Below are 72089 nucleotides of genomic sequence, written 5' to 3' on the forward strand. Positions count from 1 at the left end.
TTTGAATTAAACATTGTTATTACCATATATTATCTTTTACTATCCACATTTTTATTACACACTTTTATTATACATTCGATATACGCATTTACATATAGACATTTTAAAGTTTTAGACTTTGAGATTATATCTTTTACTTCATTGGTCGTGGACACCATCTTAAGCCACACAATCCCCTACTGGGGCAGTGTAGCGCTGTACCTTGGCATTCTATTTTTTACTATCTGCTATATGTGGATGGGTGTCTTTTGGTAAGTATGTTTTTTATTACTTAAGACACCTCAGCTATGGTTTGGCACTTTATGCATTTATATAAAGTTCTAAATATATGTATTGTACTTATATTTGCCATGAGTCAGGTTCATGTATTTCCTTCTGCAGACTGTCAGTTTCATATTTGGGAAATATTAACATCTTTTAAAGAAATTGTTTTCTTACCTGGGGTTTAGTCTTTTTTCAATTGACTACTTCTTGCAAATTGCAGGCGGCATTAGGCCCGCGGGTGCGTCAAATGCTAAACTTTATTGCGTCATTCTTGGCGCGAAAATAATTTTGGCACGGAAAAATACGTCTATGACGCAACTTCGTCATTTTGAGACCTTTCACACGTTTGCGTCATTAGTGACGCGAGTGTGTCATTTCCGGTTATTTTTGGCGCCAAAAAAGTTTACGTTACGTTGTGCGTCATACTTGCCGCCAAACTTTTTCATTATTTCAATACCCCATTGATGTTTGCCTCTTGCTTTTTTCTCTATCAGAGGCCTATGCTATTTGCATTTTTTCCCATTCCTGAAACTGTCATATAAGGAAATAGATAATTTTGCTTTATATGTTGTTTTTTCTCTTACATTTTGCAAGATGTCTCAATCTGATCCTGCCTCAGAAGTTTCTGCTGGAACATTGCTGCCTGACATCGGTTCTACCAAAGCTAAGTGCATTTGTTGTAAAATTGTTGAAATAATTTCGCTGAATGTCATTTGTAATAGTTGTCATGATAAACTTTTACATGCAGATAGTGTATCCATCAGTAATAGTACATTGCCAGTTGCAGTTCCTTCAACTTCTAATGTGCATGATATACCTGTAAATTTTAAAGAATTTGTTTCTGATTCTATCTTGAAGGCTTTGTCTGCATTTCCACCTTCTAATAAACGTAAAAGGTCTTTTAAAACTTCTCATTTAGTTGATGAAATTTCAAATGACCAAATACATAATCATTTATCCTCTTCTGATGAGGATCTATCTGATACAGAAGATCCTTCCTCAGACATTGACACTGACAAATCTACTTATTTATTTAAAATAGAGTATATGCGTTCTTTATTAAAAGAAGTGTTAATTACTTTGGATATTGAGGTAACCAGTCCTCTTGACGTTCAGTCTAATAAACGTTTAAATGCTGTTTTTAAACCTCCTGTGGTTTCTCCAGGGGTTTTTCCTATTCCTGAGGCTATTTTTGATATGATTTCTAAGGAATGGAATAAGCCAGGTACTTCTTTTATTCCTTCTTCAAGGTTTAAAAAATTGTATCCTTTACCAGCAAAATCTATAGAGTTTTGGGAAAAAATCCCAAAAGTTGATGGGGCTATTTCTGCTCATGCTAAACGTACCACTATTCCTATGGAAGATAGTATTTCCTTTAAGGATCCTTTAAATAGGAAACTTGAATCTTATCTAAGGAAGGCCTATTTATATTCAGGTCATCTTCTTAGACCTGCAATTTCTTTGGCTGATGTTGTGGCTGCATCAACTTTCTGGTTGGAGAATTTAGCGCAACAGGAATTGGATTCTGACTTATCTAGCATCATTCGCTTACTGCAATATGCTAATCATTTTATTTGTGATGCCATTTTTGATATTATGAAAATTAATGTTAGATCCATGTCTTTAGCTATATTAGCTAGAAGAGCTTTGTGGCTTAAATCTTGGAATGCTGATATGACATCTAAATCTAGATTACTATCTCTTTCTTTCCAAGGTAATAATTTATTTGGTTCTCAGTTGGATTCTATTATTTCAACTGTCACTGGGGGAAAGGGAGTTTTTCTGCCCTTTAGGATAAAAAACCTAAGGGTAAATCTAAGGCTTCTAACCATTTTCGTTCCTTTCGTCAGAATAAGGAACAAAAACTTAATCCTCCCCCCAAGGAATCTGCTTCCAATTGGAAGCCTTCCTCAAATTGGAATAAATCCAAGCCATTTAGGAAACCTAAGTCAGCCTCTAAGTCCGCATGAAGGTGCGGCCCTCATTCCAGCTCAGCTGGTAGGGGGCAGATTAAGGTTTTTCAAGGATATTTGGATAAAATCTGTCCAAAATCAATGGATTCAGAGCATTGTCTCTCAAGGGTATCGAATAGGATTCAGAGTAAGACCTCCTGTGAGAAGATTTTTTCTCTCACATATCCCAGCAAATCCAGTAAAAGCTCAGGCTTTCCTGAAGTGTGTTTCAAACCTGGAGTCTTCAGGGGTAATCATGCCAGTTCCTCTTCAGGAACAAGGTTTGGGGTTTTATTCAAATCTATTCATTGTCCCAAAGAAGGAAAATTTATTCAGACCAGTTCTGGATCTGAAAATTTTGAATCGTTATGTAAGAGTACCAACTTTCAAGATGGTGACTATAAGGACTATTCTGCCTTTTGTTCAGCGAGGACATTATATGTCCACAATAGACTTGCAGGATGCATACCTTCATATTCCGATTCATCCAGAACATTATCAGTTTCTGAGAGTCTCTTTTCTAAACAAGCAATACCAATTTGTTGCTCTTCCATTTGGCCTAGCAACAGCTCCAAGAATCTTTTTGAAGGTTCTGGGTGCCCTACTCTCTGTAATCAGAGAACAGGTTATTGCGGCGTTTCCTTATTTGGACGATATCTTGGTACTAGCTCAGTCTTTACGTACTGCAGAATCTCACATGAATCAACTAGTGTTGTTTCTTCGGAAACATGGTTGGAGGATCAATTTACCAAAAAGTTTCTTGATTCCTCAGACAAGGGTCACCTTTTTAGGTTTCCAGATAGATTCAGTGTCCATGACTCTGTCTCTAACAGACAAGAGACGTTTAAAATTGGTTGCAGCCTGCCGGCACCTTCAGTCTCAGTCATTCCCTTCAGTGGCTATGTGCATGGAAATTTTAGGTCTCATGACTGCAGCATCGGACGCAATCCCCTTTGCTCGTTTTCACATGAGACATCTACAGCATTGTATGCTAAATCAATGGTGCAGGGATTATACAAAGATATCACAATTAATATCCTTAAATCCCAATGTACGACACTCTCTGATATGGTGGATAGATCACCATCGTTTAGTTCAAGGGGCTTCTTTTGTTCGGCCAACCTGGACTGTGATCACAACAGATGCAAGTCTTTCAGTTTGGGGAGCTGTTTGGGGATCTCTGACAGCACAAGGGGTTTGGAAATCTCAAGAGGCAAGATTACCAATAAATATTTTAGAACTCCGTGCAATTCTCAGAGCTCTTCAGTTTTGGCCTCTGTTAAAGAGAAAACCGTTCATTTGTTTTCAGACAGACAATATCACAACAGTGGCATATGTCAATCCTCAGGGTGGGACTCACAGTCCCCAAGCTATGAAAGAAGTATCTCAGATACTTACTTGGGCGGAATCCAGCTCCTGTCTAATCTCTGTGGTACATATCCCAGGTGTAGACAATTGGGAGGCGGATTAGCTCAGCCGCCAGACTTTACATCCAGGGGAGTGGTCTCTCCATCCAGATGTGTTTTCTCAGATTGTTCAGATGTGGGGTCTTCAAGAGATAGATCTCATGGCTTCTCATCTAAACAAGAAACTTCCCAGAAACCTGTCCAGGTCCAGGGATGTTCAGGTGGAAGCAGTGGATGCGCTGACACTTCCTTGGTGTTATCATCCTGCTTACATTTTCCCGCCTCTAGTTTTCCTTTCAAGAGTGATCTCCAAAATCATCATGGAACAATCATTTGTGTTGCTGGTGGCTCCAGCATGGCCACACAGGTTTTGGTATGCGGATCTGGTTCGGATGTCCAGTTGCCCGCCTTGGCCACTTCCGTTACGGCCAGACCTACTATCTCAAGGTCCGTTTTTCCATCAGGATCTCAAATCATTAAATTTGAAGTTATGGAAATTGAACGCTTAGTACTAAGTCATAGAGGTTTCTCTGACTCAGTGATTAATACTATGTTACAAGCTCGTAAATCTGTCTCTAGAAAGATTTATTATAGAGTTTGGAAGACTTACATTTCATGGTGTTCTTCTCATAAATTCTCCCTGGCTTTCTTTTAGAATTCCTAGAATTTTACAGTTTCTTCAGGATGGTTTGGATAAGGGTTTCTCTGCAAGTTCCTTGAAAGGACAAATCTCTGCTCTTTCTGTTTTATTTCACAGAAAGATTGCTATACTTCCTGATATACACTGTTTTGTACAGGCTTTAGTTTGTATTAAGCCTGTTATTAAATCAATTTCTCCTCCTTGGAGTCTTAATTTGGTTCTGAAGGCTTTACAGGCTCCTCCATTTGAACCTATATATTATTTGGACATTAAACTACTTTCTTGGAAAGGGTTGTTCCTTTTGGCCATCTCTTCTGCTAGAAGAGTTTCTGGGTTATCTGCTCTTTCTCGTGAGTCTCCTTTTCTGATTTTTCATCAGGATAAGGCAGTTTTGCGGACTTCTTTTCAATTTTTACCTAAGGTTGTGAATTCTAATAACATTAGTAGAGAAATTGTTATCCCTTCCTTTTGTCCTAATCCTAAGAATTCTTTGGAAAGATCCTTACATTCTTTGGATGTGGTAAGAGCTTTGAAATATTATGTGGAAGCTACTAAATATTTCAGGAAGACTTCCAGTCTATTTGTTTTATTTTCTGGTCCTAGGAAAGGTCAGAAGGCTTCTGCTATTTCCTTGGCTTCTTGATTGAAACTTTTGATTCATCAAGCTTATTTGGAGTCGGGTCAGGCCCCACCTCGGAGAATTACAGCTCATTCTACTAGACCAGTCTCCACTTCGTGGGCTTTTAAGAATGAAGCTTCAGTTGATCAGATTTGCAAAGCGGCAACTTGGTCCTCTTTGCATACATTTACTAAATTCTACCGTTTTGATGTATTTGCTTCTTCGGAAGCAATTTTTGGTAGAAAAGTTCTTCAGGCAGCTGTTTCAGTTTGATTCTTCTGCTTTTGATTTAAGTTTTTCTCTTTCAAAAATTAAAATAAACTTATTTTTTTTTGGGTTGTGGATTCATTTTTTCAGCAGAATATGGCTGTTTTTATTTTTTCCCTCCCTCTCTAGTGACTCTTGAGTGGAGATCCACATCTTGGGTATTGATATCCCATATGTCACTAGCTCATGGACTCTTGCCAATTACATGAAAGAAAACATAATTTATGTAAGAACTTACCTGATAAATTCATTTCTTTCATATTGGCAAGAGTCCATGAGGCCCACCCTTTTTATGGTGGTTATGATTTTTTGTATAAAGCACAATTATTTCCAAATTTCCTTTGTTGATGCTTTCTACTCCTTTCTTTATCACCCCACTGCTTGGCTATTCGTTAAACTGAATTGTGGGTGTGGTGAGGAGTGTATTTATAGGCATTTTGAGGTTTGGGAAACTTTGCCCCTCATGGTAGGATTGTATATCCCATATGTCACTAGCTCATGGACTCTTGCCAATATGAAAGAAATGAATTTATCAGGTAAGTTCTTACATAAATTATGTTTTTACCTGTAAAAAAAATACAAACAAGGTTTTTTTAAGGGTTGATTGGGTGGGTTTTATTTTTAGATTAGGGTTTGGGCAGAAAAAGAGCTAAATGCCCTTTTAAGGGCAATGCCCATACAAATGCCCTTTTCAGGGCAATGGGGAGCTTAGGTTTTTTAGTGGGTGGTGGGTTTTACTGTTGGGGGGTTGTTTGTATTTTTTTTTACAGGTAAAAGAGCTGATTTCTTTGGGGCAATGCCCCGCAAAAGGCCCTTTTAAGGGCTATTGGTAGTTTAGTTTAGGCTAGGGTTTTTTTTTATTTTGGGGGAACTTTTTTTTATTTTGATAGGCCTATTAGATTAGGTGTAATTAGTTTAAATATCTGATAATTTATTTTTTATTTTGTGTAATTTGGTGGGTTTTTTTTTTGTAATTTAGTTAATTGTATTTAATTTATGTAATTGATTTAATTGTAGTGTAAGGTTAGGTGTTAGTGTAAGACAGGTTAGGTTTTATTTTACAGGTAAATTTGTATTAATTTTAGCAAGGTAGTTAGTAAATAGTTAATAACTATTTACTAACTAGTCTACCTAGTTAAAATAAATACAAACTTAGCTGTGAAATAAGAATAAAACCTAAGATAGCTACAATGTAACTATTAATTATATTGTAGCTAGCTTAGGGTTTATTTTATAGGTAAGAATTTAGTTTTAAATAGGAATTATTTAGTTATTATTTTAATTACATTAAAGTTAGTGTGTGTTAGGGTTAGAGTTAGGTTTAGGGGTTAATACCTTTAGTATAGTGGCGGCGACGTTGGGGGTGGCAGATTATGGGTTAATAAGTGTAGGTAGGTGGCGGCGGTGTCGGGGGCGACAGATTAGGGGTTAATAAGTGTAGGTTGGTGTCGGCGACATTGGGGGCGGCAGATTAGGGATTAATAAGTGTAGGTAGTTGGCAGCGACATTGGGCGCGGCAAATTAGGGGTTAATAAGTGTAGGTAGGTGGCGGCGACATTGGGGGCGGCAGATTAGGGGTTAATAAGTGTAATGTAGGTGTCGGTGATGACAGGGGCAGCAGATTAGGGGTGTTTAGACTCGGGGTTTATGTTAGGGTGTTAGGTGTAAACATAACTTTTCTTTCCCCATAGGAATTAATGGGGCTGCATTACGGAGCCTTACGCTGCTTTATTGCAGGTTTTAAGATTTTTTTCAGCCGTCTCTCCCCATTGATGTCTATGGGGAAATCGTGCACGAGCACGTAAAACCAGCTCACCACAGCGCTGGTATTAGAGTGCGGTATGGAGCTCAATTTTGCTCTACGCTCACTTATTGCCTGCTAACGCCGGGTTTTTGAAAACCTGTAATACCAGCGCTGTAGTTAAATGCCAACAAACAAAGGTGGAACAGCACCAAAGGAAAGGAATGCCCGTGTAGACAGGTGAACTGCTACTTCACCTAAAGTATATCCAAAACAAAGAGGGTGTCCACAGCTCTCCAATGTTAAAAGAAATCTTTATTTAGGACATATAAGTGCAACGTTATATGCATGATTAAGAGGTGTTAACCTCGAAACGTTGCACTTATATGTCCTAAATAAAGATTTCTTTTAGCACTGTAGGTAAGTGAGCGGTGACAATAACTAGCAAGTTAGCACCGCGCTGCTCATAACGCAAAACTCGTAATTTAGCTGTCTGTTATTTATGTGGTTAAAAATTATTGTTATAGTGTTTTTCAGCTTCTGTCCTCAGGGAGCAGTATTGAGTCAGAATTCAAGGGTATTGCTTCTGTGGCCTATTCAAAAGGATTATCCTACCTGTACACATCATAATAGCTTTAAAACATGATCAGTTAGTGGATGCAGAGGACTGTAGTTTAAAAATTCATCTTTCATTTATGTTGTGGTTTACAGCAGAGACAGTCACAATTTTTGAAAGATTCAATTCTTCTATAAAACTGGCTGTGCACTTTATTAAAAGGTTTTTATTTGCAATGTCCCTACTGGCAACAATTATGCAAAATAATAAAAACTATTTAATTTATAACAATTTCACAAAATGACAGCTGGGAGACTTTCATAAACACCTTTCATGTGTTGTTTTATGCGCTTGTTATGAGTGGTTGATTGAACTATTCAGCAGTCATTCCTTATGTTGCCTGAGATATTTAAAAAACAAAACTCTTGTTTTTTCAAATAAATGTACATATGTTGTTTTCTTTTGAGAAAAAAATAATAATGTCTAACTGCTGTTCCCCTAACATATAGTGGTTAATTGGTAACTGTTAATTATGGGGGGTTTTAATTCGTAGAACACTGAACGTGATCAGGGTTCTGGGATTCAGCAACAACACTTACTATCGTGTATACATAAAATGCTGGGGGAGATATGATATCAATTATCATTCTGATAATAGAATCACATGTGGGGTCATTTGTCAAAGTCAAAGGCCTGGAAATTCAGGACAGAGTTTGAGTAACTGCCTCATCTATCAAGCACAGAAATCCTATTCATTTTAGCAAGGAGGTTTTCTATAATGTATTTAACTGATTCACGAGTCTTGGTAATTTCATCCCAAGTCAATAAAAATAAATAATCCTCATTCTTACGTCCCTTGATGTTTTAGAATAGTTGGCCTTGTTACAAATTCTGCTCTCTGTCAGTGCCTTTCACTAGCAGTTATTTATTTTTTTATCAAAACTCTCATAATCTTACTGAGCCAAACATAACTGAGCTTGATAACTCCTGTGGTTTTTTTAATCTACATTTGTTCTCCACTCCTCACACGTAACATGGGGCCTATCAGTCAGTGCTTCCTTCCAATGTGAGTTATTGGGTTAATGGAGTCCATGGGGCCAATTTATTAAGCTCTGTATGGAGCTTGATGCCCCTTGTTTCCGGCGAGCCTGAAACAAAAGTTATCTTAAAGGACCAGTCAACACATTAGATTTGCATAATCAACAAATGCAAGATAACAAGACAATGCAATAGCACTTAGTCTGAACTTCAAATGAGTAATAGATTTTTTTAGAACAAATTTCAAAGTTATGTATATTTCCACTCCCCTTGTACCATGTGATAGCAATCAGCCAATCACAAATGCATATACGTATAGTCAGTGAATTCTTGCACATGCTCAGTAGGAGCTGGTGACTCAAAAAGTGCAAATATAAAAGACTGTGCACATTTTTTTTAATGGAAGTAAATTTGAAAGTTGTTTAAAATTACATGCTGTATCTGAATCATGAAAATTTTATTTAACCTGAGTGTCCCTTTAAGACCGCTGCTCCATAACTTGTCCGCCTGCTCTGAGGCCGCGGAAATCAACCTGATCCTATACGGTCGGGTTGATAGACATTAATAAATATACCCCCTAATGTGTGTTTAAACTTATATATACAGATATATAAATATACAACCTCAATTCCGAAAAAGTTGGGACAGTATGGAAAATGAAAAACACATTATTAATACATTATTTGATGTTTTACATTGTGGATTTAATGTATTTTTGAAAATACATTTCAAATCTCGTGACTGCAACACACTCCAAAATAGTTGGGACAGTCGATTATTTACCACTGTGTAACATCACCTTCTTTTTTAATAACACTTATTAAGCTTTTGGGCACGGAAGACGCCAGTTGGTTAAGTTTAGCAAGCAGACTTTTCCCCCATTCATCCATTATGCATGTATTCAGCTGCGCAACTGTACAGGGCCTTCGTTCCCTTATTTTGTGCTCCATAATGCGCTACACATTCTCAATCAGAGACAGGTCAGGAGAGCAGGCAGGCCATGCTAGCACCCGCACTCTCTGCTTACACAACCATGGGTTTGTAATCTGGGCAGAATGTTGTTTGGCGTTGTCCTGCTGGAAAATGCAGGGACGTCCCTGGAAAAGACAACGTCTGGAGGGCAGCATATTTTGCTAAAAAATGTATACATATCTATCTGCATTAATGGTGCCTTCACAGAAATGCAAGTTACCTATGCCATGTTCACTGACACCCCCCCCCCCCATACCATGACAGACACTGGCTTTTGGACCTAACGCTGATAAAAACTTGGATGGTCCTTTTCCTCTTTGGCCTGGAGAACATGACAGCTGTTTTTTCCAAAGGTTGTTTGAAATGTTGACTCATCGGACCACAAACGAATATTTGTGTATATGAAGTAGCTGGTTTTGTGCTTTTACACAGCCTATTATAATGGGTTGAGCTTTAGGTAATATCATATCTCATTATGTTATCACTTTGTGTACACACACTTGCTTCCTTATATATGTCTGGAAAACTAAAGCTCAATACATAGAGAGAACAATGGAAAATTATCATTTTATGACTTAACTATCCTGCCCCCCACTGTGAGTGTAATCTCTTCTGCTGGCTGTGTTTACTTAGGCTATTCAATAGCTGAGACTCCAGTATAAAAACTTTCAGTATAGATTGGGAAACCACAAGCTAAATCGGCTATTTCAAAGGCCAAAATAAGGGTAAAGGAACTACTTGTAAACAATTTAATGCACTCCAGCAGGTAAAATGGATCATTGGGAACAATTTAAATGGGATGCATCTGTGGATGCAGCGTTGAATGGTGTTGACTGACAAAGATTTACCAAAGTTTCACCGAACCCATGTCAGAATATCCATTACAGACTCATGACGGTTTTTGAGACAGTGACGCCTGAGGGATCAGAGATCACACGCATTCAGAAGTGGTTTGCGGCCTTGCCCTTTACACACTGAGATTTGACTGGATTCCTTGAATCTTTTAATTATATTGTGCACTGTAGAAGATGAACTGCCCAAAATCCTACCAATTTGTCTTTGGGGAATGTTGTTCTCAAAGTGTTGGATTATTGGCTAACACATCTTTTGGCAGATTGGCGAGCCTTGTTCCATCCTTGCTCTTGAAGGACTGGGCTTTTTTTGGAGGCTCCTTATATTCTATGATTACACAATTGCCTCACCTGTTTCACATCTTATTTTAACTTGTTACATCGCTATTAGTCCTAAATTGCGCCTGTCCCAACATTTTTGGAGTGTGTTGCAGTCATCAGATTTAAAATGAGTGTATTTTTTCAAATATGTTTTCAAATATGTTTTCAATATAGTACAGGGAGAATTGAATAGATATGCTTTGTTCTTGTTTTTACATTTAATTTATGCTGATGACATATTCAGTACGGTTTTATCTGACATGATTTGATCATCATAAGAAAGGGCTGTCACATTTGTGTGGATATTGAGTATTTATCAAGTTACTTTGGTAGTTGAATTTGATTAGTCCATTTTGATATCAATACTTAGTTGATAGCAAGTTATCAAGGTCTGTTGGACCCGATCCGACAGTGCGGATCAGGTCCGACAGACCTCGCTGAATACGGCGAGCAATACGCTTGCCGTATTCAGCATTGCACCAGCAGCTCACAAGAGCTGCTGGTGCAACGCCGCCCCCTGCAGAGATTGGCCGCCAGCAGGGGGTGTCAATCAACCCGATCGTACTTGATCGGGTTGATTTCCGGCGATGTCTGTCCGCCTGCTCAAAGCAGGCGGACAGGTTATGGAGCAGCGATCTTTGTGACTGCCACTTCATAACTGCTGTTTCTGGGGCCATCAAGCTTCATTCGGAGCTTGTTAAATAGAGCCCATGTATTGTATGCATGACATCCAATACTATTCACAAAGCAAATTATATTATTCTCATATTTGATCTCCCCAATGCTGAAAAAGGCGTATTGAGAGCCATACACCCCCCACCCCCCGCACACACACACACACACACACACACACACACAAGAAAACAACCAAAATACATGACATAGAAGATTGTAATCAACCTCAAAGTGTTTCACAGATATGGAAATACAATTTTTAAAAATGCCAAAATAAAATTTTAATTAAAGAGAAATTGATGTTATACATTAACTTTAAAATATTACTTTAAATTGAAGCTATAAAATAAAACATTACTTTTGAGGAATCTCTTAAAAGGATAGTAAAGTCGAAATTAAAGTTTCATGATTCTGATAGGGCATGCAATTTTAAACAACTTTTTAATTTACTCTTTTCATCAAATTTGCTTCATTCTCTTGGTATTCTTAGTTGAAAGTAACCTATGTAGACTCATATGCTAATTTCTAAGCCCTTGAAGGCCACCTCTAATCTGAATGCATTTGACAGTTTTTCACAGCTAGAGGGAGTTAGTTCATGTGTTTTTATATAAATAACATTGTGCTCATGCACGTGGAGTAATTTAAGAGTCAGCACTAATTGCCTGATAAGCATATCTGTCAAAAGATCTGAGATAAGGAGGCAGTCTGCTGAAGCTTAGATACAAGGTAATTAATATATTTATATAACAGTGTTGGTTATGCAAAACTGGGTAATAGTAAAAGGAATTATCTATCTTTTTAAACAATAACATTTTTGGTGTTTACTATACCTTTAAGCCTGCCTCCCTTACACAGTCTATTCTGTACCTGGTTAATGAGTTTTTTGATTGGCTGCATGGAATAAAACAAGGCAGCCGGCACTGATGACTCTATATAAAAGTTTGTTTGCATTTTTATATGGTATAAAACACACACACATTTTTATTTCCATTTTTCTAAAACATCATTTTGGCTTGGTACTGAAGAGATGCAGTAAATGTAATTATGTTATGCTCGTCTAAAAGGGTTGTTCTTTAGAAGAACCCTGTGCAGCACGATTGTACAGAACTGAACTTTACCAATAGACAATGCTAAATAGTGTCTCATATTTATTGACAAGTTTTATAATCTAATTAACTTGCTGGGAAGATTTAGGCTCATATTTATGGTACATTTTAATATAAGAAATATTTTTGCTAAACGCTTAAATAGTTTGCGAAACAATAACTAAATCTAAGGTAGAATTGATACCTTAAATAGCCAGTGAAAGCCTTCATTCCAATCTATCAATATATTGATTGCTAGACTATTTGTTTGCTTCATTTACGTACACTGATTGAACACGTCTTGATTTGATATTATTGGTAAAAAAAAAACTGTATTCAAACACATTGGCCCCTATTTATCAAAGGTGTTGCGGACCTGATCCGACTGTGCGGATCAGGTCCGCAACACCTTGCTAAATGTGGAGAGCAATACGCTCTCCGCATTTAATATTGCACCAGCAGCTCACAAGAGCTGCTGGTGCAACGCTGCCCCCTGCTGACTCACGGCCAATCGGCTGCCAGCAGGGGGGTGTCAATCAACCCGATCATACTTGATCGGATTGATTTCCGGCGATTCCTGCCGGCCTGCTCAGAGCAGGCGGCGGACAGGGTTATGGAGCAGCGGTCTTTAGACCGCTGCTTCATAACTAGTGTTTCTGGCGAGTCTGAAGACTCGACAGAAACACGGGCCCTCAAGCTCCATACGGAGCTTGATAAATGGGCCCCATTAAGGGCTAGATTTATCATAGCTGAGGCGTACAGGGGCACGTATACGTGCCCCTGTACGCCTCAGCTCACCTGTGGCGGGGCAAAATTACCCATAGGTAATTAACATTGCACACAAGCGCAATTTTTCGCTCGCGTGCAATCCCGCCCCCTGCCCGCGCACAACCAATCACGTGGGGGCAGGAGCTGTCAATCTCCTCGGTCGGACCCGACCGAGGAGGTTGAATTTTGCCAATTTAGAGGTGGCGAAGAGTTTAGGGAAGCAGCGGTCTGGTGACCGCTGCTTGTTAAATCGCGGCGAGCAAGTTCTTGTGAGAACTTGCTGCCGTAAAGGCTTAATAAATCTAGCCCTAAGTTGCCAGCATCAATAGTGAATCAATGAGGATTCATTTGTGACTTTCGATTTGCCAATTAATTACGATTAGTAATGGCAGGTAAGAGTTGCAGTTATCTAAGCAGAGATTGGTCTGTGGAATCAGAGGATTTTTGACCTACATAATATGTTTATCTTTTATTAGTAAAGTTTTAATTCAGAGATTTGACTTAATAAAATTAATTGACACACAATTAATAAGGTTCTGCTCTTAAAATCTAAAATATTAACATCTTGTTGTTTAAAACGTATTTGTTATTTAATAAAAAATAATGTAGGGGTATTTGTTTGCAGAATGTTTTGTAGCTACGTGAAAATTGAGAAGTTGCGGTTTTGAGTTTATATTGGTGGTGCATAATAATGAAGAACTTTTTTAAGAGGGTGGGTGTAAATTACTTGAAGCTTGTATAAAAATATTAGATTGTAATGGTTAGATTTTTTTTTTTTTTTAAATCCTACTTATTTTTTTGCATAATGACAAAAAAATAATAATACATTTAATTCGTAGTGATTTTTATTGAGAAATACTGCATAAATGGCATTTAAATGTTTTATCATTTTAGGCAGGGGAATTAAAACTAAATATTGAACCATAAAGGGTATGTTTGAAATATTTGGAGATAAAAGACTCTAATACTGTAATGACATAAAAACAAATTCTAATATTTGGGCAGCGTTCCAAACTGAAAGTACTTATATAATTTATATAAGTCAATTACAAAAAAAATCACTAAAATTAATGTAAGCAAATAGCCAAAAAAAGGCTTACTTATACAGGTGTAAAAAAGTTTAGTTTAAGCAAATATTTTACTTTTAACGCGAAAATGAAAAATTCCAATAGTGTGTCACTTGTAATCTAGCAATTAATGATTTTAATAGGGTTGACTTTCAGTAATATAGTATAAAAATTGCAGTGACCCAGTTGAACAGAATTTTAGAAAAAAACTTGCCCAAAGAACCAGAGATTTTTTTAGCATTTTTGCTATCACTCCAATTAAAGGGTCAGTCTACTCCAGAAATTTGTATTGTTTAAAAAGATAGATAATCCCTTTATTACCCATTCCCCAGTTTTGCATAACCAACAGGGTTATATTAATTTACTTTTACCTCTTTGATTACCTTGTATATAAGCTTCTGCAGACTGTCCCTTTAATTCAGCTCTTTTGACACACTTACATTTTAGCCAATCAGTGCCGACTCAAATAACTTCACAGAAGTGAGCACAATATTTTCTATATGGCACACATGAAGTAGCGTTGCCTATCTGTGAAAAAATGTCAAAATGCGGAGATAAAAGACAGCTTTCAAGGGTTTAGAAATAAGCATATGAGCCTACCTAGGTTTAACTTTCAACTAAGAATACCAAGAGACCAAAGCAAATTTAATGATAAAAATAAATTGGAAAGTTGAAAATAGCATGCCCTTTCTGAATAATGAAAGTTTACTTTTGATAAGACTGTCAGTTTAAACAGAAATAGAGCATTTTTGTATTATTATTTACCTATGAACAATATATATGTTTATAGACTAGACAACCCAAGGTAGTGATCTAGGAAAAAGCTTTCATTCTTTTGGCTGATTTGAATTTGAAGGTTCAAATCAGCCAATAGAAATGCAAGTGTACCCCTATATAAAAGGGGAACCTTGCATTCACTATTAAGTGAAGAGGACCTCCATGTAGAAGGTCTGAAGAGGATCACCAACATTGCCATTGCCACCGACACCAGGATGAAGTTAAAAGATGGACCTCCACCGTGATGAAGATGGATAGAGTTATGCTTACGAATGACCTACTTACAGCAAAATTAAAAGGCCACTTCTCTCTGCTTATCCTCCTTGATCTGTCTGCAGTCTTTGAGACTGTTGACCACCCTCTTTTGCTCCAAACCCTCCAATCCTTCAGCATTTGTGACACAGTCCTCTCGTGGTTCTCTTCCTACCTGTCTAACCGTACCTTTAGTGTAGCCTTTTCTGCGGCTTCCTCTGCCCCGTCACCACTTTCTGTTGGGCTACTGCAAGGCTCTGTCCTCGGTCCCCTTCTCTTCTCAATCTATACGTCATCATTAGGTTCCTTAATAAAGCCCCACAGGTTTCAATATTGTTTGTATGCCGATGACACACAAATTTACCTCTCTGCACCAGACCTATCTCCTTCCTTGCTAACCCGTGTTACTGTCTTTCTCACATCTCTTCCTGGATGTCCTATCACTACCTTAAGCTAAATCTCTCCAAAACTGAGCTCCAAATTTTCCCTCCTTCTTCTAAAAACTCCTCGCCCATCTCTCTATAACTGTTGACAACTCCATCATTACCCCTACCCCACATGCCCGATGTCTTGGGGTCATATTAGACTCAGATCTATCTTTCACTCCTCACATTCAGTCCTTGGCTAAATCCTGCCTCTTCCACCTTAAAAACATTTCTAAAATTAGACATTTCCTTACACAAGACACAACTAAGATTTTAATCCTTTCCTGCCTCGACTACTGAAACTCCATCCTCTCTGGTCTCCCTAGCTGCCACCTAGCTCGTTTACAATCCATAATGAATGCCTCTGCCAGGCTCATCTTCCTTACACGTCGCTCTTCATCTGCTGCACCTCTCTGCCAATCCCTTCACTGGCTTCCTCCAGGATTAAACACAAAATTCTGACTCTGACATACAAAGCCCTCAATTGCACTGCTCACGCCGATATCTCAGACCTTGTCTCCAGATACTCTCCCTCCCGTCCCCTTCACTCTGCTAATGACCTCCTACTCTCCTCCTCTCTTGTTATCTCCTCACATTCCCGTTTACAGTCCTTCTCCAGACTGGCTCCAATCTTATGGAACTCTATGCCTGGCTCCACAAGACTCTCCCCTAGTTTTAAAAGCTTCAAGCACTCCCTAAAGACTCTACTGTTCAGGGATGCATACAACCTACACTCACCTTTCCTAATACCAGTTCCTCTCCTCCATTACTATCCGCCATGAACCCCCTTAGCATGTAAGCCCAACTGTTTGCAGATCACCTTCATAAGAGGTGATTACAACAGTGTGACTCTCGGCAGGGCCCTCTACCCATTTTATCCCTATAAATATTACCTTGTATACCGCCTATGTTTATAGCACTGCGGAATCTGTTGGCGCTCTACAAATAACCAATAATAATAATAATAAATAATAATCATCATCATCAGTGAGTACCAACTTTGGGGTTAGTGTTAGTTTTTTTGGGGGGGTGTTTTATAGATAAGGGTTTTTTATTTTTTTAGGCAGCAAAAGAGCTGAATGCCCTTTTAAGGGCAATGCCCATCCAAATGCCCTTTTCAGGGCAATGGATAATTTTGTTTTTTTAGTTAGTTTTTTTTGGGGAGGTGTGAGTGGTTGTAATGTTAGAGGGGTTAGTGTTTTTTAAGCAAAAGAGCTGTTCTCTTTAGGGAAATGCCCTATAAAAAAGTCCCTTTTATGCGCTATTGTTAGTTTATTTTTAGAATAGGATTTTTTTCTTATTTTTTGGTTGTGTTTTTTTTTTAAGTGGTATTAGAATAGGATAAAAAGATGGAATTTCTTTTTTTATTTTTTGTAATGTCAGTTTTTTATTTTTCTGTAATGGTAGGTTGCTGTATTATAAATTATGTTTTTATTTAATTTTAGAGGTAACTTTTTTTGTGGTTAATTTAGGGGAGTTTTAAATTTGGTTAAGTTAGGGGGTGTTAGGTTAGGGGGTTTAGATGTTAGTTTATAACTTTGCGTTGTGGAGGGGTGGCAGTTTAGGGGTTAATCATCTATTTAGGTATGTTGGAATGTGGAGGGATGGTGGTTTAGGGGTTAATAGATCATTTAGGTATGTTGCAATGTGGGCGGATGACGGTTTAGGGGTTAATAATTTATTTAGGTATGTTACGACGTGGGGGCGGATTAGGGGTTAATAGTTGTGTTTTGTGCAACTATTTATTTTTTAAAAGCAGTTTACCACAGCGATTTTAAAGCCCTTGTAATATCAGCGGATTGAAAATGGCTTGCGAAATCGTTATTGCACTAGCACAAAACCGTTTGCGCACTTGTAATCTAGCCAATAGCATTGCAGGGTCATTTTTACATTTCTCAAAATGATTCATTAAACCAGTGAAGTTTAAATTTGTTAGATCTATATTATTTACTTACATTGTAGAGGTTAAGTAAATATAACGCAGTCAATTTATTAGATGTATCGCTTCCCACACTTCCATAGCAGCCACAGTTGTCAGCTAAATCCTTGTTTGCTGAAATGAATGTGCTACACATACAATTAACACTGAGCTTCTGTTCACATTTAAAAGACCTATGCTCATTCTTTTTACCATCAATATATTGTAGACATTGATTAAGTACTTTGAGCTATGTTCTTTCCAGAATCAATAGCTGTTGAACAAGGATTGCTTGAATGACAGTCTAGGGAAGCGTTGCTCATCTTCAATTCTCAGACTTGCTCTTTCTAGCTAAACTGAACATAATTCAGGGATATTTTAATTGGTGAACAAGTGGTTTAATTAGTGTCTCATTCATTTTTATTTAGTCACAGGTGATCTCAAGTGGATACTTTTGAAACTTGCCCTTTTAATGGCATAAGGAACACAAAGGACGTGAAGGTAGTGGACAATGAATGTAGTAGTGAGTGTAAGATGCTCAAGTGGTATTTTAAATGTTTTTAAAAAGGGAGTGGCAACGTTGAATATAAAGAAACTAAACTCTATTACATATATTTTATTTAAGCTCATATAAATCCATTTTGAAAAACATGATAATCTAATAAAATACAGCAGCTGTAGTCATAATGTGATTACATTTCAATTTTTTTTTTATTTCTTAATTTTTATTGAATTTTCAAAAGAAGAAATGTTACAAGTAAGTACAATAGCAGAAGAGAACTCGCAGGTTCAGGAAATATGGTTTACATTTTACATTATACTTTTATACTGATTAACCTTCTGAGGATGGAAAAGGTTGAGTCTCTGGCTGCCAGTTCATCTCTGGCCTGCATAAATTCAAGGCAGGTATATTCAGCTGTTTGATAAATAAAAGTCCAGTGTAGTCATACACGTATAACACGTAACCAGGGAGGTCGCCAGCTGAGATGTAAACATCAATTATGAAACAAAACAAAACATTTTCCAAAACTAGAAGTCAAAACTTAAAGTGACAAGAAAGGAAAATACTAATCTAAAAGAAACAGAAAAATCCAAGGGTAAATACATAAAAAAAAGATGGTAGGAAGCCTTATTAACCGGTCAACATCTTTTGCATTCACTTTATTACAATGTGTGTTTTTGTGTTGTGGTATAGATACTCATGTGGTTCTTTCAACCCTATGACTAACCCTTCGATAGCATGTGAGTATTGTTCCCATAGAAAGAGCATGTCATGATAAAAAGGCATTTTGTTTGTTTTAAAATAGTGGAGCCTTTCCAATATCAGTGTGTTCTTAACTGCTACTAACCATTCCAGAAGGAATGGAATATGCATGGACTTCCAGTTTATAGGGATTAGGAACTTGGCTGCATTGATCATTATCTGAGAAAGGCATCTTCTAATTCTACAAGGTATGTCTGTGTACGCATTGAATATATATCTATCTAGAGTCATATCTAACTGCAGGCCTATTGCTTTGCATATTTGTTTATGTATCTATTCCCAAAAGGGACATAGCTTATTGCACTCCCACCAAATGTGCCACATTGTGCCATCCTGGTCGCATCCCCACCAACATTTACCATTGGCATTGGGGAACATGTGTTTCAGCCTATTTGTTGTTAAGTACCACCTAGTAAGGATTTTTGTGTTAGTTTCTAAGGCAGCTGCTGAATGGGCAGATTTAGCCGTCATTTTGAACCAGTTTGACCATATTTTTTGGGGGATTTGTTTGTTCATTTCATTTTCCCACTTTAAGGTATAGCTAGGTACAGGGGGTGAACAAGCTCGAAGTACTCCGTTTTACATTAGTGATATATATATATATTGTATACAAGCCTGAGGAAACGGGGAGCCCCCGGAGAAATGCGTCGCTGCTTAACTTTGTATTTTATTGGGGAGATTCTTTATACACCCAGCTGTAACATTTTGCATATACCTTTGGTATTTTTATCCTTTTAAATAAAATACTTATTTTTATCCATATACAAGCCTGGTGGATGGTGTTCAAGACTCCCTTTTAGTAACCCAAGGGCAAGATAGCCCTCCTCTCTACATTTTTCTCCCAGGTCCAGTTCCAGTGATCCAGTGTTATTGGGAGACATAAAGTCCTGGCGAGGATCCCACTACATCAGCCAGCTGGTTTGCTGAAGAATACCAGCCTGCCTCTACCGGCACAACTGAGTGCCATCTCACTTGTGAGTACCATGTGTTTTCCATATCTGGATTTTCTGGTCTTTATTGATCTACACATGTGGCGCCTTTGTCCTTCTCTTTGTCTTTTTATCACAGAAGTTCATCATCCCTTTGGGTAAAGTCAGAGAGCTGCCTACTACGCACATTGTCATCTTGAGGATTTCTATTGGACTTTGATCACAATATCCAAAGACTGGTTATAATTTGTATTTACTTTGATCTACATTCACAATACATTTTTAATACCTTTAATCACTTTTTTTCTATTTGAAGGATATATCTATATATATATATATATATATATATATATATTTTTTTTTTTTTTTTAATATATATTATTTGTTATTTGTCTGTGTTCATTTGGTTTAGTGCCTCCTATAGGAGCTAAGTGGTTTTGGAGATTTTTTTTTCTCCTTTATTCGTATAGACACTAACACTCCTTGTATATTAGAGGTTTGTATTTGATGTATGATTGAATAGAGTTAAGAGGTGTGGGGTTAATTGAGTTGCAAATGTTTTGTAATAGCGGGTTGAGAAGCCATCTGGGCCTGGTGCTTTATCAGATTTTAAGTCTTTAATAGTTTCTGTTATTTCAGAAATGGTGATAGGGGATTCTAAGCTCTCAGCTTCCTCAGGTTTTAGTTTGGGTAATTGGATTTCTTTCAGATATGTCTCACAGAGAAGTTTGTGTTGGGTGTGATCTCTTTTAGGAAAGAGGTTATATAACTTATGGTAAAAGGATTGGAATGATTTGCTTATCGACAGTGTATCCTCTATCTGTCCACCCTGCTCTTGTGTGAGGGCATGTATATATGTTTTTGATTGTTGCTTTTTCAAGGCTCTGGCCAACATTTTGCCAGTTTTATTCCCTTCTCCATAATATTTCTGTTTTAGATATAATTGATGTTTTTGGGTTTCAAGCTGAAGGTGGTTGTTTAGCTGATTATGCTTGTCTTTTAATGCATCCCGTAGGGACTGGTCTAAGGGATGGAGTTTCAGCAGAAAATCTGCTTCTATTACTTCTTGGGCTAAGGAATTATATATACTAGCAGATTGTTTACGTTTTTGGGCTTTCAATTTAATGAGTTCACCTCTAATATAGGCTTTATGTGTTTCCCAGACAATTGTTGTTCTCATATCGGGGGTGTTAATTACGGAAAAATATAAATCTAATTGCATAGAGATCTTCTCTACTAGAAATGGAGTCCATTAATAAGGAGTCATCCAAATTCCACATAAAGGGTTTAAGTGGGATTGAGGGCCATCAAATTATACATTCTACCATAGAGTGATCAGACCATGAGGTGTGCTTGATGTTAACTTGTTTAATGAGTGATAAGGCCAGATGGTCTACTAGAATATAATCTAGCCTGGGAGTTTCTGGTGAGAAGGCGGAGCGACAAGACAGGTGCTCCAACTCGGCGTCTTGGCTGATAGCAGCTAACAGCCTTCACTTTTTGCCCACTGTACCTGCTAGGGCTCGGGCTTATAGCTTGACACGACATTGCATCGCTGTTTATGCAGCGGTAAATCCGCATCTATGTTTTATGAATCCCTGAAAGGATCATCAGAACTCCTAAGGAGCATGTACTAACCTGCCCTTCTCTTTTTATGGCAGAGTGAATCGCCGGACTAGCGGCTCCTCTGTGGGTCTTGTGGAGTAGCGGAGCAGGAGGCGAGAGGAGGCGGAGTAAGGTTCCGTGAGTGACAGGTGTATCAGCCCTGTCTGTCGTCAGTCCCGGAGGGATATCCCGGGAGGGCTCGTCCCAATACAGAGGAAGCTGTGCCGGGCGTGGAGGCGGGCTCTTTGCCGGTTGCGGGTGTGCCGCTTTGGAGTGAGCAAGGGTCCCAGGAGTTTTCATCGCCTTAGGCTTCTCGAGGTGAGGTCGCAGTCATAACCGGCCTGGCTTCAGCTACTGACTAGCCGATAGATTGGACATAAGGTACCGGGGTTCTTCAATCCAAGTTTCTTGTTATCCTTCTGCATTGCTCCTCCGGGTAGGAGTGCCCCCGGCCGGATGCCAGTCTTCTCCAGGTTCAGCCTAGCTCCTTGGTCACTCTGTAAGTAACAAAGGACTCAGACTCTTTCACTGTATCTAGTTCTTTTGGATGTAAGGAGCACAGAGGTGACTGTATCAAGACCTAGCATTTTCTCTATCTGTGTTCTCTAATTTGCCCAGATGTGAAGCTGTAAGCCTAGGAGTGAATGATATAAGGCCGCGAATTTCAAAGGGCTCTCTGAACTCTTAAAGGACTTAGCTTGGGGTTCAACCAGAGTGAGGACTGTTACCCAGGGTCTCGTTTCAATTTAATACTATACATTCTTTTTTGGGGTTTTTTGCTGGAAGGTGTAGCAGGACAATGATTCTTTACATATGTGTTTATTTTGCCATTCACATAAGAATATAATGGGTTGTTTTGGATCTTGTCCGCAAAATTCTTATCTTTTGTTGGTTGCTTAAGTTATAAAAGCGCAGGCATTTGTTTTAGGGCCTTCGCCCTAGTCACTGCACTTCTATAGGATACATAACCACTGTTCTTTGTGTTAGGCTTTATATTGCAAAGTCTATGTACTATGTTTTTTTTTGTTTTTTTGTTTTTTTTATTATATATATCACATTCTGTAATGACCCAAATAACACTTATGATTGAATGAACAAAAGTTATAGTAAAGTCTCCTTATTTCTTGAATTTCTGTAAATAAAGTTTGAACATTTAGCATTGCTGATATATATATATATATATATATATATATATATATATATATATATATATATATATATATGTGTGTGTGTGTTCCTTACGTATTACCCCTTATATTATGACTTAACATAAGGGGATGTGAGTAAGGGTTTAATATTGATACAAAGCTTATATATTGCCATTCCTTTAAGCAACAAAGTAAACTTTAGTACTCAGCACAAGTATGACAAGATATATATAAACTAGTTAACATAGATTTATATGACATTGGTGATTTGTGTGTTAATTGCACAGTAAATGTATATACAAGTAAGACTCTGCAGATTATAGCAAAAATATATCACAATGCAGTCTCAGCATTGTGATCACGAGGAGAATGGAGGATGCAGTCTGAGATCGGTTGAGACCGGAAGCAGCTGAAGATGACATCACCCGGTGTTCTGTGAGGCTGTCAGGTCTGGAGATAGAGCGTAGTAACAGAGGTAACTGAACAGGAAGCAGGGAGAGTGTTGTCAGAAAACACTGAGCAACCAGGTAGGCAGATACTGCAGGAGAAATCCAGCTGAAGTTAATCCCTTAGTAGAAGGGGGAAGGAAACAGCTGAGTTCAGAAGCAGTGTAAGACAGGCTGATACAAGGGTGTGACCAGAATACCAAGCAATGTATTCTGGGAGCACCTAGACTTTATAGGATTATGGGATAAATGTCTTAAAGGCACAGTACACATTACAGATCACCCCTCCAAAGATGAACACCACTGGGGTTCATGGATGAGGACTTCAGGATTCCGCCGAAGAAATAAGGAAACCAAACGTGGAGCAGATAAATTCGAAGCCGGCTCCCAAGAATCGTCATCAGAGGTGTATCCCTTCCAACGAATTAGATATTGTAATCTCCCAGACACCTTTCGGGAATATAGGATACTCTGTACTTCAAATTCACGTTCTGGCTCAATGGGAGGTACCACAGGCAACTGATCCACCACTGTCCGTTATGATTTGTACGGTTTCAAGAGGGACACATGAAAAGTGGGGTGTATTTTATAGTGACTAGGCAGCTCCAAAGTTACAGCATTTTGATTGATCACATTTCGCACAGGGAAAGGTCCTATGAAGAACCTATTCAATTTTTTCGAGGGAGCAGTCAAACGTAGGTGCTTTGTGGACAACCATACCAGATCTCCTGGTTTGTACTCGGGTGACGGTTGGCGCCGCAAATCATAAAACTTTTTCTGTCTGTCTTTTGATGCCTGTATGTGATTTGCAGTTATAGTGAAGGTTTCAGCAATAGTATTAACCAAGTCATTAACGACTGGGGAACTATTTTCTCTTTGCTCAAGATAATTGAAAGTGGGATGAAACCCAAAGTTGGTAAAAAAAGGGGTACTTTTGGTTGAAGAGTTCAAGGAATTATTGTGAGCAAATTCTGCCAATGGCAGTAGATCTGCCCAATTATCTTGTTGTTGAGTGGAAAAACATCTTAGATACTCTTCTAACCATTGATTTGTGCGCTCAGATTGGCCATTTGTCTGTGGATGGAAGGAGGTACTCAAGCGTCTAGTAATGTTTAATGTTCTACAAAGATCCTTCCATAAGTTTGAGGTAAATTGGGTTCCTCTGTCAGTTGTTATAGACAGAGGTAACCCATGTAATTTGAAAACATTCTGAATGAATAAAGATGCAGTTTCCAAAGAAGTTGGTAACTTGTGGTACGGAATAAAATGGCACATCTTGGAGAAAAGATCTACCACTACTAAGATGGTATTGAAAGATTTAGATGGTGGTAGATCCACAATAAAATCAGCTGCTATATGCGTCCATGGCCTTTCTGGGATGGGCAAAGAAAGTAGCTGTCCATAAGGTTTTTGCCTATTAATTTTACATGTGGAACACGTTTCACAAAGAGAGACATATTCTTGTACATCATTCCTCATTTTAGGCCACCAATAATTGCGTTTAATCAAATCATAAGTATGTTGTATAACCGGGTGACCTGATAACTGTGAGTCATGAAAGGTTTGTAGGATAGTTTGTCTTTTCTGTGGAAGAACGTATATGTTATCTCCGTTTGTAGTATAAACCATCGGTTTTTCTAATTAAATTTTCCTTTGGATAAGTTACATCAAGAAGCTGTTCGCTTTTGAGTTGTAATTCTGCTGGAATGGTTATTCCAAGGCAAGGGGTAAAACATTCTCTTGGTATCACGGAACCAAATGAAGGTTTGATCTGAGGTTTTTCCATAAGTCTCGATAGAATGTCAGCTTTTCTATTTTTACTCGCAGGTCTATACGTGAGTATATATGAAAAGCGAGAGAAAAATAAACTCCAACGCACCTGCCGTGCTGTCAATGTCTTATGTGTCTTTAAGTATTGGAGGTTTCTGTGGTCTGTAAAGATTTGTATAGGATGTTCTGTACCCTCCAAAAGATGTCTCTATTGTTCTAGAGCTGACTTCATGGCTAACAATTCTTTTTCTCCTATATGGTAGTTAAGTTCTGATGAAGTTAACACCCTAGAAAAATATGCACTTAGCTATTAAAATATATCACAATGCAGTCTCAGCACAAACGCTGTACTCACGAGGAGAATGGAGGATGCAGTCTGAGAACGGTTGAGACCGGAAGCAGCTGAAGGTGACGTCACCCGGTGTTCTGTGAGGCTGTCAGGTCTGGAGATAGAGCGTAGTAACAGAGGTAACTGCACAGGAAGCAGGGAGAGTGTTGTCAGAAAACACTGAGCAACCAGGTAGGCAGATACTGCAGGAGAAATCCAGCTGAAGTTAATCCCTTAGTAGAAGGGGGAAGGAAACAGCTGAGTTCAGAAGCAGTGTAAGACAGGCTGATACAAGGGTGTGACCAGAATACAAAGCAATGTATTCTGGGAGCACCTAGACTTTATAGGATTATGGGATAAATGTCTTAAAGGCACAGTACACATTACAGATCACCCCTCCAAAGATGAACACCACTGGGGTTCATGGATGAGGACGTTCAGGATTCCGCCGATGAAATAAGGAAACCAAACGTGGAGCAGATAAATTCGAAGCCGGCTCCCAAGAATCATCGTCAGAGGTGTATCCCTTCCAACGAATTAGATATTGTAATCTCCCAGACACCTTTCGGGAATCCAGGATACTCTGTACTTCAAATTCACGTTCTGGCTCAATGGGAGGTACCACAGGCAACTGATCCACCACTGTCTGTAATGATTTGTTTCGGTTTCAAGAGGGACACATGAAAAGTGGTGCTTGGTATTTCCTGTAATGACCCAAATAACACTTATGATTGAATGAACAAAAGTTATAGTAAAGTCTCCTTATTTCTTGAATTTCTGTAAATAAAGTTTGAACATTTAGCATTGCTGATATATATATATATATATATATATATGTGTGTGTTCCTTACGTATTACCCCTTATATTATGACTTAACATAAGGGGATATGAGTAAGGGTTTAATATTGATACAAAGCTTATATATTGCCATTCCTTTAAGCAACAAAGTAAACTTTAGTACTCAGTACAAGTATGACAAGATATATATAAACTAGTTAACATAGATTTATATGACATTGGTGATTCGTGTGTTAATTGCGCAGTAAATGTATATACAAGTAAGACTCTGCAGATCATAGCAAAAATATATCACAATGCAGTCTCAGCACAAACGCTGTACTCACGAGGAGAATGGAGGATGCAGTCTGAGATCGGTTGAGACCGGAAGCAGCTGAAGGTGACGTCACCCGGTGTTCTGTGAGGCTGTCAGGTCTGGAGATAGAGCGTAGTAACAGAGGTAACTGCACAGGAAGCAGGGAGAGTGTTGTCAGAAAACACTGAGCAACCAGGTAGGCAGATACTGCAGGAGAAATCCAGCTGAAGTTAATCCCTTAGTAGAAGGGGGAAGGAAACAGCTGAGTTCAGAAGCAGTGTAAGACAGGCTGATACAAGGGTGTGACCAGAATACCAAGCAATGTATTCTGGGAGCACCTAGACTTTATAGGATTATGGGATAATTATGGGATGTCTTAAAGGCACAGTACACATTACACATTCACGCACGAGCACTAATATAAGTGTTCACTTAAGGCAAGAAAGGAGGAAGAGGAGTGGGAAGGGGGAAAAAGGGGAAAAAAAAGGAAAAAACCAAATTTTTGTGTGTTTGGTTTTCACTTCACTGATTGTGGTTCCACTGTTTTTTTTTCCCCATAGAGGGGACCAATATTTTGTTTATTGTGCACAGTATTTGTTTTTGCCATTATCTTGTATTTGTCACTAATGTACCGATACTTAAACCGATACCTCCAATTCATACCCATCTGCTTTTTTTCAAGCAACACAACCACTTTGATGGAAAGGATTGCAAACTGCACTGTAGATGGATAGTTAAAACAACAATTTATTAGTTACAGTTTAAAAATTAAAGCACACATCATAGTAATTACACCCAAGCACACAGGAGAGGGTGCTCTCCGACGCGTTTCCTGCTACAAAAAGCACTTCATCAGGGATAGCAGCTGATTCCCTGTACTGCCCTTTATACCGGTAAATTTAACTTAACCCCTTCGGCACCTGAACATATTTTAATTTTCACAAAAATATGTGGTGTGTTGTTGGTAGATAAATATCCATTTGTTTTAAGTGACAGAGGGGCTACATTATTACCGGACAAAGGGACATATTTACATACTCTATTAAGAACATAGGTAATAGAAATGAAAAAATAAAAACATTTATATACTATTCTAAATATCTGGTAAGGAGAAATATTTACATTATTCAATTAATGGGGTAAGCTTAGTGTGTATATATTATTTGAGAGAAAAAATATATATATGTAGCGATACCTTAGTACAATCTGATACAAGCTACTTTTTACTTTTTTGCACATATGGAACAGAGTGACAGAGTTTTAATTTCTTATGATATATATACAATGTTATTTGTGCTGATTTTTTATGGTGATTTTTTACACACATTGGATATTAGATATTTTTTGCCATAATAGTTTCATTTCAGGCTTAATAATACTGAGTTTGGAGACAAGGGTAAAAATTGGGGACCCTCAACGAAGTATAATTCTACATTATTCAAATTAGATCTATATACCTGTGTACAATTTAAGATCCCAAATTTTATTCATTCCCTTAGGACTACCAGTTTCTAATTTAAAGATCCAGAAGGCTTCCTTTTTGTTTAGTTTGGCTAGTCTATCTCCCCCTGTATTGAGTTTGGGAATTCTATCTATTACTTGAAATTGAAAAAGCGACAGAATCTGTTCTAACATGGTTTTAGTGTATGATTGGCCTACTCGATGTCTCGCAAAATGCTTGGCCACAGGGGTTTTTGGCTCCAAAGCTTCTAAAGACAAAAGATGTTCTCGTATACGATCTTTTATGGGTCTTATAGTTCTTCCTGTATATTGACAGCCACACATTTTGCAAGAAATCAAGTAGACCACGTAGTCAGACTGACAAGTAAAATGTCTATAAATTCGGAATTCGCATTTAGTAATGTGAGAAACAAAAAATTCACCTGGTTTTACATATTGACAAGACTTGCAAGGTCTGACTCCACATTTAAAAGTCCCATTCTTAGATCTAAGCCAGCTTTCTGTCCTAGGCATGGATAGTGTATCTGATTCTGAAAAATTCCTATTTACATATTGGCTCAACGTCTTAGCCCTTCTAGAAACGAATTTAACACCATTGGTTGAAGTATTGGTTAGTGTAGGTTCTTTCTCCAAAATCGGAAGATATCTTTTGACTATGTTGCATATTTTGTTATACTGTTGACTATATTGTGTAGAAAATACAATAGTCTCTTCAGAGTTCTTAATTCTAGGCTTATATTTGTCCTGAAGTAAGTCATTCCTATCCATTAACCTAACATTCTCTTGTGTAGTTAGTAAAAGGTTCTTGTTATAGCCTCTCTTTATTAGACGTGTATTTAGGAGATCTGCATGTTTATCATAATCTTTAATATCACTACAGTTCCTACGTAGCCTCATAAATTGGCCTTTGGGAATGGCCATTTTTAAGTGTTTAGGGTGGTTAGACTCCGGTCTCAAGATGGTATTGCCAGCTATTTTCTTTCTGAATGACTCCATTGCTACTGTTTTACCTTCTCCCTCTACTTTTATCGTTAGGTCAAGAAAACTGATGCTTTCTTTACTCCAACTATAGGTAAATTTGAGATTCATGCTGTTGTTATTCAATGATTTCACAAACTCATCAATTTGTGACACATTCCCCTGCCAGATTATCAACACGTCATCGATAAATCTAGTGTAGAATTTAATGTTGTCCTTAAAGTGATTAAGGTCACCAAATATTTTAAACAATTCAAAGTAGCTAAGGTATATATTAGCATATGAGGGGGCGAATTTCGCCCCCATAGCTGTACCCCTATGCTGTAAATACATTTTGCCTTCAAAAACAAAGTAATTATGGGTTAATAAGTAGCCACCAACATCAACCAGGTAACTGATGAAGACAATATCAAAGTTCGTATAAAACTTTAATGTCTCTTCCAAGGCTAATAAGCCTTGGCTGTGTGGAATACAGGAGTATAATAAAACTACGTCTATGGTGAAAAAGAGACATGTATCATCTAATTTTAGACCCTCCAGTTTTCTGAGTAAGTGTTTTGTATCGCGTAAATAGCCTGGCATGTTGGTTACAATGGGCTGCAAAAATTCTCCTGTGTGCTTGGGTGTAATTACTATGATGTGTGCTTTAATTTTTAAACTGTAACTAATAAATTGTTGTTTTAACTATCCATCTACAGTGCAGTTTGCAATCCTTTCCATCAAAGTGGTTGTGTTGCTCGTTTTTTCAGCATTGGGAAATCGCTATATTGAAAGGATTGTGCATTCAGCCTAGGCTCTGAGGTGATAGTGCATGTATAAGTGCTGCTGGAAACGTGCAATCAATTGAGCTGAACATCAGGTGCGTACAGCATTCCAAACACAAGGAGAGTAACAGAGTTTGCTAGCATCGTGCTTCCCCTGCAGCTGTTATTTATTGTTGTTATTATTAATATCTTTTATTGTAATATTTTTATTTATAAACATGTTCTGTGAACTTTGTGACAACAAGCACGTAAAACTTTTATTATTTAAAAATGTCTTTTGAGATACAGTTCATAATTATAAAGAAGCAATCTTAAATCATTAGTCTGTATTTTGCTTGGTAAACTGTCATATGACATAAAAAAAAGTATCAGTAATTGGCATCGTGAGTATTTGAAAAAAGTATCGGTACTTGTACTCGGTCTTAAAAAAATGGTATCGGTGCAACCCTATTTAAAACTCTCTATTGTTTTATGACTGTATGTCAAGCCAAATTGATGAAGAAGACCTGTGAGAACATCTAATTAATTTTGGATAAACATATATTATGTGCATAGAATGACCTCAAATAATTTGATATTAATGCAATGAAACAGTCTGTGGTTCCAACAAAGCACTTAAAGGGACACTGAACCAAAATTTTTTGTTTGTGATTCAGATAGAGCATGAAATTTTAAGCAACTTTCTAATTTACTCCTATCATCAAATTTTCTTCATTCTCTATGTATCTTTATTTGAAATACAAGAATGTAAGTTTAGATGTCGGCCCATTTTTGGTGAACAACCTGGGTTGTTCTTGCTGATTGGTGGATAAATTCATCCACCAATAAAAAAGTAGAGGTCTGAACCAAAAAAAAAGCTTAGATGCCTTCTTTTTCAAATAAAGATAGCAAGAGAACGAAGAAAAAATGATAATAGGAGTAAATTAGAAAGTTGCTTAAAATTGCATGCTCTATCTGAATCATGAAAGAAAACATTTGGGTTCAGTGTCCCTTTAATTATTTTAGGGTGCCACGAGAACCACATGGGTAAAATCTTTGGCTACCAAGAGAGTGGGGTAGGGAAGAGAGCTGTTTGGGAGGGATCAGGGGGTGTGATGTGTCATGTGGAAGGCTGATCTCTACACTAAAGCTAAAATTAACCCTGCAAGCTCCCTACAAGCTACCTAATTAACCCTTTCACTGCTAGACATAATACACGTGTGATGCAGAGCCAAAAAGCAACGCCAAAGCCATATATGTCTGCTATTTCTAAACAAAGGGGATCCCAGAGAAGCATTTACAATCATTTGTGCCATAATTGCACAAGCTGTTTGTAAATTTCAGTGAGAAACCAAAAGTTTGTGATCGCATTTGGCGGTGAAATGGTGGCATGAAATATAACAAAATGGTACTAGATCAATACTTTTGGATGCAGGTGCGGAACTACCGGTAATGCAGCAGTTACAGTCATTACCGGGCCCCCGGGAGGTCCCCCATCAGCTTCAGCATAATTTTTTTCCAACTTTTTTTTCCAAAAAATCTGCGCCCCCCCGCGGCCCTGCACTGCAGCTCTCATAGCTGCTTTAAGGGGTTAACCGTTTGAGTTAAGAAGTGGAGAGGAAGAGGCGGAGCCAGCAACGGCAGCACTACTGTACAGTGCACAGGAAGAGTCAGAGTGGCAGCTGCCAGGGAGAACTGTCCAGGAAGAGCAATGGAAACTCACAGACAGTGCTAAAGTGCTCAGAAATTTGAAGAAAACAGGCAGGACACTAGGACCGGACTTCACTAAAGGTTAGAATATATATATATATATATATATATATATATATATATATATATGTGTGTGTGTGTGTGTATGTGTGTGCAAAAGCTAATCTATGAATCTTGGCTACTCAGAGCACAGGATAATCTGTGGACTGTGGGGTAAAATAAGTGCCACATAGTAATGGTATAACCCTTGTTTGTCCACAATACACTTCAACAATTAAAGGGTTAATTCACCTCTATAAATCTCGTTTGCAGCAGTGTTTTAACCCCTTGTTGATTAGAAAATCCCACATCAGTGTATTTACCCTTTATTGGGATATATATATATTATTATTTTTTGTCCAAAAACTGTATATGTAAAACTAGTAGTGTCTATTTAAGTTCTGTTCAAACAAAAAAACAACAACTTTGCAAAATACAGTTGAATTTCTTGTACAAATAAATTGAAACGCAAAGATCATTTAGCATCACAGCATGATTTGTTTGTGTTCCAATCAGATGTACGAATACTTCATGTTCCAAAACAAATATTTTATAAATATATATTATATATAAAACTAGAACTAGTAGTCTCTGAAGAGCTGGAAGTCATATCAAGGGAATATTCCCCAATGCTACGCGCCAATTTTAGTGTCTTTGTTTCGTATTGCTTACATAACACAGTTTAGCTGATTGTCGGGGTACTTCATTCTGTACAGGGATGTGAATGCAAATACAGGAATTATTGTATAGTTCTACCAGTAAAAATGCAATAAGGCACTACTGACTGTAATGGACATTTAAACAGATGCACTCATAATACAAACACTTTCTCACTTCTTCAAATGTATTGCAAAGCAGAAGAAGATCCCACAGGATGTCAAACCGTTGTCAGTGTTTAACACTAAATTACTTAAGCATTTCTATACCACTATTTCAGTGCTTAGTATTGCAAAAATACAATTCATCACAAAATTTGAGCAATACAGTTTTTCTTGGCTACACTTATTGTTTCATGCAATGTTCGCCCCTGAATATCAAGTTTTTTTAATGTAGATTTTCAAATAGGCCCTAAACGTGTGCTAGCACATTCCAATAGTTTTTTTTTCTTTTTTTAACATGGACTCAAACCTTTTAGATATCATTCTTCCCACAAACACGTTGCAGTCACTGTAGTTTTGTGACAATTTTGAAGAACAAACTACAATTAAAACAAAATGAGATAAAACTGTATAGTCACAGAAGAAAAGCTAAAATGACAAGAAGGGGGTGACTTTTGACCTGAAAATAACAAAATATCCCTAGTTATAGGCAGTGGTACACATAGCCGCCCTGCTGGGGTGGGATACAAACTTAGTAAGGAATATTATAATTTTTTAATCTGATTACGGTTTTGTAATTTGGTGAGAAAAGTGCATAATAAAGATGGGCATTAACCAGTAGGGTTTTGTTTAACACCAGGGGTCTTGAATGTATTAAATAGAAGAGATTCCTTCTAGCATCTAGGGCTGATATATCTCACAGGCCGATACTTGTGTTTCCAGTGAGTTTCAGTGCAACATTCAAATCTTCATATCATTTTCAGGGGCATCAACAAACACATTGGGGTAAAGTAACACTATCATCCAGTCCTACAGATAAGACGACTAACCTGACATTTGTCCTAAGTGCACTAACAGGATAGCCTTATATAAATGGCTCTGAAAGTTTCAGGTAAAGCTGGCTATACTTCTTAGATGAAGCTGGACAGTGTTTTGGAGAACATAGAGAGAGAACAAAAAGACGTCAATCATAGCCAGGTTTCTACCTCTCCCCAATAATACAAAAATAATAATAATAAAGAAATCTGTATGAGCTGGCATTAAATGAAGAAACTTGTAAAACAAATTCCTGCCTAACTACACTAAAATGCTGGCTCATATGCTGCTCCATGTGATGACTGACTGGAGATGAAAAAATAATATTCACGTGGTTAGCGGTCACCTCAGTCTAGTACTCACATTCCAGCCATTCCTGGACAAAGCATTACGTTCTGATGTTTGTTTTCCAGTGTATTCTCCCAGATTTTCATATAAACATGTGCATATTTTGTGTTTATCCAAGTGCTTTCCAGATAACAAAAATTATTAACAAAAACATTCCCGTTGGAGATGAATTTTGAGTTTTTTTTTTGGTATCTTCTTATGCCCATGATAAGGCCATACTGTTCATGTTTCCTTACCAAATAAATTACCTGAGCACATCTCATTCTATTCTGTCTCATCAGAGGAACGATGCAAGAGGGTGGGCCGGCCTTCCCTAGGAAAGGATGTTTCAGAAGCTCATTAGCTGGGGCTCGTTGGCCAGGTTCCCTCACCAAGAGCTGATCCAGAAACCCCTTTAGCAATGGGGAAACCTTCTGTGCATTTTTCAGTTTAGGGGGTAAATTATCCCGAATCATTTTCATTGCTTCCAGTGGGGGTTCGTTAAAATAAGGCGGTTCTCCATCCACCATCTCTATCACCATAATGCCCAGAGACAATATGTCCACCTCTGGTCCATAAGGTAACCTTGAGATCAGTTCAGGAGCCATCCAGTAGGGAGTCCCAACCAGAGACTTACGACGTGGTACTTCCTTGTTGACTTGTGCACAAAATCCAAAGTCTGAAAGCTTTACCCGGCTATCATGTGTAAGCTGAATGGAATCGCTCTTAATATCACGATGGATGACGCCTTGTGCATGTAGGACAGAGAGTGCTTTAAGTACAGACACACAGATGGACGCTATTATCACCACCTCATTGAAGAGCAGCTCCCTCCTCTGTTGCTTGCGCAGGTCCATCTTTTTCACAGCCACCAACTTCCCCGTGCTTTTGACAGAAGCAATGCAAACCATGCCTGTTGAACCTCCCCCAATCTTGATAATGTTGTCCAAGTATGTCCTTGGGTCACCAGGATCCACCACCATCTGCAAAGCTGCCCGGAATGGCTTGTGAGACACCCGCTGAGGTTCTCTTTGTGGTGAGCGAGGTTGAGCGGCTGGAGGTGATGGTTGGGACTGTGCGGGTCTTGAAAGGAGGTTTAGGCTTAGTCTGGCCTTGCTGCTTCCTAGATGAAACTTTGCCAGCTGGGATTTTCTGGTCGAGTGGTACTGTGGTGCGAGATTCCTGGTTGGAGCCCCCTCTGTTGGGATCTGTGTCTGCCCTTGGGTAGGTGTTGAACTGTCGTCCTGCCTACTGTGTAGGTTTCCCTGATCCCTCACTAGGAGGGTTGCTTGGAGTCCAGATATTGGGGCCTGACAGTGGCCGCTTATCTCTGGGTGACTGCGGGCTGCCCTCACCCCCTGTGTAAGAGGATTTTGGTCTCTTCTATTCTCCTTTCTCCCTTCTAACAGCACGATCAGCAGGTTCACTGTACTCCAGGTAAATTTCAAGGTTCTCCTTCCTCACATCAACTCTTTCATGAGTACGAGAAGCTCTGTGTTCATGGGATTTAAGGTAGTCTGGTGGAGGAGGGCGGTGCTTGTTGCTTGGTTCCTGCCCCCAAGGTTGTTGAGGAGCTACTCTCTGTTCTTCCCTTGGCCGTTCCTTTCCATGGTGGTGCTCCTGCCTTATTCTTTCAGATCCTCTTCCCACGTCATCGTGTGAATTTCTTATTCGCTGATCACTCACTCCATTCTCCTGTGGCAATCTGTCATCCCGGGGATAAGATTGAGGGCTGTCCTTGCGCAAGGAGTTGGAGCGGCACACAGACATGTTATCAAACTCGTCAAGGAGCCACGCCAGAGACCCATCTCGAGATAACTTGTTTCCACGTACGATGATCTTCTGAGGGGCGTGTCTAATAGCAGTGATGCATGCTGGGTCCACCAGAGGTTTGGGCCTCTTAGCTGACTCCTCGATCAGGCTCTGCCATTGCTCGTCAAATCCAGTGTGTACCCGGTGCTCAAAATTTGACGGGGCAGAGATCTCGACACGTTTCTTTTTCTTTGCAAACATGGCTGTTAGCGCACCTCCCGTGCCTCTCTCGCCCTCACACTCGCCATATTGTGCTACGAGCTCTAACATCCGGGACTCCGCCTATTGGGATATATATTAATGATCAATTTAGGGGTTTGCTGCAAAGTGTGTGTGTGTGATATGGTATTGTGTGTGTGTGTGATATGGTATTGTGTGTGTGTGTGTGTGTGATATGGTATTGTGTGTGTGATATAGTATTGTGTGTTTGATATGGTATTGTGTGTGAGTGTGTGTGTGATATGGTATTGTGTGTGTGATATGGTATTAGAAAATCACACATCAGTGTCTTTACCCTTTCTTGGGATATATATTAAAGATCAATTTAGGGGTTTGCTGCAAATACATTTTCTGATTTAACCACCTCATTACCTTTCATTCTGGATAACCAAACCTTTAAAGCAACAATGTCATAACCACATGGGCTAAAAAATGTCACACACACTTTGCTGAAGTGAGGTCTGATGCATCTCACTCTGTAACATTGGCAGCTCATGTCCCATATTCTGTATGCAATTAAGTGGGATCACAGTCATGCCCCCAGCATCCCATTTGAAAAAAAGGTTGAGACCCTGTGTTTGGTATTGTGTGTGGCCTGGTATTGGGTGTGTGTGTGTGAAGAGAGAAATGGTATTGTGTGTGTGTGAGTTATGGTATTGTGTGTGTGTGTGATATGGTAGTGTGTGTATGTGATATGGTTGTGTGTGTGTGTGTGTGTGTGATACAGTATTGTGTGTGTGTGTGATATAGTATTGTGTGCATGTGATATGGTATTGTGTGTGTGTGTGTGTGTGTGTGTGATATAGTATTGAGTGTGTGATATGGTATTGTGTGTGTGATATGGTATTGTGTCTGTGTGTGTGATATGGTATTGTGTGTGATTTGGTATTATGTGTGATATAGTATTGTGTGTGTCTGTGTGTGTGATATGGTATTGTGTGTGTCTGTGTGTGTGATATGGTATTGTGTGTGATATGGTATTGTGTGTGTGTGTGTGTGTGTGTGTGATATGGTATTGTGTGTGTGATATAGTATTGTGTGTTTGATATGGTATTGTGTGTGAGTGTGTGTGTGATATGGTATTGTGTGTGTGATATGGTATTAGAAAATCACACATCAGTGTCTTTACCCTTTCTTGGGATATATATTAAAGATCAATTTAGGGGTTTGCTGCAAATACATTTTCTGATTTAACCACCTCATTACCTTTCATTCTGGATAACCAAACCTTTAAAGCAACAATGTCATAACCACATGGGCTAAAAAATGTCACACACACTTTGCTGAAGTGAGGTCTGATGCATCTCACTCTGTAACATTGGCAGCTCATGTCCCATATTCTGTATGCAATTAAGTGGGATCACAGTCATGCCCCCAGCATCCCATTTGAAAAAAGGTTGAGACCCTGTGTTTGGTATTGTGTGTGGCCTGGTATTGGGTGTGTGTGTGTGAAGAGAGAAATGGTATTGTGTGTGTGTGAGTTATGGTATTGTGTGTGTGTGTGATATGGTAGTGTGTGTATGTGATATGGTTGTGTGTGTGTGTGATACAGTATTGTGTGTGTGTGTGATATAGTATTGTGTGCATGTGATATGGTATTGTGTGTGTGTGTGTGTGTGATATAGTATTGAGTGTGTGATATGGTATTGTGTGTGTGATATGGTATTGTGTCTGTGTGTGTGATATGGTATTGTGTGTGATTTGGTATTATGTGTGATATAGTATTGTGTGTGTCTGTGTGTGTGATATGGTATTGTGTGTGTCTGTGTGTGTGATATGGTATTGTGTGTGATATGGTATTGTGTGTGATTTGGTATTGTGTGTGATATGGTATTGTTACAATAAATATACCAAATATCACAAAGAAAAAAATGTGAAATAAATGTGATAACAAAAATCATAAAAGGAAAACCAAATAAAGTTCTGAATCAAGGATATGTCTGTGTCCTCTGGATGAGTTTTTCAGCTTGTTAGCATTCCTCAGTGAGATCCCATAAAAAAGGAAACCGAAAATTGCAACATAGTGTGAATCTGTAATGGCACTTTGAGGAAGTAGTTGTTTTGTAACAAATGACTACTCACATTTGTTGGAGCTTTCCACTAAGCTCAAGGATATGCGCACTCCCACTTTATACTGATGGGAAAACAGTACACTAGGCAAAACTTGGATACAAATTTATTTTAAAATATATAAAAGCGTCACATAAGCCTTGATAACACCACAATGTAAGGGTACAAAAGCAGATATGCTGTAACAAATGCTTCAAATCGCCAAACTTGCAAAGAGGTAAATGGATCAGCAGGAGTGTGACCGCCGAAACCAAAACCTTTTTAGTAGCAAGACAATAGCGCTAAGCCCCCAGGTGTCCTGGCTAGTGTAGAGACGCGATAAAACTTAATATAGAACAGTTCAGTTCCGATGTACGTTTCGCTGGTATGCTTTGTCAAGGAATGTTAGTGCGCATGTCCAAGAGTCCTTTTAAACAATCCATTGATGAGTTTCTGCCAGGTTTGTGGTTACATCCTCCATTTTGGAAGTTGGCATTTAGGTAATTTGTCATTAAACAACTAGTATGTTTTTCAACTTCTTTCAGTTTTATACATTTTGTTGATATATGCATAGATGTTAAGATGGATAACCAGAATTGGGAAATTATGCATTATAATGTTATAGCATTATACATATATGCAAAACTTCAAAAAACATAATCACATTGTGCCTGCAATTAGTGTCTATACTGATGATATATGTAGGTATTTGTTTTTTTTTTTGTTTTTTTTTTTACCCCTTAATGTGAAGGTATTAGTTATATCTTTTTTAGTTTAAGTGATGTTACTGACTATATGTCCTATGGACCATAATTAAACTACTAGCCTTATCATAAACCTAGTTGTGTCGCAATGTTTTCAAAAATAGATTTTATTTGTTAGCATGTAACATGTTTAAAAACATATATTGTACTTATGTGTGTTTGCGCTGAAAAGTTATGATAGGATGTTGAGGTTACTGTTTCTAACTATGTGTTTAATTTTACATTTGGGGTTCCATATATTGAAAATAAGTTCGTGAAACATTCTAAAACTACCTAGTACTGATAATATAAGTGTGGACAAAGTAAAAAAAAAAAAAATTAAAAAAATTAAAATTAAAAATTAAAAAAAAATTATTAAAATTAAAAAAAAATTATAAAAAAAAAATAATAAAAAAAAATAAATAAAAAAAATATTTTTAAAATTAAAAAAAAAAAAAAATTGAAAAAAATTATTAAAATTAAAAATTTAAAAAAAAAATATGAAAAAAGACATATATAGATTTTATAGCCTTTGTAGCTATACTTATAAATAACTTTCACAAAAAGTGATGGATTTCAAAATCTTTATTAAGACCATTGGGTATGAAGCTATCCATAATATGGATCCACTTCATTTCCAATTGTCCCAATTTATTCTGTGTGTCTCCTCCCTTCCAATTCTGTTCTAATTTCCTAATGCCCAGAAATTCCAAATCCTTTACTATTGTGCTTTTTATCAAAGTGAGACGATACTGTATGATTAGCATAACCCTTTTCAATATTGTAAATATGCTCATTCATCCTAATTTTTAGAAGTCTAGAGGTACGCCCTATATAGATTAAATTGCATGAGCATCGTAACATGTAAATTACGTTTTTGCTATTGCAAGTAATAAATTGATCTATACTGTACGACCTTTTGTTATCTCCAGAAAAAATTTTTTTACAGAATTTTGGAGTTTTTTTCATAAATTTGCAAGCATTGCAGAATTGACACTTTCTAAAACCCATTTCAGATGGTAGCAACCAATTTTTTACTTTGTTGTTGTCTACTTCTTTAATACATTGGGATAGTTGAAACTTAAGATTGGGAACCTTTCTAAAAATTATGTTAGGTCCATCGCCTAAAAATTCATTTAATGCTGCATCTCTTGTGAGAATTCCCCAGTGTTTTTGTATGATGTTCCTAAGTTCTCCACTCTGAGTGCTATGTTGGAAGATAAGTCTATTTGCTAGTTTATCATGCCCTGTCCATGTTGGTTACTTCTTCTATTTTTTCATCTAGAAAATTAGCTGGATAATTTTTCTCTAAAAAAGGTTTTTTTAGGATTTGAGATTGAACCTTATACATATCTTGTTCTTTACAATTACGTCTCAGTCGAACGAATTGACCTTTGGGGACATTTTTAAGCCAATGTTTTTGATGACAACTTTCGAGGCTTATGTAATTGTTTACGTCTATGCTTTTAAAAAAGTTTTTCGACTTCAACATTTCATTCTCAATGTATATTTCAAGGACTAAAAATTCTACCTTGGTTTGACTATAATTCCAAGTTAGAGCTACTTTGAACTCATTTGTTTTCAAATATTCCATGAATTCAAGTAATTGGTTCTCACTTCCTGACCATATGAAGAAAAGGTCATCTATGTAGCAATGATAAGACACCAGATATTGCGCCCAGCTAGAGTTGTAAATATATTGATTTTCCCAATTGGCCATATATAAATTGGCATAGCTGGGCGCAAATCTGGTGCCCATCGCTGTGCCTCCTACTTGCAAATAGTATTGGTGGTTGAACCAAAAGTAGTTGGTTTCTAGAATTATAGCTATGCTGTCTAATATAAACTCAAGTTGTTTTTTATTCAAAGAGTCATCTTTTTCTAGGATGTTTTTTTACTGAAGCTATGCCAAGATTTTTGTCTATTATGGTATAAAGTGACGTGACATCACTAGTCACCAACCACCAATTTGGATTCCACTCGAGTTTTTCTAAATGGTTAAGGATACTTAAGGTATCTTTCAAATATGATTTTGTCTTTACGACATAAGTCTGTAAAAATTGGTCTATATATGCTGATAAGTTGCTTGTGAGGGAATTAACCCCTGACACTATGGGTCTACCCGGGGGGTTAGATGGATCCTTGTGTATTTTCGGCAGTATATAAAAAGTGGGAGTTTTTGGAAATTGGTTGTAGATATATTGATATTCTTTTTTATTCACAATGCCTGTTTTTAAGCCTTTTTCCAAGTGAAGTTCAAGTCTTTTTTTTAATTTTATTATTGGATTACTATCAAGTTCGATATATACCTCAGTGTTTTTAAGTTGTCTAAGACATTCCTCATTGTATTTAGTTTTATCCATGATAACTGTCCCTACGCCCTTGTCCGCGGGCTTTATGACTATCTTATCATTCATTTTTAAATCTGCCAAGGCTGTTTGTTCTAGTTTAGTGAGATTGGAACCATAATTAATTTTCATATTTTTAATATCCCTATGTACTAGTTCTAAGAATGTCTCCATAGGTGCTGATTTGCACTGTGTGGGATTAAAGGAGGACTTTTTATGTATCTCTATATGTTTATATTTATTTATTTCTATAGAACTGTTACTGATTATGGGATTGTTAGTAAAAAACTTTTTTATGCATAGATTTCTAATAAACTTCTGAATTCCTATAAAGGCTTCAAATTTATTCATTCTGTAACTGGGAGCAAAATTTAGCCCTTTGTTTAAGACAGAGGTTTGGGCTTCTGATAGTGTGGTACTCGACAGATTGAAAATACCATTATCTTTTTTATTTATTTGTTTATTATTGTGTTTATTACTTAGTAATCCGTTCTGTCCATGTTTTTGCGTCTTTTGTTGAACAGATCTGAATCCGTTCTTGTGTATTTTCTTTTTCCAGCCTCTATAAAAACCTCCTCCTCTTCTGAGTTATATCTTGCTAAAGCTCCAAATCTATTATGTGTGGTGGTTTCTTTTGGATATTGTTCTTTATGATTTTTAAAAGGATTTCTAGGTTGTTGCCAATTATTTTCTTCTCTTGCCCACTGTTCAGATCTATCCTGATTGTTCCTATAATTCATATTTTTATTATAAGTCATATCATGATTTTTCTGTGGATATCTGTGATCTGCGTAGGAAATATCTTCCTTTCTTTTATTATAGTAGCTCTCTCTTTCTCTATGTGCTAAAGAATTATGTTGGCGTTGATTTGATGTATTGCCATAATAATTATTTCTATGTGTGTATCTAAAGTCTTGATCTTTATATTGTAAACGCTCCTTGTTGGAATTACTAGTATTTTGAATATGTGTTCTTCTATTTTTAGCTCTATAATTTCTTTCTTTCCTTTCTTTATAATCCTCATAGTCTCTAAAGTATTTCTTTCTCTTAGTGTCTTTGATCTCTTTTTTTAAACAATCTAAATTTTCTGCCACTTTTTGTGAAAGTTCCCCATATTGTGTGCTCTCCATATGGGGAGTTATTTTTTGTTCCAGCATGTTAATTTCTATATTTGCCTCATCCAATAATTTTTTCTTTTCCCTAATAATAAGATTCATAAGTTTTCTTGTGCATTCTTCTAAAATATGATTCTACTTGGTCATAAACATAAGGTTATCCTGACCAAATGTGGGATTTTTTAGAATTCTTAATCCTCTAGGGGTAATTTGTTCTTTCAAATATTTTTCTAAGGTTACTATCTCAAGGTGATATTTGGTTTCTTTAACCATATATTTTTCAACTTCCTTTAAGAGGTTTGCTAGTGAGTCATCTGTGTGTTCAGAATCATTAAAAAAATCATCAGCACCTGATGCTAGGGTGCGTCTACTTTGAAACAAAGACATAGTGAAAAAATCTCCCAAATTGACAAAAAGTAATATATATAATGTGTTCTATATGTGGAGTCTATGAGTTTTGATAAAAGGTTAAAAACTATCGGCTAGATTTGGAGTTTTGTCGGTAATGACCCGAAAAACTAACGCCGGCTTTTTTCTGGCCGCACCATAACAATAACTCTGGTATTGAGAGTCCACAAAAAGGCTGCGTTAGGCTCCAAAAAAGGAGCGTAGAGCATTTTTAACACAGCTTCAACTCTCAATACCAGAGTTGCTTACGCAAGAGGCCAGCCTCAAAAACGTGCTCGTGCACGATTCCCCCATAGGAAACAATGGGGCTGTTTGAGCTGAAAAAAAACCTAACACCTGCAAAAAAGCCGCGTTCAGCTCTTAACGCAGCCCCATTGTTTGCTATGGGGAAACACTTCCTACGTCTGCACCTAACACTCTAACATGTACCCCAAGTCTAAACACCCCTAACCTTACACTTATTAACCCCTAATCTGCCGCCCCCGCTATCGCTGACACCTGCATTTTATTTTTAACCCCTAATCTGCCGCTCCGTAAACCGCCGCTACTTACATTATCCCTATGTACCCCTAATCTGCTGCCCCTAACACCGCCGACCCCTATATTATATTTATTAACCCCTAATCTGCCCCCCTCAATATCGCCTCCACCTGCCTACACTTATTAACCCCTAATCTGCCGAGCGGACCGCACCGCTACTATAATAAAGTTATTAACCCCTAATCCGCCTCACTAACCCTATAATAAATAGTATTAACCCCTAATCTGCCCTCCCTAACATCGCCGACACCTAACTTCAATTATTAACCCCTAATCTGCCGACCGGAGCTCACCGCTATTCTAATAAATGGATTAACCCCTAAAGCTAAGTCTAACCCTAACACTAACACCCCCCTAAATTAAATATAATTTTAATCTAACGAAATTAATTAACTCTTATTAAATAAATTATTCCTATTTAAAGCTAAATACTTACCTGTAAAATAAATCCTAATATAGCTAAAATATAAATTATAATTACATTGTAGCTATTTTAGGATTAATATATTTTTTTTTTTTTTTTTTTTTAAGCAGGGAAAAATTGTATTGTTAAGGTGCATCAAAAATCGTAACAAAATTCCTCAACAAAAATCGTATGTTAACAAAAACGTAAAATTAGTATCTAATTTACGCAGGAATAAATCAAATTAAATATTCACAGCGTAAATTGTAATTGTAGTACACTGAATGTGCAAAAATCACACAGAAATCTGAATTTTTAAATACAAAATGCAAAGCGTATTTGTTGTTTTTTCGTAAAATGGGCTGAACATGGGCGTTCCATGGGCGTATATGAAAATGTCTCACTAATCCCAGCGTAATTCTATAAAGATTTTCGAACTGCAGATATCACAGTTTTTTCTCGCCAACTAAAAGGTGGCGAGCTTTTGTCAAAACAATACGAACACTTATAACCCCAATAGAAAAACAAATGCATACGAACATATAGGCGAATGTAAGATGCTATAAGCAGAAAGCAGCGTAATGTGAGTTATATTGGCTGCAGGATTTTAATTTTTTTTTTTTTTTTAATAATTTTTTATTGAAGTCATATACAGATACAAAATATAGGGTATGCCCCAAAACGTAAACAGAACAATGTAGACATAACATAATTAGTAATACAGCGTATTCAATTGTCTTAAACATTACAATAAAATGTGGGCTGACTCATAGAAAAGACTTCAGTTTTGTTATAGAGCGTCTGAAAGGTAACATAAGCTAAAATGGTCCTCTCCCAGCTATATACGAAGAGGTTTGGATATCTAAACATGAAAGGTTAAGGCTGGGGAGGAGGAAGCTCAATAGGTTTTATAGGGAGAGGGGATGCAGCGGGCGAGAGCCGCTCAAAATATAATAGGGGGTAGGGGGGGTGGGAGGGGTGGGGGGCGGAGCTAGTTAGCATACCATGTACGGGAATATGCTGAGGACTCAGAACTATAATGCACTCTACAGAATAAACTTGTCATCTATTTACATCGTAACTTAGGTAGGTACAAAAATAAGGGTAACTTCCCAAGAAAGATATACATGTCTGTAAGAGAACCATTTTGAATCAGTATATAGGAGGCTATACAACCCTCAGAAGTGTAACCTTCTAATGAGCTAAACTAGGTATTAGGAATATGGCTGCAGTTAGGGTAGTTTGTAACATGTTTTGCCTTTGTACTGGCATGTGACTGCTATTCATGTTCCAATCGGTAGTAGGTAAGGAATATATACTGTAATTAAAATGTCAAACTCTAAAGGACAGAGAAACACCTAGTCGTTAACCTCAAATAAAAATGAGCCCTTGTCTGACAGTCAAGAGATACAAGTTGCTTTAAGGTTTTTGAGGAAGTACCAGAGTCCTCTCTAGCCTATTCTCACTGACCCTATGCTTAGGTTCTATATGCGTTTAAGAAGCTACATAACCACCAATTAGGACACATGAGGCGTATTTCTGAGTCTAATGTGTGACTCTTAACCTACTTTGGGAAGGGAGACTCATACAAGATGGTTCTAGGGGAGTATAGTAATTAGTAAGCTCATAGGAGCGGACACATGTATAGGGGGTCTATTCTACCATTATAACTAACATGTGGGACAAATAGAGCAGGTGTACCTAATTTGTAATATGCATAATAACTGTTCTTGTCCTACACCTCTGGCCGTATTAGAAATGTACACTTACCACAACTAATCTATAATCTAAAGCAATATTTGAAAACATTAAAGCCTGTTCTATTCTAAATGGCCATTCCTTAGACCTCAAGATACACTCCTGTAAACAGAAAAGCGATACAAGCGGACTGGGTAGTAAGAGCACAAAGAAAACATATAACTAAACAACATGACAAGCCTGGCAAAGATATTAAATATTTTAAACTTATCTGAGAGTGGGGACATATGGGAGAGCCATAAAGATCAAATAGGGACACTCTGGGCTTACAAATAATAATACAGTTTTACCCTGTAGACATGACCTGTCGCTTCTCATTTACAAGGAAAGTCACTAAATCTGTAACGAGTACCCCATAAAGAGACCTCCATACCATCGTTAAGTATGCCCCTCAGTACAGCAAGGAAAAACTATAAAACTCCACTCCTAAACTTATCTTAACATGTGTAGGATATTTATAGATAAATAGTCTATAGTGATGTATATAATGATGCAAAAGTAGCTTGCGAGCAGGTCAGGCGATATTCATATAAAGCAAAGCTATGTTCGAAAGGGAGAACTATAGTTCCATTGTCCAGGTATTGCTAATTGCGCTATCAATAAGTCTCTAGGGGGTATGTGTAGCTGGGACAAATTAGCTATGCATAGAAATTAGTATAAACATTTGTAACTGAACCTTATCATTTTTACAGAAAGGTCCTTAAAACATATTTAAATATTGCACAATGACAGGGAACATTTAACTAAGAGCAGATATAGTAAGCAAGTGTGCTATTAGCAATGGATATATTAAACTGATACGAGGTATAACAGGTTAGGCACTTTTTTCAAACAATACGGTTCTCATTAATGTGCCCTGATATCAAAAGCCCAGCGTTGGATTCAGTAGCTGAAATAACACATAGTCATTGGAAATAAGTAACAACGTTAGTCTGATTACTAGGGACTTGCTAACATTTTTGTGAGGGCCCTCAATATCTTCAGCCCACTCCGACAGTATTTTTGAGTGTCCAGCAACAAGATGGCAGCTTCGTCAGGTCAGACTTACAGAAATCCTGAGTGTGCGTGGTTGCAGAAGGCTGCGACCACATAGTTCCGTCTGTCTCCGTGTACCATAGAGAGCCGCAAGCATCGGCACTAACCTCCTTAGTTGCCCTAGTCAGTGCGATGTCAAGAGATCCGCTCCTCATATAGGGATAACAAGCTCTAGACGGTGGAGTAACGGCGTGTGGAGCTTCAGTTCCGAGATAGGAACATTCATCAGGTTGCGCCAACAGAACGCATCCACTCTGTACTGTGAGATCCGTCGCGGCACATAGGGAACTGTCCTGTAGAAGAGACTCCTTGTGAGACTGTGGTGTTGCAAGCACTAAGGGTATTGCCCTTGAATTGAACTGGGGTAACTCCCCGGGAAATCTTTGCTATCCGCCATTTTAGATATTGAGCTAGCATTCCCTTTAAGCTGGTCTCCTGCTACCAGCCGCAAATCCAGAAAACAGCTATCCATCTTCTCCCCAAGTTTGGCTAGAGATATGAGGATCTGCTCATAAGTAACTACCATATTTGCTTAAGCAAGAAGGGATGTAGTGTAAATGCCGATATAATTAGAAATCAGGCAGTCCCTGCAGCCTCGTGGGCAAGCCAGACAGCGCAGTTCTTAAGAGTGGTTGTAGGACACATGTAAAGTTTCATAGGGAAGAGTTGCCGACCCTCTGCACATGTATAAACCACTAAATTAGTTAGGGAACATAAATTATGGTCTCCGTTAGGCTAAATGTAGATTACCATCACAGGAGCTCCTCTCCTCTGTGGCTAGCTCCGTCCCATAGGATTAATATTTATTTTACAGGCAACTTTGTAATTATTTTAACCTGGTACAATAGCTATTAAAAAGTTAAGAACTATTTAATAGTTACCTAGTTAAAATAATTACAAAATTACCTGTAAAATAAATCCTAACCTAAGTTACAATTAAACCTAACACCATACTATCATTAAATTAATTAAATAAAATACCTACAATTACCTACAATTAAACTTAACACTACACTATCAATACATTAATTAAATACAATATCTACAAATAACTACAATGAAATAAACTAACTAAAGTGCAAAAAATAAAAAAGAACTAAGTTACAAAAAATAAAAAAAATATCTACAAACATAAGAAAAATATTACAACAATTTTAAACTAATTACACCTACTCTAAGCCCCCTAATAAAACAACAAAGCCCCCCAAAATAAAAAATGCCCTACCATATTCTAAATTACTAAAGTTAAAAGCTCTTTTACCTTACCAGCCCTGAACAGGGCCCTTTGCGGGGCATGCCCCAAGAAGTTCAGCTCTTTTGCCTGTAAAAAAAAACATACAATACCCCCCCAACATTACAACCCACCACCCACATACCCCTAATCTAACCCAAACCCCCCTTAAATAAACCTAACACTAAGCCCCTGAAGATCATCCTACCTTGTCTTCACCTCACCAGGTATCACCGATCCGTCCTGGCTCCAAAATCTTCATCCAACCCAAGCGATCCAGACCGGCAACCATCTTGATCCAAGCGGCATCTTCTATCTTCATCCGATGACGACCGGCTCCATCCTGAAGACCTCCACCGCGGACCCATCTTCTTCCGGCGACGTCCAACTGAAGAATGACGGTTCCTTTAAGGGACATCATCCAAGATGGCGTCCCTCGAATTCCAATTGGCTGATAGGATTCTATCAGCCAATCGGAATTAAGGTAGGAATATTCTGATTGGCTGATGGAATCAGCCAATCAGAATCAAGTTCAATCCGATTGGCTGATCCAATCAGCCAATCAGATTGAGCTCGCATTCTATTGGCTGTTCCGATCAGCCAATAGAATGCGATCTCAATCTGATTGGCTGATTGGATCAGCCAATCGGATTGAACTTGTTTAAAATTGTTGTAATATTTTTCTTATGTTTGTAGATATTTTTTTATTTTTTGTAACTTAATTCTTTTTTATTTTTTGTACTTTAGTTAGTTTATTTCATTGTAGTTATTTGTAGATACTGTATTTAATTAATGTATTGATAGTGTAGTGTTAGGTTTAATTGTAGGTAATTATAGGTATTTTATTTAATTAATTTAATGATAGTATAGTGTTAGGTTTAATTGTAACTTAGGTTAGGATTTATTTTACAGGTAATTTTGTAATTATTTTAACTAGGTAACTATTAAATAGTTCTTAACTATTTAATAGCTATTGTACCTGGTTAAAATAATTACAAAGTTGCCTGTAAAATAAATATTAATCCTAAAATAGCTACAATGTAATTATAATTTATATTGTAGCTATATTAGGGTTTATTATACAGGTAAGTATTTAGCTTTAAATAGGAATAATTTATTTAATAAGAGTTAATTAATTTCGTTAGATTAAAATTATATTTAATTTAGGGGGGTGTTAGTGTTAGGGTTAGACTTAGCTTTAGGGGTTAATCCATTTATTAGAATAGTGGTGAGCTCCGGTCGGCAGATTAGGGGTTAATAATTGAAGTTAGGTGTCGGCGATGTTAGGGAGGGCAGATTAGGGGTTAATACTATTTATTATAGGGTTAGTGAGGCGGATTAGGGGTTAATAACTTTATTATAATAGCGGTGCGGTCCGCTCGGCAGATTAGGGGTTAATAAGTGTAGGCAGGTGGAGGCGACGTTGAGGGGGGCAGATTAGGGGTTAATAAATATAATATAGGGGTCGGCGGTGTTAGGGGCAGCAGATTAGGGGTACATAAGGATAACGTAGGTGGCGGCGCTTTGCGGTCGGCAGATTAGGGGTTAATAAGTGTAGGCAGATGGAGGCGACGTTGAGGGGGGCAGATTAGGGGTTAATAAATATAATACAGGGGTCGGCGGTGTTAGGGGGAGCAGATTAGGGGTACATAAGGATAACGTAGGTGGCGGTCGGCAGATTAGGGGTTAAAAAAATTTAATCGAGTGGCGGCGATGTGGGGGGACCTCGGTTTAGGGGTACATAGGTAGTTTATGGGTGTTAGTGTACTTTAGAGTACAGTAGTTAAGAGCTTTAGAAACCGGCGTTAGCCCAGAAAGCTCTTAACTACTGACTTTTTTCCTGCGGCTGGAGTTTTGTCGTTAGATGTCTAACGCTCACTTCAGAAACGACTCTAAATACCGGAGTTAGAAAAATCCCATTGAAAAGATAGGATACGCAATTGACGCAAGGGGATCTGCGGTATGGAAAAGTCGCGGCTAAAAAGTGAGCGTTAGACCCTATTTTGGGTGACTCCAAATACCGGCGGTAGCCTAAAACCAGCGTTAGGAGCCTCTAAAGCTGGTTTTCACGGCTAACGCCAAACTCCAAATCTAGGTCTATGTGAATGGTGTGAACTGCTAATTAATTAACAAGGTGTGCTTGGCTTTGATACACCTATAAACAAAACTCTGTGCTAAAGGAATACCCAAATATAGCTGGTTTGCTGCAGAAAAATCAGCGTGTGAACAGAAAAACAGTACTAGTGACAAAAACTGATAAAAGTCCAAAATTTTAAAGGCTATTAGTTAAAAATAAACAGTAAACAGTGCTTACCAAACATAAGTGCTAATACAATTGCTTACATTAATCCATAATTACAGGATATAAATATTACTTATATCTTAGTGCACTAATAAAATAGGTATAACAACAAGATAAAATTACAATAAATATACCGAATATCACAAAGAAAAAAATGTGAAATAAATGTGATAACAAAAATCATAAAAGGAAAACCAAATAAAGTTCTGAATCAAGGATATGTCTGTGTCCTCTGGATGAGTTTTTCAGCTTGTTAGCATTCCTCAGTGAGATTCCATAAAAAAGGAAACAGAAAATTGCAACATAGTGTGAATCTGTAATGGCACTTTGAGGAAGTAGTTGTTTTGTAACAAATGACTACTCACATTTGTTGGAGCTTTCCACTAAGCTCAAGGATATGCGCACTCCCACTTTATACTGATGGGAAAACAGTACACTAGGCAAAACGTGGATACAAATTTATTTTAAAATATATAAAAGCGTCACATAAGCCTTGATAACACCACAATGTAAGGGTACAAAAGCAGATATGCTGTAACAAATGCTTCAAATCGCCAAACTTGCAAAGAGGTAAATGGATCAGCAGGAGTGTGACCGCCTAAACCAAAACCTTTTTAGTAGCAAGACAATAGCGCTAAGCCCCCAGGTGTCCTGGCTAGTGTAGAGACGCGATAAAACTTAATATAGAACAGTTCAGTTCCGACGTACGTTTCGCTGGTATGCTTTGTCAAGGAATGTTAGTGCACATGTCCAAGAGTCCTTTTAAACAATCCATTGATGAGTTTCTGCCAGGTTTGTGGTTACATCCTCCATTTTGGAAGTTGGCATTTAGGTAATTTGTCATTAAACAACTAGTATGTTTTTCAACTTCTTTCAGTTTTATACATTTTGTTGATATATGCATTGATGTTAAGATGGATAACCAGAATTGGGAAATTATGCATTATAATGTTATAGCATTATACATATATGCAAAACTTCAAAAAACATAATCACATTGTGCCTGCAATTAGTGTCTATACTGATGATATATGTAGGTATTTTTTTTTTTTAACCCCTTAATGTGAAGGTATTAGTTATATATTTTTTAGTTTAAGTGATGTTACTGACTATATGTCCTATGGACCATAATTAAACTACTAGCCTTATCATAAACCAAGTTGTGTCGCAATGTTTTCAAAAATAGATTTTATTTGTTAGCATGCTTATGTGTGTTTGCGCTGAAAAGTTATGATAGGATGTTGAGGTTACTGTTTCTAACTATGTGTTTAATTTTACATTTGGGGTTCCATATATTGAAAATAAGTTCGTGAAACATTCTAAAACTACCTAGTACTGATAATATAAGTGTGGACAAAGTAAACAAAAAAAAAAAAAAATGAAAAAAATTAAAATTAAAAATTAAAAAAAAAATTATAAAAAAAAAAATAAAAAAAATTTTTAAAATTAAAAATAAAAAATAAAAAAAATAAAAAAAAAATAAAAAAATATTTTTAAAATTAAAAAAAAAAAAATTAAAAAAATTATTAAAATTAAAAATTAAAAACAATTATTATTAAAAATAAAAAAAATAAAAAAAAATTAAAAAAGACATATATAGATTTTATAGCCTTCGTAGCTATACTTATAAATAACTTTCACAAAAAGTGATGGATTTCAAAATCTTTATTAAGACCATTGGGTATGAAGCTATCCATAATATGGATCCACTTCATTTCCAATTGTCCCAATCTATTCTGTGTGTCTCCTCCCTTCCAATTCTGTTCTAATTTCCTAATGCCCAGAAATTCCAAATCCTTTACATTTCTATTGTGCTTTTTATCAAAGTGAGACAATACTGTGACCTAGATTTGGAGTTTGGCGGTAGCCGTGAAAACCAGCGTTAGAGGCTCCTAACGCTGGTTTTAGGCTACCGCCGGTATTTAGAGTCACTCAAAATAGTGTCTAACGCTCACTTTTCAGCCGCGACTTTTCCATACCGCAGATCCCCTTACGTCAATTGCGTATCCTATCTTTTCAATGGGATCTTTCTAACTCCGGTATTTAGAGTCGTTTCTGAAGTGAGCGTTAGACATCTAACGACAAAACTCCAGCCGCAGGAAAAAAGTCAGTAGTTAAGAGCTTTCTGGGCTAACGCCGGTTCATAAAGCTCTTAACTACTGTGCTCTAAAGTACACAAACACCCATAAACTACCTATGTACCCCTAAACCGAGGTCCCCCCACATCGCCGCCACTCGATTAAATTTTTTTAACCCCTAATCTGCCGACCGCCACCTACGTTATCCTTATGTACCCCTAATCTGCTGCCCCTTACACCGCCGACCCCTGTATTATATTTATTAACCCCTAATCTGCCCCCCACAACGTCCCCGCCAGCTACCTACACTTATTAACCCCTAATCTGCCGTCCGCACGCCGCCGCCAGCTACATTATCCCTTTGTACCCCTAATCTGCTGCCCCTAACACCGCCGACCCCTATATTATATTTATTAACCCCTAATCTGCCCCCCACAACGTCGCCTCCACCTGCCTACACTTATTAACCCTTAATCTGCCGAGCGGACCTGAGCGCTACTATAATAAAGTTATTAACCCCTAATCCGCCTCACTAACCCTATAATAAATAGTATTAACCCCTAATCTGCCCTCCCTAACATCGCCGATACCTAACTTCAATGATTAACCCCTAATCTGCCGACCGGAGCTCACCGCTATTCTAATAAATGTATTAACCCCTAAAGCTAAGTCTAACCCTAACACTAACACCCCCCTAAGTTAAATATAATTTACATCTAACGAAATTAATTAACTCTTATTAAATAAATTATTCCTATTTAAAGATAAATACTTACCTGTAAAATAAATCCTAATATAGCTACAATATAAATTATATTTATATTATAGCTATTTTAGGATTTATATTTATTTTACAGGTAACTTTGTATTTATTTTAACCAGGTACAATAGCTATTAAATAGTTAAGAACTATTTAATAGCTAAAATAGTTAAAATAATTACAAATTTACCTGTAAAAGAAATCCTAACCTAAGTTACAAATAAACCTAACGCTATACTATCAATAAATTAATTAAATAAACTACCTACAATTACCTAAAATTAACCTAACACTACCAATAAATTAATTAAATACAATTGCTACAAATAAATACAATTAAATAAACTAGCTAAAGTACAAAAAATAAAAAAGAACTAAGTTACAAAAAATAAAAAAATATTTACAAACATAAGAAAAATATTACAACAATTTTAAACTAATTACACCTACTCTAAGCCCCCTAATAAAATAACAAAGCCCCAAAATAAAAAAATGCCCTACCCTATTCTAAATTACTACAGTTCAAAGCTCTTTTACCTTACCAGCCCTGAACAGTGCCCTTTGCGGGGCATGCCCCAAGAAATACAGCTCTTTTGCCTGTAAAAAAAACCATACAATACCCAAGCCCCCCAACATTACAACCCACCACCCACATACCCCTAATCTAACCCAAACCCCCCTTAAATAAACCTAACACTAAGCCCCTGAAGATCATCCTACCTTGTCTTCACCATACCAGGTTCACCGATCGGTCCAGAAGAGCTCCTCCGATGTCCTGATCCAAGCCCAAGCGGGGGGCTGAAGAGGTCCATGATCCGGCTGAAGTCTTCATCCAAGCGGGGCAGAAGAGTTCTTCCATCCGATTGAAGTCTTCATCCAAGCGGCATCCATCCGGAGCGAAGCGGCAGCATCCTGAAGACCTCCACCGCGGAATATCCATCCTGGCCGACAACTGAACGACGAATGACGGTTCCTTTAAATGACGTCATCCAAGATGGCGTCCCTCGAATTCCGATTGGCTGATAGGATTCTATCAGCCAATCGGAATTAAGGTAGGAATATTCTGTTTGGCTGATGGAATCAGCCAATCAGAATCAAGTTCAATCCGATTGGCTGATCCAATCAGCCAATCAGATTGAGCTTGCATTCTATTGGCTGATCGGAACATCCAATAGAATGCAAGCTCAATCTGATTGGCTGATTGGATTGGATGACGTCATTTAAAGGAACCGTCATTCGTCGTTCAGTCGTCGGCCAGGATGGATGTTCCGCGGTGGAGGTCTTCAGGATGCTGCCGCTTCGCTCCGGATGGATGCCGCTTGGATGAAGACTTCAATCGGATGGAAGAACTCTTCTGCCCCGCTTGGATGAAGACTTCAGCCGGATCATGGACCTCTTCAGCCCCCCGCTTGGGCTTGGATCAGGACATCGGATGAGCTCTTCTGGACCGATCGGTGAACCTGGTATGGTGAAGACAAGGTAGGATGATCTTCAGGGGCTTAGTGTTAGGTTTATTTAAGGGGGGTTTGGGTTAGATTAGGGGTATGTGGGTGGTGGGTTGTAATGTTGGGGGGCTTGGGTATTGTATGTTTTTTTCTACAGGCAAAAGAGCTGTATTTCTTGGGGCATGCCCCGCAAAGGGCCCTGTTCAGGGCTGGTAAGGTAAAAGAGCTTTGAACTGTAGTAATTTAGAATAGGGTAGGGCATTTTTTTATTTTGGGGGGCTTTGTTATTTTATTAGGGGGCTTAGAGTAGGTGTAATTAGTTTAAAATTGTTGTAATATTTTTTTTTTTTTTTTTTTTTTTTAAAAAGCTTTATTGAAAGTTAACAAAATACAATTCACAAATGAAAATGACAACGTGTTTCAGTATTCAGTATCACATTATAAAAATTACAAGTATTATAGGGATCTGTTGAGTAAGACTCTAAACACAGATGTATGGTCATGAGAAGATTAAATTAAGTGAAAACGGCAAACATCATTATCAAATTAGAGTATGACGTGCATCAGAAATTACGATGCTCGTCCTGATTAGAAGATACGAAAAAAGAAAGGGGTCAGAAAAAGGTAGAGAGAAGGATAGGAAAGAGGGAAGGGGTTTCATCTTGGGACAGGGAAGGGGAGGAGGGGAGGAGAAAAGAGAAAAAAAAAAAAAAAGAGGGGGGGAGGATTTAGTACGCTAAACTATGTATTGGTGCAGGAGTGATTGAGAGGTCTAGAATTTATCTAGATGACGGTCTCCAAAGTTCTTTCATATATTCATGAACTTCAACCCTGTCCTCCCTCAGGTATCTATATCTTTCTAATGACAAGTGTTTATCCACTTGAGCCTCCCAGTCAGCAGTCTGAGGGATTCTATTTGATTTCCAATTCTTAGGGATGAGAGCTTTTGCGCTATTTAACATGATATATAGTAAGTGTTTTTTAGGTTTCTCTGTAAGTTTGGGCAGTCTATGGAACAGTAGTAGGCTAGGATCTCTGTGTAATGTAATATTTAGTTTAGAGTCCATTATGTCCAGTACTGCAGACCAGAACATAGCTAAAAGTCCACAAGACCACCAGACATGAAGGACAGAGCCAGCCTCCCCGCAGCCCCTCCAACATCTACCATCTGATTTCTTATATATTTTTTTGATCCTGACTGGTGTGAGGTACCAGCGGGACATGAATTTGTAGTTGGATTCTAACGTTCTAGCCGAAACTGAGGCCTTGGTGTGATTGTGGAATATTTTTTGCCAGTCTGTGTCTGTGAGGGCACAGTCCAAGTCGTTGTTCCACTGTCTAATAAAAGTAGGTATGTGAGAATCCTTATGAGATATCAGTAGCCTGTACATAATAGATATCAAGTGTTTAGGAGTATGTAACAATAGGCACAAAGACTCCAGCAGGGTCAGCTGTCTTGACACGCTATCAGCTCTTTTGTGTGTAAGCAGATAGTGTTGTAGCTGCCTGTGGAAGAACCATGGTATGTCCAAGCCCGATTCTAACAGAACCTCCCGACCTTTGAGTTTTTTATTTGAAATTAGCCTGTAGAACATTGTCTGGTCTATTTGTGTTTTATCTAGAGCCGCTTGTGGGATATTGGAGAATGGGATGTCTGGGTTTTGTATAAAGGGGGTGAGAGGTGAAGGGTTAGAAGAGATATGTGGGAATTCCACTAGGGATTTATCCCACACCGCGAAGAACTCCCTCATGAATGGATATTGTGTGGCCGCTGTGGGTCTGTTTTTACTGGAAATCCAACCTAACGAGCCCGCATTTTGAGCTCCCAAAATATGCCGTCCCAACTGGACCCACACTTTATCTTTAGAATTGGCACACCACTCCACCTGATGTTGGAGGTTAATAGCCTTTTTGTATATTAAAAGGTTTGGTATGCCCAAACCCCCCTTTTCCTTAGGTAGGTATAAAGTGTTTTTGGAGATCCTAGGTCTGGTGCCCCCCCAGATATAGTCTTCTAGTTGTCCCTGCAGTTTTAGTAGGTATTGGCCAGGAAATGGGATCGGAAGGGTTTGAAGAAAGTATAAAATCCTGGGGAGGATATTCATTTTTACCACCCCAATCCTGCCTAGCCACGAGATTTTCTTGTTTTTCCAAGATGATAGGTCTCCTATTATTGCTTTGGATAATTGAACATAATTAGCCTCAAATAGGCTCTCTACCCTGGGGGTTAAATTGATCCCCAGGTATTTGAGCGTTTTTGATTTGATCCTTAATTTACAGATGTCCGACAAACGGCTTAATTCCGTCTGGGGCAGATTGATATTTAGGATTTCCGATTTAGTGTGGTTTAGGTGAAAGTTAGATACCCTACCATATTCATCAAATTCTTGAAGAAGCTCCGGGATAGAATTCAAGGGGTTAGCAACCGAAAGGAGGATATCATCCGCGTATAGCGAGACCTTGTGTTCATGGCCCCCTATCTCAATCCCAGATATCCTCTGGTTATCACGGATTTTTTGCGCCAGTACTTCAATTGATAGGGCGAACAATAGGGGGGACAAGGGGCAGCCTTGACGTGTCCCATTCGAAATTCTAAATGGTTCGGATAAGATATTGTTGATTTTTACCTGAGCAGTTGGTGCCGAGTATAAAGAAAAGATTTTATGCATAAAGGTTTGGCCAAAGTTCATTTTTGACAGGACAGCTCTAAGGAAATCCCAGCTGACCCTGTCAAAAGGTATCCGATGGGATATTATTAAGTTGCGCGTGATTCACCAATAGGGTAGCCTTTATTGTATTGTCCCTGGCCTCTCTGCCAGGAACAAAACCCACTTGGTCCGGTGATATTAATCGTGGTAAAAGTTTATTCAATCTTGACGAGAGAATTTTTGCAAATATCTTCAGATCCACGTTAAGGAGAGAAATTGGCCTGAAATTTTCGGGCCGATCTGTTGGCTTTCCCGGTTTCGGTATGGTGGTAACATGCGCAAGAAGCATTGATGGCGGGAAATCCTGTGTGTTCCCTATGGTATTGAACAGAGAGGCTAGACGAGGGGATAGCACCTCTTTAAAAGTTTTATAGTATTTTACACTAAACCCGTCAGGGCCCGGGCATTTTCCTGCTGGTAAGCTTTCTATAGTCTTGGTCACTTCCTCTATTGATATGGCAGTATCTAAGCTCTCTCTCTCTTCTGTAGATAGAGCCGGGAGGGACAATGAATCAAGGTAAGAATCGATGGGGGGCTTTGAGGGTATCCCGTCATTGATTTGCGAGGGAGTTTCCTCCTTTTGCAAGTTGTATAAGTTCTGGTAGTATGACCTAAGTACCTCGGCTATAGACGGGCTGTCTGAGCAAAGTTGGCTCTGATGGTTTAGTATGGAATGTACGTGAGATTTAGTTTGTTTCCTCTTTAAGGCTCTAGCTAGGAGTTTTCCGGGTTTATCGCCAAACTCATAATATTTCTGTTGTAATTTTAATGCAAGAATCTGGTGTTCTCTAGTATGAATATCCTGCATGTCTTTTCTAGCCTGAGCTAGTTCTTGTGTAATTAGGGGGTCCGAGGGAGTCGATTTGTGTCTGATCTCTAACTCCCCAATTTGTTTAAGGAGTGCTGAGTACCTAAGTCTAGTCTGTTTTGAATGGTAAGCTTTCTGTTGAATTAGCTCTCCTCTGAGCACACATTTGTGTGCCTCCCAGATGACGTGGTCCGGTAACTCCCCGTTTTCATTATTATGGAAATATTCCAACAATTTAGTCTCAATTTGGGTTTTAATGAGTTGGTTATTCATCATGAAGTCATCGAATCTCCAAACAAATGGTCTGTCTGGCATCGAGGGCCAATTTATTTTGCAGATGACTGGGGCGTGGTCTGACCACGTCATGGGAAGTATCTGGGTGTCAATAACTCCTGCTAAAGTCAACTGGTCCGTAAAAATGTAGTCAATTCTGGAATATATTTCGTGTGGGTGGGAGTAAAAGGTATAATCTCGCCTAGTGGGGTAAAGTATACGCCAGGTGTCATGAACCGCCATCTCCTCAAGTCTAGCATTACATTGTCTGAGAGTTTTTTTGGTAACTGAGGTTGTCATTTTGGATGTGTCTAGTGCTGGGTTAAGCGGAACATTAAAGTCACCGCCCAGTATCAAAGCTCCTTTACGGAGTTCCAGGATCTTATTAGTGAGGGAGGACATGAATTTGTTCTGGTGTTGATTAGGGAAGTAGACGTTAGCTAGTGTGACCATTCTATTAAAAAGAGTGCCTGTTACGATTAGGTAGCGGCCTTCAGGGTCCCTTTCTATGTGAGTGAGAGAAAACGGGGAAGTATTTTTTATCAGAATGCCTACCCCATTTTTCTTTGAGGGTCCAGAAGCAAAGAAGGAAGTCGGAAATTTGGGGCTGAACCAATTTGGCTCTTTACCTCTACAAAAGTGGGTTTCCTGCAAGAATATAATGTCGCAGTGGGCACGGATGCCATCACGGATTAAATGTGATCTTTTTTCTGGGATGTTTAAGCCTTTAGCATTTAGTGTCATGAAAGACAATGTGCTAGAGCCTTTTAAAGGCATGATTAAGGGAAGGGGGTGAGGGAAAAAAAAAAAAAAAAAAAAAAAAAAAAAAGGGGGTGGGGAGGGAGGTGGGGTTGGAGGAAGAAGGTTAAGTTGAGGTGAAGGACAGAAAGGAGGTAGTGAAGAGTTATGGAGCGGGAAAGAATTAGAGGCTAAGGGGATAGAGAGGGGTAGAGAAGGGATGAGGTGGGTGGGAGTTTAAGTTTGGAAAAATTTATCCGGGGGAGAAAAGAGGGTTAAGAAAAAATGAAAAGCAGACAGCCTTCCACCAAGAGTGGCCGGCCAAAGATCAGAGTGGAAATGAACTGAGGAATAAGAGTATAAGAAGAAGGGATCTGTGTCCCTGCGCCTGATGCAGGGTTTTCTTTCTCCTCTCCTTTAAAGAAAAAGAGGAGTGAGTTAGGTATAGGTTGGAAAGAGGGGGCAACATATGTCCACTTATAGAGGTCTTTGGGATAAACCAGGGGTGTCAAAGGGAAGTAAGAAACATAGTAGGAGGATGTCATATAATACATAGGAAGTATCCTCTTGAGAGGCAGTACTTAAAAAGGTGTGTCAAATTTGACATCTTAAGTAGAGAGAGGTTTGCAGCCAAATGCACCACAATGGCATAGGTGTAAGCATCCCGACTGCAAAGGTCTCCCCTCACAACCGCCTCCAACCGGCAGCTGATATAGCAGTTCATTACTTCCTATATAGGCATTTGTGTCAGTACCAACAAAACCAATATACATAAGTAGTTGTGTCGTGATATATATAGGTACACATTGAGAAGAAAAAATAGTTTCATTAGTGACAAACCTTGAGTCTAAAACATTAAACAGTATGAATACAACATTGGGGGTATAACTCATTTAACATAATGAACGAATATTAATTAATAGAACAGTGTGCCGTTTTAGTGTAAATGGGTGGTAGGATGGGCCACCTCAGTGCGAGCAACAGCGTTAATATTTCCATGGGTCTCAGTTATGTCAGCTCGTATTTATCAGCCTATAGAGCAACGCACCATTATGGTATAGGTATATGCGTCATTACTATCAGGCTCGCTATACATCTACCCACCAGTAGCAAGCTGTGATGGTCTGCTTTGGGTTACAAAATAAAACAAAGAGAACGATATTATGTATAACATGGTGCATGTAAATACTTCCCAAAGGCCATATCAAATTTATGAAGCATCTTAAGTAATTATCGGCTGATGAGTGGCTGTATAATCTAAGTATATGCTTGTGGCTGGGGGCCCCAAGGTTACGAAACTACAGTCGTCTCAGCCAAAAGGATTGCCCTGTACGCCTGTCTATAATTACTCCCTTGTAGCCCAACGCACCATTATTGTATAGGTATATGCGTCCGGGCTGACCAGGTCATAGAGCGCGTGTTGCTGTGCTGCTGGGCAAAAAGGCACATAAAATAAGGAAAAGAGACTATAGTTACAAGTAAAATGTGGGTCAAACCTAGAGTAAGGGAACATAGTGAGCATAACAGCTACAAACAGAACATCTAATAAAAAATAAAAAAATAAAAAAAAGGTTAATGGCTAGTAGATCAAAGTGTTCTTTTGATAAAGGTGAGCGCTCTGCTTTCCCCGTTACCTGTTGAAGTGATCAGCCTCAGGGGTTCATGTCAATAACAGGGAGCTTCCATGCGCCCCAGCTTAGCAAGTGTCCAAAGGCTGCGCAGGAAGCTAGAACAGCACAAAGTGTCCAGCATAGGGTCCTGATGGGCCCTGTATATGATAGAGAAGAGAGGGAGAGATTAATTATTCTGGTCTCTCCGTCCAGGTGATTCCTCTTCAGGGGTGGGAACAGCGATGTCCAGGATGTTGCAGAAATCTTGTAGGTCTGCCTGAGTTCGGTAGATAGCCTGTTTCCCATTTCGAGTAGCAATAAGGCAAACTGGGAAGCCCCATTTATATTGAATTCTGTGTAGTTGGAGAGCACTGGTCACAAACTTTAATTCTCTCCTCTTCTGTAGAGTTATCTGGCTTAAGTCGGAGAATATTTGGATGGGGATGCCGGCGTGAGTGAAATCTTTGATGGAGCGTGCTTTTTGGGATATTACTTCTTTGTCCCTATAACTTAGAAATTTTACAATTATGTCCCTTGGAGGAGCTTTGGGAGACGGTCTTGGCCTAAGGGCACGGTGAGCTCTTTCTATTTGGATATCTGGGGAACCTGGGGTGCCTTTTATAGTGCGAAATAGATCCTGTAAGTAGCCTTCTATTGCTAAATTATTAACAGATTCTGGGACTCCCCTAATCCTGAGATTATTGCGTCTCCCTCTGTTGTCCAGGTCTTCAACCCTAGACAACAGGAATTGAATGTCCCCTTCTTGCTCAAGAGCTCTTTGGGTGTTGGAAGACATCTGAGCCTGCATGTTTTCTTGTTTTCCTTCCAGGGCATGCACCTGTTGGCTAATTTGATGGAAGTCTTTCTTTAAATCACCGAATAAAGATCTCATTTCGGATAACACCATGTTGATATCAGCTTTAGTAGAGTGCACGCTAAGATCCTCACTAGATGATGATTCCTGTAGTCGTGTGTCTAATGCTACATTCGCAGCAGCCATTAAGGGAGGGACAGTGGTTGGGTTCTCAATTTCTGCTGCGTCATGGCAAGAGGTGGCCATTTTAAGGTAATTAGTGAGATTAGTACTTTTAAGTCCTTTTTCCCCCTTGGTGTTTTTCCTGTGAGACATTATAAGCTATGGGAGTATTTGTCAATCCCTTTCTGAGATATAAGTATTGTGATTGAAGTTAAATCTGCAGGGGTAGTACTCCTGTAGGCCAGAACAAGTGATAGAGGGTTATACCTTGTTATAAGTGGATGCCAAAAGGATTCAGAACTATTACAGTTATGGGCCTGCAGTGGCAAATGTGGCAGGTAGATACAAAGATGCCCAAGGTTATAGGGGGTTCCTACACCACCACTATTGTCCCTTCCCAAACAAGTAAAACCAAGTAGGGCGGGCCTGTATGTCCCAGGCCTTCTGAAGGTAAGTGCTGTGCCTTTAAGATGGGAAAGTAAGTAAAAACACCTCTTTTTGTAAAGGGAGCTGTTTGAGTAAGATTGTGAGACCTGTGTGTTATGTACACTGGCCGGGGGTTTTCTATTTCTTTGTACAGAAAACGTCTCCTTAATTCCCCCTTCACGGAGTCTGTGCAGAACTGTCCCCCTTCTCTTGCAGTTTCAAGGATTAAGATGTGAGATTATGGTTATTAACTGTTTTTCCTCACTGTGACATGTTGCTGTTTTCACAGCTTGGTTTCTGTCCCCTCTTGTAATGTGAAAATAATGTGGGTGAGGATTAGACAATCGTGCAGTCTGGGGCACTCTCCTTCATTCAAACATCTTATATTGCATGACTGCGACCAGCCCTCCCACGTGGCACCGGCCCTTTTATTATTGCGTTTAGTCAGAGCTGCCCGCTACTAAGTCCCCCAAGGTTGTGTCTATTTTCTTTGCAGCCCTACTACCGCAATGCGGGCTTACCTCTGCTCCTGGGCTCTGCAAATACAGCGGTCTGTTCTCATGGGCCCAGTGCCGGGCGGGTGTTGTGAGGCTCCGTCGGGTCCGGTATGCGAGGGAGAGCGGATCGCAACCGGTTAACAATGCAGGTCCTCCAGATAATCCTGCAAGTGCTCCGGTCGCAAAGTGGTCAGATGAGGCTCCTGTGAGTTACAACAGGTATTCCCTGTAGCTCCGGTCAGTGCGCTGTGAGCCGTTGCAGTGCCGCTTTAGGCCATGGACTGTTGTTATCCTGTGTGAGCCACAAAAGGTCCGGTTGTGAGGACTAATCCCTGCAGGGCATATTCAAGCAGTGTGACCCCTGGTTTAAAGATGATTTAGGTCAGTGCTTCCCAAAATAATAAGTTTGCATCAGGCGCAGGGCCTAGGAGCCAAGAATTAAACAGCCATGTCCCTGCGTGGCCAGGCTCCGCCCCCTGTTGTAATATTTTTATTATGTTTGTAAATATTTTTTTATTTTTTGTAACTTAGTTCTTTTTTATTTTTTGTACTTTAGCTAGTTTATTTAATTGTATTTATTTGTAGCAATTGTATTTAATTAATTTATTGGTAGTGTTAGGTTAATTGTAGGTAATTGTAGGTAGTTTATTTAATTAATTTATTGATAGTATAGCGTTAGGTTTATTTGTAACTTAGGTTAGGATTTCTTTTACAGGTAAATTTGTAATTATTTTAACTATTTTAGCTATTAAATAGTTCTTAACTATTTAATAGCTATTGTACCTGGTTAAAATAAATACAAAGTTACCTGTAAAATAAATATAAATCCTAAAATAGCTATAATATAATTATAATTTATATTGTAGCTATATTAGGATTTATTTTACAGGTAAGTATTTAGCTTTAAATAGGAATAATTTATTTAATAAGAGTTAATTAATTTCGTTAGATGTAAATTATATTTAACTTAGGGGGGTGTTAGGGTTAGACTTAGCTTTAGGGGTTAATACATTTATTAGAATAGCGGTGAGCTCCGGTCGGCAGATTAGGGGTTAATAATTGAAGTTAGGTGTCGGCGATGTTAGGGAGGGCAGATTAGGGGTTAATACTATTTATTATAGGGTTAGTGAGGCGGATTAGGGGTTAATAACTTTATTATAGTAGCGCTCAGGTCCGCTCGGCAGATTAGGGGTTAATAAGTGTAGGCAGGTGGAGGCGACGTTGTGGGGGGCAGATTAGGGGTTAATAAATATAATATAGGGGTCGGCGATGTTAGGGCAGCAGATTAGGGGTACATAGGGATAATGTAAGTAGCGGCGGTTTACGGAGCGGCAGATTAGGGGTTAATAATAATATGCAGGGGTCAGCGATAGCGGGGGCGGCAGATTAGGGGTTAATAAGTGTAATGCTAGGGGTGTTTAGACTCGGGGTACATGTTAGGGTGTTAGGTGCAGACGTAGGACGTGTTTCCCCATAGCAAACAATGGGGCTGCGTTAGGAGCTGAACGCGGCTTTTTTGCAGGTGTTAGGTTTTTTTTCAGCTCAAACAGCCCCATTGTTTCCTATGGGAGAATCGTGCACGAGCACGTTTTTGAGGCTGGCCGCGTCCGTAAGCAACTCTGGTATCGAGAGTTGAAGCTGCGTTAAAAATGCTCTACGCTTCTTTTTTGGAGCCTAACGCAGCCTTTATGTGGACTCTCGATACCAGAGTTATTTTTATGGTGCGGCCAGTAAAACGCGGGCGTTAGTTTTTCGGGTCGTTACCGACAAAACTCCAAATCTAGCCGTGTATGATTAGCATAACCCTTTTCAATATTGTAAATATGCTCATTCATCCTAATTTTTAGAAGTCTAGAGGTACGCCCTATATAGATTAAATTGCATGAGCATCGTAACATGTAAATTACGTTTTTGCTATTGCAAGTAATAAATTGATCTATACTGTACTCCCTTTTGTTATCTCCAGAAAAAAAATTTTTACAGAATTTTTGAGTTTTTTTCATAAATTTGCAAGCATTGCAGAATTGACACTTTCTAAAACCCATTTCAGATGGTAGCAACCAATTTTTTACTTTGTTGTTGTCTACTTCTTTAATACATTGGGATAGTTGAAACTTAAGATTGGGAACCTTTCTAAAAATTATGTTAGGTCCATCGCCTAAAAATTCATTTAATGCTGCATCTCTTGTGAGAATTCCCCAGTGTTTTTGTATGATGTTCCTAAGTTCTCCACTCTGAGTGCTATGTTGGAAGTTTGTCCACACTTATATTATCAGTACTAGGTAGTTTTAGAATGTTTCACGAACTTATTTTCAATATATGGATCCCCAAATGTAAAATTAAACACATAGTTAGAAACAGTAACCTCAACATCCTATCATAACTTTTCAGCGCAAACACACATAAGTACAATATATGTTTTTAAACATGTTACATGCTAACAAATAAAATCTATTTTTGAAAACATTGTGACACAACTAGGTTTATGATAAGGCTAGTAGTTTAATTATGGTCCATAGGACATATAGTCAGTAACATCACTTAAACTAAAAAAGATATAACTAATACCTTCACATTAAGGGGTAAAAAAAACAAAAAAAACAAATACCTACATATATCATCAGTATAGACACTAATTGCAGGCACAATGTGATTATGTTTTTTGAAGTTTTGCATATATGTATAATGCTATAACATTATAATGCATAATTTCCCAATTCTGGTTATCCATCTTAACATCTATGCATATATCAACAAAATGTATAAAACTGAAAGAAGTTGAAAAACATACTAGTTGTTTAATGACAAATTACCTAAATGCCAACTTCCAAAATGGAGGATGTAACCACAAACCTGGCAGAAACTCATCAATGGATTGTTTAAAAAGACTCTTGGACATGCGCACTAACATTCCTTGACAAAGCATACCAGCGAAACGTACATCGGAACTGAACTGTTCTATATTAAGTTTTATTGCGTCTCTACACTAGCCAGGACACCTGGGGGCTTAGCGCTATTGTCTTGCTACTAAAAAGGTTTTGATTTCGGCGGTCACACTCCTGCTGATCCATTTACCCCTTTACAAGTTTGGCGATTTGAAGCATTTGTTACAGCATATCTGCTTTTGTACCCTTACATTGTGGTGTTATCAAGGCTTATGTGACGCTTTTATATATTTTAAAATAAATGTGTATCCAAGTTTTGCCTAGTGTACTGTTTTCCCATCAGTATAAAGTGGGAGTGCGCATATCCTTGAGCTTAGTGGAAAGCTCCAACAAATGTGAGTAGTCATTTGTTACAAAACAACTACTTCCTCAAAGTGCCATTACAGATTCACACTATGTTGCAATTTTCTGTTTCCTTTTTTATGGGATCTCACTGAGGAATGCTAACAAGCTGAAAAACTCATCCAGAGGACACAGACATATCCTTGATTCAGAACTTTATTTGGTTTTCCTTTTATGATATGGTATTGTGTTTTTGTGTGTGTGATATGTTATTGTGTGTGCTATGGTATTGTGTGTGTTATATGGTATTGTGTGTATATATATATATGTATGTGTGTATATATATATATATATATATATATATATATATATAAAGAAAGTCCCAAGAACAGATCAGCACATCAAACGGTTATACAGCAGCCAGGGTGCACTTAAATCAAAGTCCATAATTCCAAAAGCAAAAAAGGCACTCACTGTTCATAATAAAATATAACTTTTAATAAGCCAAGTTTAAAACGACATAACGTTTCGGTGTTCACATAACACCTTTGTCAAATGTCAAAAATAGACAACTTAATGCCCAACCACTCACCTATCATACCTAAACACCCATTACCTTAAATACAGTTTCACTTGGCACTCCTGTGCGCTGTTCTGCCCTGTGCGCAATGACGTCATGACGTTGCTGCGTTACGTAACGTGACCACATGATGTTAAGTCGCCCATTCAGGTTGCCATAGCAACCGGTAAACAATACCACCGTGACTATATCGGGCAATTTAAATCCCGTTTCCAAAAATGAATGGGCATAACAGCCCATTAACAGTATACTAGGCACTATACATTGGTCTGTAGTTACCAACCACAGCAACCCATATTGCTCACAGTGAAGATCATGCGACAGGGGCGCAAATCATTAAAAAATATTACTATAATCCCGTGTAATTACAATTTAAAATTTAAAAAATGATCAAACATGTATAGCAGGGACATATGAGCGATGCATTGGTCTAATAATGGCAGATCTGCATGGATTGAATCAGAGCCAATCAAATTTATCTGCCTAAGATACGTATCTAACCCACTACTCTTTCTACAATCAAACCCTATTATTTCTTGCCTCCTGGAGCATGATCAGAAACCCATAAGGACCCACTAGGATGAAAATCCATGTGAATAGTTCCGGGTGACTTAGTATGCATCCATTATTGGTAGGTACTGTTGAAGATTTATTTGTTGTAGAACGGTCCAAAGTCAAGGACAGTATTCAGGCCCCTAGGGACCAGAGTGTCCAGCGTATGGATCCATTTCGTTTCCACTTGTAGCAACCGGTTATCCCTATCACCACCCCTTCTTAATGGTGGTACATGGTCGATTAACATTGACCTCAGGCTTGATAGGCTATGATTACATTCAGCAAAATGCCTGGCGACCGGTTGTTCCGACTCCCCCTTTTTTAGTGCCTCACGTATTGCACAGCGGTGGTTAGCCATCCTGTCCCTGAAACTTGTTATGGTTTTACCAATATAAACCAGAGAACATGGACAGACTAACATATAGATGACATATGTACTAGTGCATGTTAGTCTGTGACGGATGGTGAATCGCCTATTCGTGTGCGGATGCTGGAATGTCTGGCCCCTCATCATGGTATTGCAAGTAGTACAATTACCACATGTGTGGCATCCATTCTTGGACGTCTTCAGCCAGTTATCCTTCTGGTAGCATCTGACCGGATCAGTCTTCACCAGGACATCACGCAAATTTTCAGCCCTGCGGTACACCATCCTCGGTGGTTACATCCTGTTAAAGGGGAGAGTTGGATCCGTTTCCAGGATCGGCCAATTTTTCTGAGCCGATTTCTTAAGTATGTCGCTAGTTGGAGTATAAGTGGTCACGAAATTAAGCCTTTCAGTGTCCTTTTTAGGCTTATCATGTCCTTTACACTTGGGGTCTTTTAACAATTCCTCCTTGACTTTTCTGACTGTTCCTTTGTCATAGCCTCTTGCTACTAGTTTCTCTTCCATAGTGGTTAGTTGATCAATCATAGTGGGTACCTCACTATTATTACGAATGACCCGCATCAGTTGAGAGGTGATAATCCCCATTTTCTGATGTCTGGGATGGAAACTCCTTGCTTCTAACAAAGAATTGCGATCGGTTGGCTTCGTATATAGCGAAGTGTCAAATGAGCAACCATCCTCAGACATGATTTTATGTATGTTAAGATCCAGGAAATGTATGGTCTCATTACTAAATTCTAACTTGAACCTTATGGGACTGTCCATGGTGTTCAAACATGTCACCCACTCCTGTAGTTCCTCATTGCTGCCCCCCCATACCAGAAGGACATCATCGATGTACCGTGTATAGTATCTGATATGGGGATGAGCAAATGGTCTCATTAGAGTCTGTTCGTACCAGGCCATATATAGATTGGCATATGTGGGTGCCATGTTTGAACCCATGGCCGTCCCTGACACCTGCAAAAAATATCCATTCTCGAACTTGAAAAAGTTTTTCTCTAGGCACAAGGTAAGTAGTTCGCACAGGAATTCAATGGGAGGACCCTCATAGAGGGGGTTCCCAGTCACCATGGACCTGACAGCCGCCACACCCCCCCCATGGGGAATAGAGGTGTAGAGGCTGTCCACATCCATGGTAACCAGGATATCACCCTCCTGTAATGTGGTATAGTCCCTTAGGACATTCAACAAACTCGGTGAATCCTGTAAATATGCAGGTGTTCCTTTAACCACCGGTTGAAGGAAGAAGTCTATATAGATGGCCAAATTGGATAGCAAGGAGTCCCTGGCAGACACAATTGGTCTGCCAGGGGGATGGTCCAAGGTCTTATGTATTTTTGGCAGAAGATACAGGACTGGTGTTCTAGGGTGATCAGTAATTAGAAACTCAAGTTCCTGTTCTGTCAGTAGCCCTGCTTCATGACCTCTATAGAGGCATTCATCAATGTGTTTCTTAAATGTTCTGCCTGGGTTCCCCGAAAGTTTAACATATACACTATGGTCAGACAACTGTCTGTAAGCTTCTGCCCTATAGTCAACATAATCCTGTAGGACTATTGACCCACCTTTATCCGCTGGGCGGATAATGATGCTATTATCATTGCTAAGTGATTTAATAGCATACCTCTCATCGCTATTTAAATTTGGGTAAGTGGGAAAAGGAAGTTTGTCGGGAATCTCATTACATACCACTCTGGTGAAGTTCCTAATGGATGGATGTGTGTTTACAGGTTCAAATGTTGATGGTTTTTTGAATTTGGTTATCACACCTTGAGTGTCATTTTTAAAGTAGTCTTTTAGCTTGAGCTGTCTTTGTAGCTTGTGGATATCTACAATGGTGTCAAACCTATCACATCTAGGCGTGGGAATAAAAGATAACCCACGATTCAAAACTGAGATTTCCACATCATTCAAAGACCGACTGCTTAAATTATAGACTATATTCACATCTTTTTGGGCTGTTTTTTGCGATTTGTGTTTGCCTCGCCTGACGTGCGTGCGTCTGTGTTTTTTAAATTTCCGGTCGGCGGTGGTTTCGCCGCTGACCTGGTAGCAACCCCAGAAAAAGACTGTGACTGACTAGATGTAGGTCCCTCACTATTACCAACATCACCCGTGCTCCTTTCATTATCTGATGAGTCACCACTAGTGTCGACAAGGCTAAGGTTATTACGTGCCCGTGGGTTTCTGCGCCTGGGTGTTTAGGTATGATAGGTGAGTGGTTGGGCATTAAGTTGTCTATTTTTGACATTTGACAAAGGTGTTATGTGAACACCGAAACGTTATGTCGTTTTAAACTTGGCTTATTAAAAGTTATATTTTATTATGAACAGTGAGTGCCTTTTTTGCTTTTGGAATTATATATATATATATATATATATACACACACATATACACACACATATACTGTGTGTATATATATATATATATATATATATATATACACATATACACACACATATACTGTGTATATATATATATATATATATATATACACACAAACAAAGAGGTATCAGCGCACATCCATTTTCAAAAGCACAACATTTTTTACTGCTGCAAAAAATTGCCTGCATATACATCAAGAGACAACTATCTTTTTTTAAAAAATATTGGGAACTTAGTCACACAATATGGCCATATTCTGCTTAGCCAGCCACCGCTTACAAGGTGCCCCAATTCGACTGGTCCTACTCTAAATCCTTTTGCCACAGAGGGCTGAAACATTCCTGCTTTTACTCTTCATAATAGAATGAGACTCCCTGGCTTTTTATTCACAACTCTTTAACACTGTAATGAGCACACCTGAACTTGGGTGGGGTGCTTAAACCAATGGGAGATGGTCAGTCTCCCTGGTAATTTTAAATACAAAATTTGTTTTTTTAGCACACCTTACAAAAAGTTTAAATCAACATCTGGGAGTGCTGCCAATAGGACCCAGTAATTACACAAACAAAGAGGTATCAGCGCACATCCATTTTCAAAAGCACAACATTTTTTACTGCTGCAAAAAATTGCCTGCATATACATCAAGAGACAACTATCTTTTTTTAAAAAATATTGGGAACTTAGTCACACAATATGGCCATATTCTGCTTAGCCAGCCACCGCTTACAAGGTGCCCCAATTCGACTGGTCCTACTCTAAATCCTTTTGCCACAGAGGGCTGAAACATTCCTGCTTTTACTCTTCATAATAGAATGAGACTCCCTGGCTTTTTATTCACAACTCTTTAACACTGTAATGAGCACACCTGAACTTGGGTGGGGTGCTTAAACCAATAGGAGATGGTCAGTCTCCCTGGTAATTTTAAATACAAAATTTGGTTTTTTAGCACACCTTACAAAAAGTTTAAATCAACATCTGGGAGTGCTGCCAATAGGACCCAGTAATTACACAAACAAAGAGGTATCAGCGCACATCCATTTTCAAAAGCACAACATTTTTTACTGCTGCAAAAAATTGCCTGCATATACATCAAGAGACAACTATCTTTTTTTTAAAAAATATTGGGAACTTAGTCACACAATATGGCCATATTCTGCTTAGCCAGCCACCGCTTACAAGGTGCCCCAATTCGACTAGTCCTACTCTAAATCCTTTTTCCACAGAGGGCTGAAACATTCCTGCTTTTACTCTTCATAATAGAATGAGACTCCCTGGCTTTTTATTCACAACTCTTTAACACTGTAATGAGCACACCTGAACTTGGGTGGGGTGCTTAAACCAATGGGAGATGGTCAGTCTCCCTGGTAATTTTAAATACAAATACAAAATTTGTTTTTTTAGCACACCTTACAAAAAGTTTAAATCAACATCTGGGAGTGCTGCCAATAGGACCCAGTAATTACACAAACAAAGAGGTATCAGCGCAAATCCATTTTCAAAAGCACAACATTTTTTACTGATGCAAAAAATTGCCTGCATATACATCAAGAGACAACTATCTTTTTTTAAAAAATATTGGGAACTTAGTCACACAATATGGCCATATTCTGCTTAGCCAGCCACCGCTTACAAGGTGCCCCAATTCGACTGGTCCTACTCTAAATCCTTTTGCCACAGAGGGCTGAAACATTCCTGATTTTACTCTTCATAATAGAATGAGACTCCCTGGCTTTTTATTCACAACTCTTTAACACTGTAATGAGCACACCTGAACTTGGGTGGGGTGCTTAAACCAATGGGAGATGGTCAGTCTCCCTGGTAATTTTAAATACAAATACAAAATTTGTTTTTTTAGCACACCTTACAAAAAGTTTAAATCAACATCTGGGAGTGCTGCCAATAGGACCCAGTAATTACACAAACAAAGAGGTATCAGCGCACATCCATTTTCAAAAGCACAACATTTTTTACTGCTGCAAAAAATTGCCTGCTGATACCTCTTTGTTTGTGTAATTACTGGGTCCTATTGGCAGCACTCCCAGATGTTGATTTAAACTTTTTGTAAGGTGTGCTAAAAAAACAAATTTTGTATTTGTATTTAAAATTACCAGGGAGACTGACCATCTCCCATTGGTTTAAGCACCCCACCCAAGTTCAGGTGTGCTCATTACAGTGTTAAAGAGTTGTGAATAAAAAGCCAGGGAGTCTCATTCTATTATGAAGAGTAAAAGCAGGAATGTTTCAGCCCTCTGTGGCAAAAGGATTTAGAGTAGGACCAGTCGAATTGGGGCACCTTGTAAGCGGTGGCTGGCTAAGCAGAATATGGCCATATTGTGTGACTAAGTTCCCAATATTTTTTAAAAAAAGATAGTTGTCTCTTGATATATATGCAGGCAATTTTTTGCAGCAGTAAAAAATGTTGTGCTTTTGAAAATGGATGTGCGTTGATACCTCTTTGTTTGTGTAATTACTGGGTCCTATTGGCAGCACTCCCAGATGTTGATTTAAACTTTTTGTAAGGTGTGCTAAAAAAACAAATTTTGTATTTGTATTTAAAATTACCAGGGAGACTGACCATCTCCCATTGGTTTAAGCACCCCACCCAAGTTCAGGTGTGCTCATTACAGTGTTAAAGAGTTGTGAATAAAAAGCCAGGGAGTCTCATTCTATTATGAAGAGTAAAAGCAGGAATGTTTCAGCCCTCTGTGGCAAAAGGATTTAGAGTAGGACCAGTCGAATTGGGGCACCTTGTAAGCGGTGGCTGGCTAAGCAGAATATGGCCATATTGTGTGACTAAGTTCCCAATATTTTTTAAAAAAAGATAGTTGTCTCTTGATGTATATGCAGGCAATTTTTTGCAGCAGTAAAAAATGTTGTGCTTTTGAAAATGGATGTGCGCTGATACCTCTTTGTTTGTGTAATTACTGGGTCCTATTGGCAGCACTCCCAGATGTTGATTTAAACTTTTTGTAAGGTGTGCTAAAAAACCAAATTTTGTATTTGTGTGTATATATATATATATATATATATATATATATATACTTTCATATAGAGAAGAGGCACACACAGGACTTAATTATCCAACTTTTTATTAAAGGGCCACTGTAAGTAAATATTTTCTATGCCTGTTACTAACTAACTACCCCAAATACGCTTTTTATCAATAGCATTTCATTAACATATCTCTACCGTATATCAGAAATCTTGTCTGCAAATTTAATTGTTTTCCAAACCCACTCCGTGGGTATCCTTTGCTCTGTACCAATCCGTTTACAATACCTAGGTTTCAAAATGGCGCTTTAAACACAAAGTTATTGGTTTAAGTATTTTGAACATGCAGTGCTGAAAATAGTGGGCAGGATAACGTGACATCATCGGCGAATAAAAGATATAACTTTTAGAACGTTATGAAACTTCGTTTTGGAGAAAATATAGGTCAGTAGGTTTTAATTAATGTTTATTAACTTTAATATGTTAGTTGTTTAGCTTAAAAATTATAACAGAAAGTAATCCTTTAACAATTCATTAATTCAGTCAACGTTTCGGTCTTCGCAGGGACCTTTATCAAGACTGTTCTCTGCTATAGGCTACTTAGGTCC

General features: G+C 38.3%; 1 pseudogene; it reads right to left on the reverse strand.

The window, feature by feature from the left end:
* Nucleotides 1-21739: 21739 nt before the first annotated feature.
* LOC128652311 (serine/threonine-protein kinase PAK 4-like) lies at nt 21740-35092 on the reverse strand (annotated as a pseudogene).
* Nucleotides 35093-72089: the final 36997 nt, after the last annotated feature.

Source organism: Bombina bombina, chromosome 3 (assembly GCF_027579735.1).
Source record: "Bombina bombina isolate aBomBom1 chromosome 3, aBomBom1.pri, whole genome shotgun sequence".
Taxonomy (NCBI): domain Eukaryota; kingdom Metazoa; phylum Chordata; class Amphibia; order Anura; family Bombinatoridae; genus Bombina; species Bombina bombina.